Source organism: Marmota flaviventris, chromosome 11 (genome assembly GCF_047511675.1).
Source record: "Marmota flaviventris isolate mMarFla1 chromosome 11, mMarFla1.hap1, whole genome shotgun sequence".
Lineage (NCBI taxonomy): Eukaryota > Metazoa > Chordata > Mammalia > Rodentia > Sciuridae > Marmota > Marmota flaviventris.
In genome coordinates, this window is record NC_092508.1 from 8206120 (window position 1) to 8277261 (window position 71142).

The 71142-nt window shown below is 49.2% G+C and overlaps 1 protein-coding gene across 2 annotated transcripts; it reads left to right on the forward strand.

The window, feature by feature from the left end:
* Nucleotides 1–22373: 22373 nt before the first annotated feature.
* On the forward strand, nt 22374–45696 carry Gpr55 (G protein-coupled receptor 55). 2 transcript variants are annotated; one of them, XM_027942039.2, is made up of 2 exons: nt 22374–22977; nt 41950–45696. In XM_027942039.2, exons 1-2 carry the CDS (start codon nt 22491–22493, stop codon nt 42915–42917), a joined length of 1455 nt encoding a protein of 484 aa, XP_027797840.2. In that variant the 5' UTR covers nt 22374–22490; the 3' UTR covers nt 42918–45696. The 2 variants fall into 2 exon arrangements, with proteins under 2 accessions (XP_027797840.2, XP_027797841.2); XM_027942040.2 differs by lacking the exon at nt 22374–22977 and adding an exon at nt 24937–24997.
* The last annotated feature ends 25446 nt before the right edge of the window (nt 45697–71142 follow it).

A 71142-nucleotide genomic window follows, 5' to 3' on the forward strand; every position in this document is an offset into this window, starting at 1 on the left:
GGTACAAAATGATTCACCACAGTCACTATTTCATTGCGATTCTTTTGACCTTTTAAGTTTGCGTTGCTGATACTTGGGAGGAAGGATGAATTCTTTAGCAATCAATAACTATCAAGGGCTGCTGCGGCTGTTGCATCTGCCTATGAAAATGAGGATTCAATAGTTTAGGAATGTAGTTGGGCAGGAACATGACCTTTCACATTGAATGGGTCTGAGTCCAAATCCCAGGTCTGTCACTCACCGGATGTCCTTGGGCAAGTTGCTTTCTGTGATTCAGTTTCCTCATCTGCACCACGGGACTGATACAGCTACCTACAGGGTGGATGGGAGCAACTGGACGCACGGATGTACATGAAGCTGTTCCACTCACACCGGCAACCAAGGGCTCAGTAAGAGGAACAGTTGGAGGGAAGAAGAGAGAGGAGAGGAAGACATTGGGGACCACCAATGTGGCATTTTCCACTTTTGGAAATGCTTTGGTGCTTCCACGGTGCATTGTGCACACTATTACATTTGTAGTGGAAGACATTTGCTGTTTTAAATGTGACTTATAACAGTTGAAAACCCAGATTTCAGCTTGTCTTCACAGAAGAATGCCAGCTAATCATTGAAGAAGGAGTGATAGAATTAGAGAATCAGGCTTTCTAAAGAACCCATGACCGCAGGGTGATAATGCCAATGGATGAGGGCTGTTGGGTACTGGATGTTAGAGTTTCGCCTCATAGATCACATCTTAGTTGTAGAGACACGAGCTGTCAGATGTCACCTTAGCTGAGTGATCAAAATTAGATTTACAAAATAATGGGACAAACTGACATTCTGTGCTGGATTAGGAAGAACATGAAACCTATGTGATATTCTTGCCCAAAGTGGCTAATTCAGATTGCCTCACGAGGAGCCAGTAGGCGAATAGAGATTAGGGGATAGTCCATGGGACTCTTCCAAAATGTCAATGTCATGAAAGACAAAAAAAAAAAAAAAAAAAAAAAAGGTAAGGAGACAGCTCTAGATTAAAAATATGTTAAACAGTCAAATACAATGTGTGAACTTTAATTGAATGCAGGATAATTATTTTTTTGTAAAAGGATGTAAAAGACATTTGAGAGATAATTGGGGAAATTTGAATAGGAATTGTCTATTAAGAAACATTATCTTCATGTTAAATTTCTTAGCTCTGATGATGATATTGTGGTGAAGAGAATATCCTTCTTTTAAGAGATGCAGGTGAAGTATTTTAGGGGTGAGGTGACCTTTGTTTGCAACTTAATCCAAATGGCTTAGCAAAAATAGCTGTTCCCCATCCCCACACAATTGGTGAAGGGTAAATGGGAGTTTGTTCAATTGTTTTTCAACCTTTCTGCAAGTTTGATATTTAAAAAACAGAAATTGGGGGTAAAATCCTGCTTTCAGTGAGAACCAGAGTCCTCACTGGACTTGCCCTTGGGGGGACCCCTCCTAGCGCCTGGGAGAACCAGGAAGACTCTAGTTTAAAGACACTAGCATGGTCTCCTCTGGCTGTGTTTTCCTGTGGGAAACTCCCTTTCAGACACATGGTCTGCATGGATGAGTATAATCATTCTCTACACATGAGTTGTATTGGTTTTGTTCTAAGAAATTTCTATGGGTCTGGTGTTTGATAGGCTCCTGAGTATCAGTACTCTAATGTGCTACTTAATTTTAGGCTTGAACTGTCTAAACAAGCAGAAGAGAATGTGGGGTGAGAAGGAGCCGCTGTTGGGTTGCAGGGATTTTACCATTATACAGGGGGCGCAAGGACTTTGTGTGAAAGCCTCTTTCTTCCCTAAGGACAGCTGATCCACTGTCACACCTGTCCATGAAGACTTGTTGTCATATTAAGAAAAGGAGGAACGCAGGAAGTCAAGACTTTTTATTTTCCCGAGGAAATAACACAAAATCGCTGGACAACTAATAGCATAAGTTTTGCCTTATCTTACATAAGCCCCATAGGCACTGTGCAGTTTTCTTTTCTTTGAACTCAAAGCAGATAGTGATTATCATTTCACAGGAAGGATGGATGAAGTGAATATCAGCTCTTGGTGACGGAGGAAATTACTGTCACATAGTGAGGGGATGAAAATAATAGGAGGAATTCAAAAGACGAAGCTGTCCCTGGCCACATTTGTTTCTTTTCACCTGCCAGTTCCCATCGTTGGATGGGGACTGCCTAAAGGACTATGTGAAGAAGGATTTCTGGGGCATTTCAGGCTCAGGGATGCAGGAATTGATCAGTGATGTCTGTTATGAGTTTTTGGCGTCCTATACATATCATATTACAGATCATATTTTCCATCTTTAAACTCCTGACACAAACTAATTTGGATGTTTGAAAAACATTGAAATCCCCAGAAAGGCATTGATCAAGGCAATGATCATAAGGATAGCTTGTATTTATTAAGTACTTACAGCACAGACAGGGTTCTGTGTACCCGACAGGCACTGACTCATTTAGTCCTCACGTCAGCCTGATGAAGTGAGTTCTGTTTTCGCCGTCACTGAGTTACCAATAAGGAAGGGAGCCATCTCCTGAGGGTGGGTGGCCACTTTTGCAGTATGGTCTTCCCTGTAACTTGGCAACACTTTTTCCCTGGTTTAATTTTGACCTTGGCACCTGCTGCCTGCTGACCTTCATTGTCTGTCTCCTCCCACTAGGATGTAAGCATTCGAGGGCAGGCATTTGTTTACATTCCTTACTGCCGTATCTTCAGCAGCTTTCCTGAATCACTGTTTGGCATACAGTAGTTGCTCAATAAATACACGAGGAATGAAAGAATGAGGCTTGGAGTACTTCAGCGCCTTACCAAAGGTCGGACAGCTATGTTGTGGTGACAAGAGGCATGGGATCTCATAGTTATCTTTATAGATTTTTGAGGGTACAATGGGAAGGGAGTCAGGGAAGCTTCCAGACTGGCAAAGTGGGGTCCAGGTGTTATGAGGTGCTAGGCGTCAACATTGTTGGGCTCCCATTGCTAAGAGATGAGGTAGGTAATTGCAGCCTGGTGGGATGGTGACAAAGACCCAAAGCCTGCCTCCCAGAGAAGCACCCTGACCATCTGAAGCTCCGTCTAGCCGCGGCTAACCCTCGACCTCCCAGGGGTTTTTCGCTCAGGAACAAACCTGTTGGGAGATGTTGTCAGCACCCAGAAACTCTAGGGAAGCTTCTAACAGTGAGGGGGAAAGGGGAGGTTCCACTGTGGCCTGAGAGCTAAGCCTTAGCACCAACAGGAAATGGATCTTAAGAGGCTTGAGTCAAGTCCCTTTCAGATGACAGAGTGGCTCCAGGTTGGAGCAAAGGCTCGGTGGTGGGAACACTGGAAAGGGAGTAGAAAAGGGTCTTGGTAGTGCCCTCTACACCCTGTCAGGGGAGGGGGTTGCAGGGACTGGGCCCAAGGATGCTCACGACCTCCCGGTGCCAGGAGTGGCTATGTGGCCTGGTGAGGGGTTTGGGTGGCAGAGGCTGTGAAATACTCGAGTCATGGAATTTGCTCAGGAGGGTCTGGCTGTGATCAGGCTCCCTGAACATCTTGGTCCTGTTGATCAGAAGCAGGTGATCTGGCAGTCTTGGAAGCTGTGGTTCTCAGAAGGAGCTCAGCTAATATGACTTGTTCTCCAGGGCCCAGACGTCAGACCACAGGGCCTGCGTGGCTGAGGCCCTGCCCTGGGAATCCCCCCCTGGGGAAGGAAGTTCCAGGAGCCCCGGGGGACTGCCAGCCCTTTCTCCCTGTTCGCATGCAAACTCACACTCAGGCTTAAGGTCTTTAACAAGGTCCGTGCTGGGCAGGTGTGTATCCTGGGTGCTTCCAGCCTTCACAGCTTCCTGGCGGGTCTTGCCCTTTAACACCCTCGTGACAATCAGCTGAGGCCCCATCCCGGGAATCATGGGGTGTGCAGACTCTCAGCCTGTTCTCCTCCCCTGACAGTGTCTGGGAAGCTCTCTTTGTTTCCTGTTGCTTCTATAACAAATTACCACATTTTTAGTGGCCTAAAGTGACACAGATTTATTATCTTATAGTTCAGTAAGTTAGAGTCCAACACAATGCTTACTGGGCTATGATCAAGACATGCACAGGGCCACAGTCTTCCTGGAGGCCTAGGGGAGGCAGAGGGCTCTGCCTGCATTCCTCGTATTCTCTGATTGCGGCCCCCCCACCTCCAAAGCCAGGACAGTGCTTAAGCCCTGGGCACATGCTATCTTTGGGACTCCCTCCCCCTCTGCCTTTGAGAGATCTTGTGGTTACACTGGGCCTGCCCACGCAATCCAGAATAATCTCCCAATTGTTAGGTCAGTGGCTTCGATTCCCATCTGCCACATCATTTAACACGTTCACAGGTTCTGGGGATTAGTGCAAGGATGTATTTAGGGTGGGGGTCCTTATTCTGCCCACCCCAGAATCTCTGAGGGATGCTCTAGGATCCACATAAAACCTCCTTATTTGCTGCTGGTCACTTTGGTTGGACATCTCTCTCTCCTTACCTCTGGTCACCAGGGAATAAGCTTTTCTGGGGTGCACATTCTCCATGAGCCACTGCGCCCTGTGTGTGGGTTCAAGCAACACCCAATCCCCTGAGGCCTGGGTGACAGAGTGAAAATGATCACTGTGACAAAGGGCACAGTGAGTCCTGCTCTCTGGGGAGACCCCTGGGCCCCTGTTGGGGAAGAAGGTGGGGCAGGGGAATGAGGCCGCCTGCAGGAGCCTGGGCTCCTGTGGGGCAGCCCTGAGGGTGCTCCCCAGAGACCGGTGGCTGTGCGCCATTCTGGCTGTGGAGATGCTGGACCGACAACGTAGCTGAGCTTCTGTGATGTGAAATCTCACTCTTGCTCTGGTTCCCAACTTCAGAAATGCCCGCACGCTCACTTTGCCCATCAACAGGGGTCTTGGTGGGACCCTGGGGAGAGGTGGACAAGCAGAGCAGCCAGAGGGACCATGGGCAACAGGGACAGGGGGTGTGGAGTGTCAGCAGCCCTGCCCCAGGAACTTGCAGAAAACGTGGGAGAGCTGTGGCCATCCCCAGACCACAGAACAGGACATCCCTTCCCTGGTCCCTTGAGTTCTAGATGAACTGGTCTCACCTAGAGTTGGAGGCCTGGCCAGACTCCAGCTGACTGCTCAATCGCTGGGCGCTGGGCGAGGACAGGCTGTGCCTTTTAACTTTGTGTTTCTGATGGCTTGGTGATAACAGCAGAGCACTTGCACGCAGAGAGAACCCCTGATAGTGGTTACCAGACACATGGCCCCCTGGGGCCCTGGCCTGTGCCTGCTGCAGGGTTTGCCTCCAGCTCCCCTTGAGAGTTCCTTTGACCAGATTGTTTCTACTTGGAGCTTTCTTACCCTCTCTGTCCTTGAGTGTAACTCCCTCTGGGCCTGCGGAAGGGGGAGGAAAATCCCCTTATTCCCAATTCTCAGGGTCTCAGACAACTCCAAGGTACAATGGGTGCATTTTACACTCCTCTGGGTCAAAGGGTGGTCTATTTTTAAACCTTTATTTTTACTTGTAGATGGACACAATATCTTTATTTTATTTATTTATTTTTATGTAGTGCTGAGGATGGAACCCAGGGCCTCATATGTGCTAGACAAGTGCTCTGCCACTGAGCTACAGCCCCAGCCCAGGGGGGTCTATTTTTAAGGCTCTTGGTATGGTGTTGCCAAATCACCTTCTAGAAACCACCTGCGGATGTCAGCCAGCATTGAGCAATGCCACTTAATACCTCTCTGATGACTTCATTTTCATTTTCAGTTCTTTGATTACATCTGAGATATGTTTTTAAAAAAATGCGCATTATTTATTTTGAATGGGATTAGTAATAATGAAAAACCTACATCAAATGTCATTAAATCTCTAGATGTGAGAAAAATTTCAATTCATAGGAAGAAGGGAAGGTTTTGTTATCTGTCTGACTTTTGTTGAGAATTGAAGATGGGGGAGGGGAAAGAAAAACAAGAGAAAAAGTGGGAAGAGGGGAAAGAGGAGAATACACAGAAGAAGAGGAGAGGGGAAATAAAGTACCAACCCTGTGTCCTGTCCAGGGCCACACATGGGAGACAGGCATGTAGGCTGTGGTGCAGGACTCCACGTTTGGCCACATCATGGCCAGGCCAGTGGTTCCCAAACTGTGTGACCATGGGAACCCCTTTATACTACTAAAACTTGTTAAGGACCTACCTCCCCAACTTTTCATTATATAGATTATCTATGTATATTTCTACATTAGAAAACAAAACAGAAGACCTTAAAATATTTAAATGACTTTTTAATGAAAAATATGTTTTGTCAAAACAAGAGATGAATGAGAAGAGGCATTATTTTTACATTTTTGCAAGTCTCTTTGATGTCCAGAGTTATTAAAGATGGCCAGCCTAGGCTGTGTGCATTTATTCTGCTGTGATTTCTTAGGTCATGTAGCCTTTGGAAAATTATACTCATAAGAGGAAGAGAGCAGGTAAAGCTAACAATGTCTTAGTATTATTATGAGGATAATTTTGATCTAGTGGGTCCTTTAAAAGTGTCCCAGGAACCCCTCAGAGGTGCCTGAGTCACACTTTGAAAACCAATAATGGATCTAGAGGGAAATGAAAAAATTCTCTTTTTCCTCCTAAAAAGAAAATGGAACAATACACAACAAAGACCCCAAACAATAACACTGACAGAGCAATTCCCTTTGAAGGGTCATGTTTTAAACCAATAATCCCAAAGCAATAAAAAACTGCTAAATGATCTGTAATTGGGGAATGGTTAAATAAATGCTGATGTGTCTGCTTAATAGACTATTATGAGGTTTAAAAAGATAATTATGGAGACTGTGGACTAGCATGGAAGGAACATACAGCCTTCAGCAGGAGCTGCAGAATAAACTGACTCTTCACACGCCTGCCGGCCTCAAACTTCGTATAATGGAGACAAAACCCAAAGGTAGTGAGGGAAGGTCGGTTCTGTGTGTTATGTGGGACCAGGGACTGTGGAACAATTTTTCTTTCTTTTTGATTTATTGTTAATGTCTTATTTTTTAAGGTTGTTTTTCTTTTGTAAGAATTAAAAACAAAAATAAGAGCTCTCTAGTGGTTCTCGCCTCAGGCAGCGTGGCCATGGGAGGAGAAGCTGGGAGTTGTCGGGGCCTGGGAAGTGGGGGCAGGTAATGAATGAGGGGACTGGTCAGGGACGGGTGGGTTGATGTCCTGACTCACTCTGATTCTCTTCCAGTTGTGATATGAGGAATCTGTGCCAAGCAGCTGTTGTGAGGCTGGCGGGAGATGACAGATGATTGGGGTGGAGGGTGGTTTCACTTCTCAAAGGGAAAGAGGCCGGGGAGGGCACCTGCAGAGCCCAAGGCCTCTTAAAGAGAACAGAGGTCAGGGGCCACACCGTGCCTCAGAGAGCTGGTGAGATGCTGGGACAGTGGCTGGTACTGGGGGGTTCCAGGTGCAGAGGGTACAGAGCCTGGGGGCATGGTGACAGTTCTTCAGGGCCCCAGGCCCCTGCACTGCTGAGGGGACTACAGTGAATCCCTGTATACACCTGTCCGGCCGCCGTTGCCTTTAATGTTGAACACAAGGACACTTAGCACTAAATTGGTCAGAAAGTTGAGCGACAGACTCAGTTTTATCAAGGAAAGGGTAGGGAGTCTGGAATGGTTTTTATTCCCCCTGAGCTAAAAATATACCCCAATCTCTAATGACACTGTGACTTAGATGCAATCTTCTAGACTGCGAAAGTGCCCTTTAATTATGTTCTTGTCCTTCACCCAGGAGCACGGGGTTGGCGGGCTTCGGTCTGCGGTGCAGCTGATTTGAGGCCCAGCTCTGTGGCTGCAGCACACCTCTGCTAAGGTCATTTGCTGTCATTGAAATCAATATTCTCATTGTTTCCCCCATTTGTTAGTCACATGCATAAAGCAACAAGGACTCACCTTGGCAAAAGAGACCAGAGCCAGCAGAACTGTGATGGTACAGACCTAGAGGAGGCGGCCACACAAGCGAGTCACAGGTGGACAGGAGGTGATCTCTGAAGAGGTCTGTGAGAGCTGGCGGGTCTCTCTAGACTGGGTGGACAGTGTTGGCCTTCGATCGGGCTGAAATCAGGGGCTGTTGGAAGGCTGAACACGCTTGGGAAAGCTGACCACAGGGTCGGGCCCACCAAAGTCCAGCAGAACCTATGAACGTTCTTACTTTTGGGGTTCCTTAAGATAGTTATGACTATGTGTTCTGCCTTTCAGTTTGTGGAATTGTTCCAAAGAACACCTGAAGTGTCCCAAAGAACCATACCAAGTGCCCAACTACCACGGCCGCCTGGCTCTGCCTTGAGAGGCCCAGATGTCCCCTGGGGTCTGGCTTCTGTCTCGGACCACAGCAGGAACTTGTCCTGCTCTGTTGGGACGCCCGCTCTGCCCCCACAGCTCTCAGCTCAGCCAGCCTGTCTCACTGATTTCTGTCGCACGCCCACTCACTCTTTGACTAGTGTGGTCCCCTGACGCTCAGGGCACATCCCTTCTGATAAGGATGCTTCCTTTTCCTCCGCCGCCACCTCTGCTTATTAAGGTATAATTGAGGAAAATCCTGTATCTTCCTGGTGCTCAGTGGGATGCTTCAATACATGCATGCAATTGTGAAGTGATTAAATCAAGCTCGTTAGCATACTCATCACCTCACATATTTATTCTTTTTGTGATACAAAAACATTTGTGATTTACTCTCTCAGCAAATTTTAAGTCTACAGAAGGTATTGATGATAGTAACAATGCTGTCGACACATCTCCAGGATTAACCTTGTCTAACTGAAACTTTATACCTTTCGAACACCATGTCCCCATTCCACACCACCCTGGGCCCTGGCAACCACCATTCTGAACTATTTCTACGAATTTGATTTCTTTACATTCCACGTGGAAGCAAGGTCACTTGAAGGCCATCAAGATGGACTCCTGGTTGTCAGAGGATAGGCAGTGGGCCGCCTTTGGGGTCTTTGGGACACCCAGGCCTGAAGAGACCTGAACAAGCTCTGTGTTCAGTGACACTCTGGCCACTCCTGAAAGACTCTCCAGCCCCTGGCTCATGCCAGACCTGCGTGAGGCTCTGAGTCATCCTCAGGGGCTCCCCATACCCTGCCTTCTCGTTCTCACTCTGAGAACTGCCTCTCGTGCCTGCCACACTCATCTCTGCCGTGGACATTTCCCTCGGTACTAACGATGATGGTTACTGGAACCCACGTCCCCTCCAGGTCCCTTTTGCAGGCCCTCTCCCCGACACCCCCACACTGCTGGGGTTTCCCAGGGATCTGCGTCTTGGCGCCGATGAGGCATACGCAGCTCAGTTTGTAGACTCACATTTGGAGGAACAGGGCTTGTTTATTTTTTCTAGGTCATTAAGCTCCCGGAAGTCCCAAGGAAAAGCATTTGGTCACTTGTGTGAAGGACGTGGGTCTCTCCTTCCCCACCATGGGTTACCCTGTCCACATCCCGTGCAGGGGATTCCCAACGGCCCTTTCTGGCCCTTCCTTCCTGGGATCCAGGCAGCAGAGGTTGCCCATGGCAGAGGCACCTTCTCGGGCTCACCTGCTGGTTCTTGCTCATCCCACTTCAGGGCTAGGGCCAGAGAGAACAGGGCCTGCTCCTTCCTAGCAGAGACTGAGCAGCCAGCTGCTAGCTCTCCACGCTCTTGTTCCTTGACCAACACCAACCTGCACCCACCAGCCCCTCGTCATTGTAGGGATGCCCACTGTCAAACATGGTGACCCTTCTCTACTCCAGGAAATTGCTGAGCCCAGACAGCTCTCCAGTCCCCCAGCAAGGGGTAGCTGAGCCTTATGGATGGTCTGCACTCCATGGGGAACGAATGATTGGTAGGGGAGGGGTGTCCATGAAGGAGGGTCCACCCTGGAGGCAGTGGTCTGTTGAGCTCTTGGGCAACCTCTGGGGAGGGAGCCAGGACACTGTCCCATGGACCAGGTGGCCCTGGCATGGCTCTGTTTGGCCCAAGCACTCCCTCTGAGAGCTCCACCAGGGACTCAGTTCCATATCTCTAGACTGGGCAGAGCTGCGCTGCAGACATGACTTCTGCCCCCTCCCTGCTCTCATTATCTTCTTGTGAAGTTGCAAGGACAAATCCTAAGGGAACAGAAGCAGGATGGACTCAGGTGTCAGAGCTGCAGGATCCCGCTCTTACTAGGTACCACAGCCCCCACTGTGGTGCCCTCCCTCCTGGCCTCCCCCCTCCTCTTCACTCCTCCCTCTGCCCTTGGCCTCTCTCTGGTCCTTCTCTGGCCTTCAACCCCTTGGGCAGATTTCTCAGCCCCCACTCCCCTCTGGCCCACTGGCCTCCCCTGCCCTCTCCCCTCCGCAGGCTGGCTTCCTGCCAACCTGCCCTCTGGGAGCTGCAGGGCTCAGGAGCCTGCTGGGTGCAGGAGGCAGCACGTGGTGGGCAGTCACTGTGCAGCCTGGTGGCTTCTGGGTGCTCCAGGAAGCTGCCTCTCCACAACGAATCCTCACCATCTAGGGTGAATGACCCTCTTTGACACTGGTCCACGGTCCAGAAAATGGAGCAGTCTCCTTTTTGGTCCATTTTGTGCCATCTCTGGGCTCCCAGGGTTACCATCAGGGGGCTGAGCTCAGGGGTCTCAGGGCCTTTGTCCTTGCAATCCCCTTTCCTCCATCCAGAAGGAGCGGCAGCACCCCTGGTCTCCCTAACCCGTCTCCCAGGAGACAGACTGGGGCTCCCGTGCAGGGCAAAGGCTGCCTGGGAGAGGGGCTGTGGCTGTAGAGAGAGGGGCATGGAGACCGGGCACCTGGATTCTCTAAGGGAGGCATTGCCAGGCCGTCTCCTCCAGAGCTCAGCCTCAAAAGTCCCTGACTCAGGTTTCTGAGGTCACATCTACTGCCATCCCCAAGTTCCTGCTGCACTATTAGTGCTGGTCAGGCTCTGGTGGTCCCATCTGGCCACCATGCCTTGCCTGCCCATTCCGACCTGGGGTCAGGCTGCTGGCCCTGTCTACCTTATAAGGTCTCACTTTCAGTGCTAACGACTGGACGTTGTCCTCAGCCTTGGCTTACAGGCTGGCCGAGAGGTCCCCATGGTGCTGTCTCTCTTCCTGCACCCTGGAACACAAAAGGCTGACTGCTTCCCTCCCCAGATGACAACGTGGTGGCTTCTAACCCAACCCTGGCTCTGAAATCACAGTTGAGCTCAGAGTGCAGGGCCCAGACCTGCTCTGTTCCCATCTCAGCTAAGCTGGTGGGAAGGGCTCGGATTCTATGTGGCAGGTCCAGCCACTCCTGCAGCCCTCGCCCCCATACTCTGCTTTTCCTGCCCCTCGGGGAGGTGGTTCCAAGACCCCATGTGAGATGATGAGCACCGTGATTCTGCACTGAAAGCCCCAACTCTGCACTCTCGGTGCCAGGGAAAGTTGGGCACAAGCCCAAAGAGCCAGGGAAAGCCCGCCTTGCCCAGTCCAGGTGGGCCAGCAAGATCCCCAGCCCCGGCCCCACCCCACCTCCACCCAGATGCCTCAACACCCTGGTCTGCAGCCATTTCCCAGGCCAGAGCGTGCCTCCCCTCAGGAAGGTTCAGCACTGGGCTCCTCAGTGTGACCTCCGTTTGCCACCCGAGATGGGGTAAGGGTGACCGTCTGTTTTGGTGGTCCAGGACTGAGGGCACTCCTGGTGGGAGGATGCTGGACTCTCAATGTTAGACCAGGAGAGTCCCTGGCAAGCCCAGGGGAGCTGACAAACCACAGGACAGTGAGGGACAACAGCCCCTCCCTCCAGTCTGAGGGTTTTTCACACAGATTAGGACATTGTTCTATTGGGCTCTTGGCCCCCCAACTCAGGATCCCCGCTCCCCGCTGACAGTGCTGGGATCCTTGTTGGCTCCCAGGATGCTCACAGGGCCCACCAACCAGACAGATGGCTGGCTGGACAGAAGGGCACACCTTTGTACCAGAGACACGTGCGTTTCTGGCACCTAAGGCAGGGGGTACTTTTCCTCCCTGAGCAAAAGTGACCTGAGCCAGTGACAAGGACCAATGAGCTACCTTGTGGCACAATCATATTCATGGCAACCCAAGGGCCATGGTGAAACCCCCAGACCTGTTGGCTGCTTCACAATGCAGTTGGAGAAGAATTTGAAAATATTCCTGCAGACAACATTCTGGGGGTCATTAACCTAAAGGTTTTCAAGGAACTCCAGACCTGATAAAAATAACTGAAAAGTGAATCCTGGGGAATGAAAAACATAACGCTTACAAAAGTAAAACATTTGCTTAACTATGATGCATCCTGTATGCAAGACCTGTATTAGATTTTTAGCAATGTAGAATAATACATAAGCTATAATATGATTTTGAGAAAATAAACTTTGGTAGAATTTTTTGCTATGTTACAACTAGGAAGATAAAATTGTGAGAATATTTTTGACATTTTTCTTTTCTAATATTTTTGTAAAACTGGCAAATAAAAATTAAAAGTAATAACCATGCAAATACATTGCAGGAGAGATCTACCTAGCCACAGGGGACAAAGTTACCACCTCAAATGTTTGATATTTTCTTCCTAGAAGTAGAGTGGGATTTTGTAGAAGCAGAATGAGCCAGAATCTGACATCAAAAACCTGCTCTTGCTAATTTGCCATTTTAGAAAAGCCAACTTTAGGTATTAGGTTTCAGTTCTAATAAAAACTAATAAAGGGTGGGGTGTAGCTTGGTGGTACGACATGCTTGACATTCACACGGCCCTGGATTGAATCTGCAGCACCAGAAAAAAATAAAAGTAATAAAAAAATAATCGATTGAGGACCTACTATGTGCACAACATTTAGGACACGGTGATGAATAAATCATTCTCCACAGTCTAAGCTTTTTGGAGGGGATGCTGCCTGAACTGGGAGTGGAGGAGAAGGAAAGGGGGAGAGGTGGATTCTAGGATCGATTAGGGGTGGATTCATGGGAAACCTACTTAAACAGGTTGAGAGAAGAATATTGTGGAGTCAGTAGCAACTCCTGAACTCCTGGCCTTGGGACTCCATGCAGCTGAGCTGGGAGGACAGTGGTTCCATTGTGGATCACAGGATCTGGGGTCCCTGGAGAAGATGCCCTACCCACACAGTGGGCTGAAAAGAGAGACTGGGAAGCCTTCTGTGGAAGGAGAAGGCTTGCGAGTTTGTAGGAAACACAAACTGTGGGACGTAATCAAGCCATGTTCTCTGGGAAAGAGAGAGTAGAGGGGTTGGCAGAGAACCTGGGACCCATGAAGATGGAAAGGGGTGGGTCAGAGGTGGAAGAGTCACAAGTCACAAGAGCCCAAGGGAGATTCAAGATGAGGACCTGGATTCAACATGAGAAGGATCCTCAATGGTGAGCCAGGGGCCAGCCCTGGAAGTGGGAGGGGAATGAAGACCACTGAGGGCCACTCTGTCTGGAGAGTGCTTGGGAGGTCAAGACTGGGGCTGTGGAGAGGGACAGATATGAGGTGAGGAGCTGTGTGGACTCTCCCAGTGGGTTCAGGGGTGCACCTATTTGGGGGGTGTAGCTGGGTGTGTTTCTGAGTGTGGGCTCATGAGTATGCGCAGTTTTCCAACTGGTCTCCCTGCCCATCTCCTTCAAGAGTGGTTCAAAGAGGACCAAGGAGAGCAGCAAACACGTGGATTTCAGCTCATGAAAGTTAGTTGTCCATAAGAACCCTCCAGTCAGGACGATCCCCAAAGATAAGTTTTTGAAGGTTGCCGTGATACAAAAATGAATTACTAGAATCTCATTTGAATCACCACTCAGATCATCAAAGGCTGACAGAGCTGTTAGGCTGGAAGCTGGGCAGAAAGTAATTAGCAAATATGCTGCTTCTTGTGCTTGTATGCAAAGGAACATAGGAGGTGACGCTTTGGTCGAAGCTGAGCCGATTTCCTTTGCCAAGCAGCTTGCCTACTCTCCGTCCTGCCTTTCAGTTGTAAATTTACTAATAAAGTTTAAAACACAGTTGGTCGCCTTGAATAAGAGGCCCTGATCTTAAGTTGGACCTTATGAGCAGAAACATTAAATTAAAGTGCATCATATGATAAAATGTGATGGCTATATCTGTTTTGTGGATTCTGGGTAAAAATATAAACCCTGGAAAGCCTCTCCCAGCTCATTCAAACAGACACCATACTGCAAAGGTCTCATCTCATCCAAGAGATGTTAATTCTAATTTCTTGAAATTAGAACTACGAAAACAGGTGCCCTCAGAATCACCAAATAGAATGGAAAAAATTTAGAGAATAATAGAATCTAGATCCTTTAAATTTTGGTTGGACTCACTCTTAGGCTAATACTTAAGTGTCATGCAAAACGTCACATGAAAAGAAGCTGGGCGGGCAAGGACCTCTTTGAACTGCCACTTGAGGAAGTAAAACCTTCAGGGTGGGCTTTGTATGGAACCAATTTTCTTTAAAAGACCATGTAATGCCTTTTACTCCTTCTAAAATATGCAAAAGTACAAAGTTCTCTTTCTGTAACTAGATGATCAAAAAGAAAAAAAAAGAAATTGTGGGACCAGCCATGCGTAACCTGGTTTTTTTTCTCTCCGTTTTCCTGTGAAACAGTTTTAACAAGTTTTATATTGCTCTGAGAAATATAGCTATTTCCCGATGGCTTTTCACTTGAAGGAGCTGCAAGGGCAGCTCAGCTAGTGCTAGGGAGGCTGGATTCTGAGAGTAAAGGAAGATTCCAGGTGGCCATTTGGAAAGCTCTGGAAAACACAAGACTCTCTTGGGAACCCCCAGGAGGTTTGTGGAGCCCAGAGCCTCCCGTCCACCGGCTGTGCACTGGGGCAGCCGTGGTTCCTCCGGGGCTCTGTGACCTTGCCTGGTGCTCCTTTTCCATCCTCTCGAGCCTTTGAAGGATGTCGTTTTGGATGGGAGGAAATAAAGCTCTCAGTCCAATAATTCGTTCCCGAGAGCTTTGATTCCTATTGTATCTCTTTGGGGTCCCAGTCAACAACTCCAGGAGGGCCAGGACTTCAGCAGCACCCTTGAAACTCGGCCCCAAGCAGTACTCGGAGAAGACAGTCTGCCCACAGCCCTCTGGGACTCCACCCTTCCATTAAAATCCAGAGCTCAAGGTTGGGGTCTCCTGACGGACAGCATCCTTCGGCAGCGGGAAGGGACCTGGGCTTCCCCGGCCACAGTGCTGTGAATTCTGAAGAAGAACCCGACATGCTCTGTCTCCAGAGCAGGTGCTTACCAAGACTGAGAGGGCGACAGGGGCCAATGGTTCTGGACCCCAAGACACAGCAGGCTGGGGTCAGGGTGGGCCCTTCCAGGATGTGACCTGGAGGGGACAGCGCCCTGGGCCTGCTGGTGAGTTCTGAGGGGTGAGCCAGGAGCTCTGGGACTCACCTTCCCAGGAGGACGAGCGGCAGCTTGATGCCACCCCACTTCTTGTCTGGCCCTGCTGGGAAGCCCGAAGAGTCGAACATGGAAGCCTCCATTTCTGGCCAGTTCGGCCATCCCTTGCTTTGGTTGCAGGGAACCCTGGGACTGTAGGCTCTGGCTGTGTGAGGACTACAGAGAAAGAAAGGAAGGAGAGGGTGGGGGGCCGAGGCCCTGGGGTCTGCAGGATCAGAGAGGGCCCACCAGTCAGCCCTGGCTCCCCCAGGGGCCTGCGGCCACCCCCAGGAAGACTGTAGAAGCCCCATCCTGACCTGGCTGAACGCTGTGGCCAAACACAGCTGCCCAGGAGCCGCAGGAGCGGAGTCCTTGGTGCCAGGAAGCCCCCAGCCTGAGCACAGCCTCTGACACCTAATCCAGGGGTGGCATCATGGTGGTCCTGCCCAATCTCCCAGGCCCAAGAGGGCTCAGCTGGGACTCCCCCGCCGGGTGTGGACATCACTTCCCACACACAGTGTCTCAGCCTTCCCTCGCTGGGACCACTGGGATCCCCGTGCCTTGTGAATTCCCCCTGTGGGGCAGGTCTCACGAAGCAGAACCAAACCTTGGCTGGGAGAAGCTTAGGGACAAATGTGGTTGCAGTCTCCCTCTGGCTCTGAGTCACATGCAGCTGCCCACCTGACCTTCAGGTCTCAGGTTGAATATCACATCCCTGGGGAGGCCTCCCTGAACCCCAGCCTCAGTCAGGGTGGCCCTGTTACCAGGCATGTCAAGCCTCCATCTTCCTAAAAAGTTGTGATCTTAAAAGATTTTAAATACTTTGAGGATTATGTTCGATGTCTATTTTCATCTCTATATTTCAAGCCCGAGGGGATCATATCTTCTCTGCTTAACAAACATTCACATGAATTATTGAACGATCCGCCAGAGATGGCCTGCCAGTGTCCAGCCCGGGATCCAAGGTATTCTGGGATCCCAGCAACAGGGAACCAAAGGCCAGGCATGGCCTCTCTGAGCTACTCTTCTCTGGACAGGCTCTTCTGGGGTTTTTCCTTTCCTGAGCAAGGTCATCATCAGGGGGCTGAGCTCAGGGGTCTCAGGGCCTCTGTCCTTGCAATCCCCTTTCCTCCATCCAGAAGGAGCAGCGGCACCCCTGGTCTCCCTAACCCGTCTCCCAGGAGGTGGACTGGAGCCCCCTTGCAGGGCAAAGGCTGCCTGGATAAAGCCTGCTATAAGGTGTTTGGGGTAGAGGCTGGGGCACTGGATCCCCTCTGAGGCAGTCTGGGAATTCTCCTTACCCTGGAGATCAAAGTGAAAGATGGGCCACCAACCAGATGGGACAGGAAGGACTGCCAGGAGCCTCAGGAGGGCAGGGCTCTTTTCAGAGAGGTCACCCCACTAGCCCACACTCCAGGGCCAGCAGATGACCCCCCTCCTCAAGATTGCCACGAGATCAGAGAAAGGAGGCACAGGACAGAGGGTGAGGCCTGTGACCTACTGCCTCAGCCTGGCCTCCTGGCACTGCCCCCAGGGATTGCCCCATGCCAGATGAGCCCAAAGGAGAGTCAGAGAGTGGGTGAAGTCCAGGCCTCCCTCTCTCTGGCTTCTCCGGGGTAAGGAGAATTCCCAGACTGCCTCAGAGGGGACCCAGTGCCCCAGCCTCCACCCCAAACACCTTATAGCAGGCTTTACCCAGGCAGCCTTTGCCCTGCAAGGGGGCTCCAGTCCACCTCCTGGGAGATGGGTTAGGGAGACCAGGGGTGCTGCCGCTCCTTCTGGATGGAGGAAAGGGGATTGCAAGGACAAAGGCCCTGAGACCCCTGAGCTCAGCCCCCTGATGGTGACCCTGGGAGCCCAGAGATGGCACAAAGTGGACCAAAAGGGAAACTGCTCCATTTTTTGGCGCGTGGACCAATGTCAAAGAGGGTCATTCACCCTAGATGGTGAGGATTTGCTGTGGACAGGCAGCTTCCTGGAGCACCCAGAGGCCACCAGGCTGCATAGCGACTGCCCACCACGTGCTGCCTCCTGTACCCAGCAGGCTCCTGAGCCCTGCAGCTCCCAGAGGGCAGGTTGGCAGGAAGCCAGCCTGGGGAGGGGAGAGGGCAGGGGAGGCCAGAGGGGAGTGGGGGCTGGGGAGTCTGCCCAAGGGGTTGAAGGCCAGAGAAGGGCCAGAGAGAGGTCAAGGGCAGAAGGAGGAGTGAAGACTAAGAGAAAGAGGGGCAGGGCCCAGTCTAGGTCGGGTGGGCCGGCTGTGGAGGCAGCAGGTCCTGTGGGCTCCAAGGAAGGACAGGTCCACTGGTGGGAGTGGGGAGCCTGGCTGGCTGAGGTGGACAAGCAGGAAGAGGGTCAGGTCAGAGGGCCTGGAGGGGAAGGAAATCAGGAGGGGAGCAGCACGGGGGGAGGGGCAGGGCCCCTGGGCAGCTGGATGAAAGCAGATCATTGTTTCTTCCTCATTGCCAATGGCCAGAGTAAGAGTGGGACCTGGTGACGCCAACATCCAGGTCCATCTGCTTCTGTTCCCTTGGGATTTGTCCTTGTGACCTAGTAGAAAATGAGACAGAGACGCAGGCAGGCAGACAGACAGACAGGGAGACTAGGAGAATTCTGGTCTGCAGGACAGCTGTGCCCAGCGTACAGGTGTGGAAGCCGGAGGTGCTGAGGGAGGCTGTGCTTGGGCCACATCTGGTGTCCTTGGTGGCAGGAGACCTGGGGATGAGTTCCTGTGTCGGGACACGGGTCAGAAACTAAGTGCGGTTGAGGCCTTCGGCAGAGGCAGCGGGGCAGCGGGCAAAGGCAGGACCTGCCAGACACGTGGGGCCGCAGCAGAGACGGTCTTGTAATTCACACCACCTTCGGTTCAGAGCTTGGGGGTGTTTCATCAAGAGGCCTCCGTGGTTTCATCTTATAAATATTCATACCCACGTTCTCTTCATTTAGAAGTGTAGATCCAATTATTTTAATGAACACTGAAAACTTTCCCTTCCATAATAGCTTTCCCTTCATGTAACATTATGTGCATTATGTAACAGAATTTAATGTACCTTCTCTGTAATTTTAAAATTATATAATACATACATCAAGACTTCTGGTCACCTTAGAACAATATCCATCTAATTTGGGAGTGGTTTTCTACCTTCAAGTGAAAGCATTTTTATTTTTGTGACATCCTTTAACATTTTCTCTGCCCTTGGGACACCCCGTAAAGGCAGTGATAACCTGAGGGAGCAGTTCCCCTGGTGATGGGTGGTCAGGCTACAGAGGAGGAGGATGTTTCCACGCAGCAGGGGCCCCTTGCCAGGTCCTGGTTGGATTCAGACAGTGGCTGGACTTTAGGACAGAGATGGGGCCTGATGCTGGGAATCTGGGGTTCTCCGTGAGGCTGGAGGTGAAGGTGTCTTTGGATGGTGGGAGCTGGAGCAGGGTCCTTGAGATGGGGAGTCACCCGGGGTAGGGCTGAGGCTGGGGTGAGGCTGGTGTGTCACCAGGGAAAGGACACTGGTGCCCTAAGACCAGTTCCAGTGGATGTCTTTGCCCTGAAGCACAGTCCGTGGGCTCAGCGGCCTGAGGTTGGCAAGGAGGAGGACTGGAGGACTGGCCTGCACTGTGAGGGCCGGCAGCTCATTCACAGTGTGGAGGGAAGGCTAGAAGGAGAGGAGAGGGGACCCTGGGGACAGAGGGACTCTGCTATGAGCTGGGGAGGATGGGGGAGTGGAAGGTTGCACGTGAGGCGGAAGGTGGAGGGGAGTCCTCGGGAACATGGAAGGGTGTGTCGGCACCCGAGCCCCTAGCATCAGGGAGATGTGGTTTGGGTTGCTGCTCAAATCTTTCTTTGATTTAAAAAAAAAAATGACACCTAATAATTGTGCAAATTTATGAGGTGTGATGTGAAGTTTTGACACATGTGTACCTTGTTAATGATCAAATCAGGATAATTATCACATTCATCACCTCCAAAGGCCATTGATTCTTCGTGGTGAAATACTTAAAGATCCTCTCTGTGGCTATTTTGAAGTACCCAGCAGGCTGGGCTGTGGCTCAGTGGTGGGGCTTTGCATGCTCAAATTCAAAGCCCTGGATTCAATCCCCAGCACTAAAAAAATAACAATTAAGCTCCAAGCATGAGTGCTGACTGCGGTCACCCCAGTGTGCCCTGGACCCCAGAACTCACTTCTCCTGTCCACCGTAACTTGCCGGCCTCCCTATCCCTGGTGGCCATGCTCTACTCTTTGCTTCCTCGGTTGGCTTAGCCACAGGATGGAGAACGTGTGACGTCAGTCTTCTCACTGCGCAGGGTCCCCCAAGTTCCGCGCAGGTTGTGGTAGACAGCCGGATCTCATTCTGAAGGTTGAATGGTGTGGCCCTGTGCCTAAGCATAAAATTTTCCCATTGTCTCATCTGCTCTGGATGCTTATGGATTCTGTGTTCTGACTACTAGGAACAGTGCTGTCATGGACAGGGAGTGCAGGTGTCCCTGTGCCACTCAACTCCTTTCTTCTGGGTACAAACCCAGCAGGTGTGCTCAGCCTCTTCTCTGTAAACAAGGCTGTAGAGTGTGCACCTCCTTGGAGCTGAGGGGGATGAACTGATTTTATTTGTAACATAGCCCACTGACTAACCCTTAGGACACACAACGTAGCAGGTGCAGGGTGCTTAGTGACATCTCCTTGAACAGCTGGGGTGACTAGGGGTGGACGCCAAGACTGAGCCAAGTGTGGGGAAGATATTTGATGACATTAAAGGGCAGAGTTGGAGGGGGCTCTATATCTGGGATAGGGAGTGGGTGCTGAAATGTGTTCCTGGGGCATTGGCAGGGTCTCCCCTGTAGCCCTGAACTGTTGGGTTCTTGCTATTGAAGAAGAATTTTTATCCTGTACCTCAAGATTTTAAAAAAAGTCATCTGCATGCAGGCCTGTAATCCCAGTGACTTGGGAGGATCATAAGCTTGAGGCCAGCCTCAGCAATTTAGGAAGGCCCTCAGCGACTTAGGGAAGACCTCAGCAGCAAAAGGCTGGGAATATAACTTAGTGGTAAAGTATCCCTGGGTTAAATACCCAGTACCAATAATAATAATAATAATAATAATAATAATAATAATAATAATAATAAAATAAAAGATTTTCAGGAAGGAAGTGAAAAAATACCATAGTTAGAATAAGTGTGGAGGGTTGACAATATTCTCATTATTAAAGAGCTACAAGATAATTCATGGGAACAAAAGGACAGGAATTTTATCAGAATCAACAATTTCCATGGAGCAAAACAAAGAGGCAAAGTATGAATGTAGGGAATGTAGGGGAGTGTGGGTAGGGATGGAGAGGGAGAAAATGCTCACAATAAATAAGAACAGAAATCTAACAGCAGGAGTGCAAAAGAGCATGGAGCCCCGGGCCGTGTGTGGGCAAGGGAAATGGTACAGTTTTAGGCAACAGGAAACATGAGGAGAAAATACTCATTTCAAAAGTGTCCACCACCTGCTCACTCCACGCCCACGTAGCCCCAAGAAATAAATAAAGGAGAGTAACTCTGTAGCTGTGACCTCACCTGGTGTCAAGGAGAAGGCAGAGGTGGCACTGAGATGGGAAGAAGCCCTTGTCCCTTGACCCCTGGCTGACGAGACCCAAGAGCTCTGGTTGGCAGGTGGGAGTGAAGGGAAGACCAGGAGACCCCAGGACGGCTCATCTCAGGACCCTGCCCCGCTGAGAGTCAGACCTCAAAAGGGCCCGGGGGGAAGCTGGACATCAGGAAGCCAGTGGTGTTCACACAGGAGCACTTCCTTAGAGTCCACAGGCTGTCCAGAGCCTCCACACATGGGGTGCGGTGGAGGAAGCCAAGGAAAATGGGGGCTTCCCTCTGAGCAGCAGTCCTGCTCACATAAAACAGGATTCTTTCCTACCCAAGTTCGGCAGGGTCCATTTTTCTAAATGTCCATTTTTTTCCAGAATATTCGTGGTGAAGGGCCCCTCTGGATGCTGTGGATTTTGGAGTCAAGATAACCAGTGGGCTTAAAGAGCACATTTGTTAGACGTCTGCGTGTTCAGGGGGCTCCAGTGCCATCAGGAACCTGAGCAGCCACAGCAGGATGGCTGCAGGGAGGAGCTGAGAGGCTCTAGACTCAGCCAGAATCGCGACAGGAGCAGGAGGCAAGCTGAGAAGCCTGAGCACCTCCAACTTCCTCCTCTGACCTCACGTTGCATTTCCAGGAAAATCTGGGTGGAGGGGCACATTCTAAATGGCTGCTGGCCCCTGCCTGAACATGTCTGGGCCTTGATGTAGGTGGGTTCCCGTGCGTCCACTTTCAGGAAGGCTGGACATCTTGAGGGCTGTCAGTGGCTCTTGGGATTCAGCTGTCTTTGTGGGCGACCAGTGGGTAGGGTGGGGGACTCTGCCAGGGCTCTAGGAACAGGCCTGCTTTGTGCTCCTGGATGACTGACTGGCCGAGGGAGTCATTCAGCCTCAGGTGGAGCTTGGGGACAGAAGTGTGGCAGAGCCTGGAGGTTTGGAGCAGAGGCTGACGCGGGCATCTGAGTTGCTCGGCCCACCTTCTTCTCCTTGCCGTCCCTTCCTCAGTTTCCCTTGCCCTCCCCTCTTTTGAGGGCGCCTCTTGTGGTTGGGACCCCGCTGTCCTCATGTAAGAGGGTTCCATTATTGCTCCTTTTCCTTTGTCACACAGATCTTTAAGGGAGACAATGGCAGGCAGTCGATGGGATCGACTCCCCTGCTGGGTACCAGGCCCTTGCTGGGTGCCTGACCCCTGTCACCCTGATGACTCCTCAATGCTTTTGAGATAGATACTGCCGTCTGTCTTGACCACTGCTGGCCACATGGTAGATAATCAACAACTGCTTGAACCCATGACCCCAATTTGCAAATGAGGAAGTGGTCTCTGAGAAGTTAGGCAACCCTCCCCAGTTACAGGGGGGAGTGGCCACTCCAGGCCTGCTGGGCTGTCTTTGGAGTCAGGCTGCCTCAGATGACCCAGAGGCCCTTTTCTCAAGACACCCCTTCCTGTCCTGATCCCTTTTGGTTGTGGCTGTTGCCCTCACCCCACCCTGCTGCCTCCTGCACCCAGTCCCGATCCTGAGCTGCCCCCGTGCACTGTAGCTGATCCTGGATGAGAGAAGAATGTCAGGATTTCTCCTTTGCAGGACTACTTCTGGGGCAACGTTCCTGTCCAGTGCACGTGTTCCTGGGGGCCCTGAGCAGCCTCTCTTCCTGTCTGGCCGGCCTCTTGCCATTCCTTATGCATCTTGGCCTTGGGCTGCGCAGAGGGACCTTGGGCCCCCAGGATGCCAAACCTCTCCTGCTGTGTTGGGCTGTTCTCTGTGCCTCTGCCCTTGCCCGCTGATCACCTGCCTGTCAGTGGGGGCCCTGGGCCAGCTTCTCCCCCTGCGGTTCCTCCTGGGCAAATCTCCTTCTCTGGAGGGGGTGCTCCAGGAGGGCAGGGCTGGCCCTTTGATGGTGAATGGAACCAGCGTCAGGAGAGGATGTGGTGAGTCCCCAGGTATGGCGGAGCTGCTTTTGGGCCGGCACAGTCAGAAGGGCTTGTTTCCTGCCCTAGAAGGAGTGGGAACCTGGAGCTCTCTCGCTGCCCTGCCTGGAGAAGTCAGAGGTATGTGCTCAATGCCACCCTTCTAGGGTCCCCGTCTGGAAAGCGGTGGGAACCACACCAGGCTCCCAAGGCCTCTAGTTTGTCCTCTACGGTAATGGAGTAGGCAGAACAAGGGTGTCAGTTCCAGGAGGCTCAGAGAAACCTTCTGAGAAACTTCTTACTTATGACTCCTGGGGCTGTGGTGGGGGGCGGGGAGCTGTACAAACAGCAGGTGTGTAACTTCGGGAGGCTGCCTAAGCCCCAGAGCTCGAACTCCCCTGTTCCGTGAAGAGTCTGGCTGCCCCCGAGGAGTGCGACCCTCTGTCTCTGGAGCACACAGGGAGCTGGACTGAGGGGGGCGGGGACAGAGATCTTTTACCAAACTTTACATATGTCTTTGAATCCTGCGCATGTATTCAAATATTTAAATAACAAGCAACGTCATTAAGACAAGAGAAATATTCATTCTAAAAAAGAAGGTAGCTGGACATGTGGGCAACACGCCTCTAATCCCAGGGACTCAGGAGGCTGAGGCAGGAGGATCACAAATTTGGGGCAACTTAGCAAGACCTTGTTTCAAAAATAAGTAAATAAACAAAAAGGGCTGGGGGGTGTGGCCCAGTGGTTAAGCGCCCTTGAGTTCCATCTCCAGGACAAACAAAAAGAAGGTGGCCAGAGCAGGAGGTCAGCAAGGCCCTCTTTGAAGGGGCTGAGCTGGGACATGCCTCTCTGCAGGCCATTCACTGTGGATCCCTCCTGGAGTCCCCACACCACAGGCTCTGGGTATCAAGGTGGCATCTGACATCTTGTCACCTCCCTGCTGCTACCGTGACAGGCTTCTGGTTTCCTCGCCCCAGGATACTCAGACCTGTCTGCCCTCCCTTGCCTGGTAGCTGGCCTTTGGCTAGGGACACTGGGAGCCTACTTGGACTGTCCAGTGGCCCGTCTTGGCACCCAGGGACCATCACACCAGCGGTCAGAATCTGAGACAGGGAAGGCCAACATGGCTGTCACAGTTCTGCTAACCTCTTCACGGAACAAGGGGATTTCGAGCTCTGGAGGGTCAGGCAGCTTCCCGAAGCGACACACGAATTGCTGCTTCTACAGGGAAGACCCGTGTGCTGGGATGAATCACCCAGACCACCCCGGGCAGTTTCTATTCCTGCAGACACCTGAGAGTCACAGTGTGCAAGGCTCGTGAGACAGCCTGTGCCTCTGTATTCTGAGGCCGACTCCTGGCACTTCCTGGACTTGGGAGCTTTATCTGCCAGACGGCGTTTCAGCCCAGACGTTCCTAACTGCCTGGAATCTTCTAGGGGTCCCTGTTGAGAGCCACCCACTGTTCACAGGCCAGTCTCAGTTTTCTCAACCCTGAAGATCAGAGGCACCAGGGAAATCTCCTTGTAGTCACGTCTGTGGGGGCCGAGGCAGCCCTGGCCCGGGCCACCTAGACTTTCCAGCACAAATGTCCTATATGAAGGTGTCCGACACCACTGTCCTTTCTGTGGGTGGCAATTCCTCATCCTAAACCCAGGAGTGCTGGGTATCATGGCAACATTTCCCAGCTGCTGGTGGTCCCCGCCTGACCCCCTCTTGGAATGACAGGTGTTGTGAGACTGCTTCCTCTTCCAAAGACTTCCCAGGTCTGCACACACACACACACACACACACACACACACACTCCTTCTTGGCTTTTATTTTTTTGGAAGCTAGGTGGGTGTGCAGTCCCTCCATGAGAACACACGAGTGTAGACTCTCTTCCTGGAAGCATGCTCCCTATGAGCGACACTCTTGACCGGCTCAGGGCAGGGACCCCCACCTAGCCCTTCTTTAGCGCCCCCCCGCCCCCGAGGAAAAGCCCCTCCGCCAGACTGGCTGAGCTGGAGCCACTTGGAGCCCTTGGCCCCACCTCCTCCTCTCAGCCCCCGAGGAAGTTCAGACCCAGAGAGGGGAAGTGGCTCTGCCCAGAGCAGACAGGTAGCGGGGCCTGGAGGAGAAATGACACCTCGTAGCTCATTCAGATACACTGGACCACCCACAGGTAACAGCCTCTGGGCCACTGGGGAAACTGAGGCACGGCGCCTCTGACCTGACCTTGCTCTCGTGGACCATAGGAGACTTTCCAGGGGTCAGTGGGGCTTTGGGGGCCGATGCTCGGTCCATACTTGCACTGGCTCAGTGGGCAAGGTGGCAGGACCATGGCAGCCCTCGGGCATACTCCACGACAGCAGAAGCAGTAGGCAAACCTGGTTTGTCCCCGATAATGGGTGACATTTTCCTACGAACCCTCAACTTCCTCCTGATCTGAGTCAGGGTTTCAGCCTCTCATTGAGGTGAGGACATCTCCATGCAGGCAGCCCAGGAGCCTTCCCCAACAGGCAGGGCTTGCGTGACAGCCCCTCCCTGGGCCGGCTGCCAGTTCCCTGGTGTCTTGTCGGGAAATCACCCAGTGCCTGAGCTCTCGTATTCTTAGGAATCCTCCTCCTACCCCTGAGCAAGGTGCTTGTGGCATACCAGGGACCCATGTGAGAGCCCAGCACCTGCCACATACCAGTTGTGTCATTTCTCTAGCCTCAGTTTACCTTTCAAGGAACGGGACAATACCAGTTTCTTCCTCATAGGGCTCTTGAGCAAAGTAAATGATTGGGTCTGCTTGTCCCCCATAAACATCTGGTCAGCTCTGGCTATTATCATACAACTGGGTTTTTATTATTATTATTATTATTATTATTATTATTATCATTTTTTACTGTGCTGGGGATTGAACCCAGGGCCTCAGGCATACTAGGTAAGTGCTCTACCACTGGGCTACATTCCCAGCCTTAACTGGCTTGTTCTTAGACCCTAATTTTGAAGAGGCTGGGAGGCAAGAAATATAGAAGCATTTAGAACCATGAAAGTTCTGGATTCTTCCCTGAGCATGAGATCACCCTGGACTATCCTAGGCTGGGCTTTGTGCTGCTCAAGCTGGTGCAGAGGGGAACAGGGGTGTGCAAAGTGCTCCCCACAGCACCATGGGAGGCTCAGCTCTGCTCAGGGTCTAAGCGTCTGTCCCTGGAGCTGCAGCCAACAGGCCCTCCCTCCCCCCTTCCCTTCCCTTCCTTCTTCCCTTATTCATTTTCTCTTTCACCCAGTAAGACCTACCAAGGACCAATTTTCAAGACACTTGATATAAAGGGGAAGGAGCCACGCACGGTTCATGTCCTGGGTTGCTACTGGAGAGCGGGGACACACCCTGTAGTACACAGATGACTCCCAGTGGTTCCCACTTGGCCACAGTGGGTAAACCACGTGGGATGATGTGGGTGGATCAGAGTGTGGGCATTGGAAGGAAGGGGTGGGATTTTTAGCAGTGGAGGAGAGTCCAAGGGAACGAGGAGTAGGTGAGGTGCAGCCAGCATGCCCCAGGCTGCCCGGAGCTCCTGGACAAATGGCGCTCTTGCTGGTGATGTTGGTGGGGGGCCAGCGTGGGGGCCAAGGAATGAGAGACTTGAATGTGAGTTCTAGCTGGTCCCTCTCTGTTTGTTTGACCTTGGGTGGATTCTTGAACATCTCTGAGCTTCATCTCTGTAAAATGGACACGATTGTAACACCCTTTCAGGAGTTGTCCCCTGTCCCTTCTGGGGAGCACTAAGAACAGAGCTGGACCCCTCTACTCTCCTAGCCCCACTTCAAACCCAGTGAACTCCAGAAAAGTCCTGGCACCACAGAGATTCTGTCTGGGTGTCTGTTTTTGCATCTGAAGCCTAGCTTGTGCAGAAGAATTATTCCCACCAAGGCGAGGGTGGCCGATGACTGCATCCAGCTTAGTGTGTTGTCCTAGCTGTGGCATTCCACACTGCAAACTTGCGGACACTAGGATTTCAGGCAAGGAAACTGGATGGGGCGATATGAGGACATCTGGGAGAATGTCCCAGGGCCTCCTCAAGCTGTATTCCCGAGGCAGCGCCAGCTCATCTCATCTCAGAACAGATGCTCTGCACAGATGAGGGCTTTGCTCCACAGGAGAGGGGGGACACTCTTGATCTTCATTCATCTTAAGGTTGCTCTTGCTACTGGTGGAAGATCCAGGCCTGGAGGAAGGACAGTCGAGCTTGTGTTGAGTCACATAGCTGAGTTTCGGTGCCCCAGCTGCTCAGCCCCAGGCTCAGGGCTCCAGGTGGGAAACCATATCCTGGAAGATGGGGGCAGATGGGCGCACCATAGGGCACAGGGGCTGCAGGACACCAGTGGTCCAGAATGTGGCAGAGTTCGAGGGTCACAGCCGGCACACGGAGGCCAGCTCTAGATGTCCTGGGCTGAGCAGGGCCTTGTGGCTGGGAGAGTAGAGATGAGCTCTGTCACCTCAGGGATCGGGGGTGGGGGTCGGGGACTGGAGCCCTGAACTCCTGGCCCAGTTCCTTTCACACATAGGATGCTTTCTCTCCTTTTCATCGAGTATTAGAGAAAGTAGTATATTGAAAAAAGATTCCATTTCAGGGTTAAAAGCAAATTTTGAAACACCTTCCAGTAAGCCCTGCTGGACATTCTAGATGAGCAGGTCTCCTGTCTTTGCTTGTGATACCTCTGGTGACAGAGAGCTTTCTGCAGCCCCCGGAACCCACTCTTTATGATCCCATGAAGTCTCCCTGTGGAGCACGTCCTGGGTGTGGGGGATGTATGGTGCCTTTCCCTCCACAGATGAGGCGCCCTTGTCCTTTCTGCATCTTTCCCTGGGTCCCTTCACACGCAGCCCCTGCCAACAGCCAGCCTTGGATCCCAGGGAGATGAGAGTCACGTAAGGCCACAGCAGCCCCTGTTCCTCTTCTAAATCCTCCAGCGTCACCTTGGTTCACCTCAGTTCTCACTTTCCTGTTCACGGGAAAAAACATTTAGGAACCTTTATTATTTCAGCTGTAACTGCCTTCACGTTTTTTGTGTATAAATATTTGTTCCTTTCCAATATTTCAGCCATGAGCTTCTGATTTTCTGATTCACATGTTATTCAAGAGCATATGTGGCAGCATGCCTAGAGAGGTCCAAGACATGTTGGTGACATCAAGGGGCTGCAGCTGCACAGTGAGGACCATCGGGTTGCCAGTTTCTCTGTGGTCTGAGAATCAGGGGTATAAAATCGCCTTCGCCATTGACCACTGGCCTGGGCTCAGGAAGGGGATGAAGTCTGTGAAAGACCTTTCTATACAGAGAATCCGTCCCTTTGATCTGCAATCCTCCCCCCTAAGCTGCTGGCCCCCCTTATTAATTGGGCTGGCCAGAGCTCTAATTTCTGTTTGATGGATGGTCTTTCAACAGAGCAGCACTAAGGCGCTCTAACTAGGATTATTTTCCCATTTCTACTTATTACTTTTTGCATTTCTGGCACGTTTCTGTCAAGTGCTGCTTTGTCATGCTCATTGGAACATGAATTGAATGTTTCATGCTTTCCTTATGTTTTCGTAACTTTTGCCATCATAGTCTCCATTGCCCTCTCAATATTAAAAAAGTCATCTTGTTCTATTTTCTTCTTTTTCTAGCATGCTGTGTGCCTGATAAACCACAGATCATTTGATCATTTTACTTGGTCTGTGCCTTTTCCTTTTTTCTGTTTCTTATTGGCAAGGAGGTTTGGATTTTTAAAAATGGATGATCATTTCTAAGGGGTTCTCTAATATTATAAAGAATTATAATATTTGTTTGAGCCTCTGGAGGGTTGTTCTCCTGATTTCTATATTGAGACATTGTAGGTTTTTTCGCTTTCAGTTTCTATTATACATTTTCTCTTCCTTTTGCCCCTTTAAAGTGGATAATATAATTTAATCTAAATATCCAATTTGAAAAATATTGAACTTCTACGTTTATTTCCATTAATGGTTTGCCAAACTGTGGAGGACGTAGATTTTACATAGCTTCCTCTACCTCCTCCCACTGCCGCCCTGTTCATTGGGCATTTGGAGTCTCTTCTGTGCTGTTCTTTACTCAGGATGGACCTGCGCACAGGTGGAACTCTTTATTTTTTCATTATTTTTTAAAATCCTGCGTGGGTTCCTGCTGCTGCTCTCCATCTCTGGGTGGGACCTGCCTTCTCATTTGACACATCCACTTCCCTCTGCGCTTCATGCTTTGCTCCCAAATCCCTCTGAAGCTATTATATCTTAAGATGTTTGTCTTTGAACTGGCAAAGTTAGGCCGCATCCGCTGGGCACGGGTTAGTTCAATGCATTTCTTTAAATTTTGAGTAAACCTCACATCCCGCCGGGCCTCAAGCCTATACGTAGATGCTGTGTTTCTTTGATGTTTAAGAGAAAAATCTAAAATGACTCTTAATCCACCGCCCCCAGCATTTATTATAATTTTTAAAGAATCTAAAATTGATTTCAGATTCTCACAAATTATGATGTAACTAGAAATATACACTAGACAATTAAGAGATAGAGATAAAAGACTGAAAAACCACCCCATCTCACTGCGAGAATGCAACACCCTTTGGCATATGGAAATTTTTTCTAGGTTTTTTTTTTCCCCTCTGCGTGGGTTTTTTAAAATCATAGTTGAAATCATTTTGAATGTATAATTCTAGAGTTTGTGGGTTTTTTACATAACCTAGTCAGCATAAGCATAACAGAAAAATTTTCCATTGAGTAGATTTAACCTAGTGAAATTTACCTCTTGTTGGCATTTAAATGTGTGTGTGTGTATTTTTTGCTATTTGAAAAAAAAAAAATGCCAAAGTGAACATATTTCTGTAGACAGTTTCCCCTCTTTTGCATAATTAAAGTCTGTGAATTACTGGATGAAAAACACGCAATTTTATGGTTTGTGATGCAATCTAGCAAATTCCAAAAGTTGTGTACTAACAGGTTCCCTTCTCTGTTTATTGGTGACAATTTCATGGAAACCTGGCCATATTCTTATTTGGTAAGCAAAAATGTTGTATCTTGGTAAAACTTCTTCTGAGAACTGTGTCCATGTCGAGCTTTTCAAGGGCGGGTGTGTTCATAGAGAGCGTCATTTATCTAACATATTGGTTGAATTTCATTTCCTCCAGTACATTATTTGATGTTAATTTTTTTTTAACAAAATGAAATTTTCTATTTTTGTGGAGTCAGACCTGCCCTATTCTCTGTCGGTTTCTTTTGCTTTCAATCATCCCTAGACTGACAAAGAGCTTTTCCTTCATTGACAGGTTGCCTATTGAATTTTCATCTGTTTTTTTTTTTTAAGCTTTGCTTTTTGAAATGTAAATCCTTAATGAATTTGGAATTTCTTTTCTATATGGTGCGAGGTTAGGATCATAGTTTTTAACCGCAGAATTTTCTTGCATTTTTTTATTTTTTGGTAAGTGGATTGAATTCCGGGGCACTCCACCACAGAGCCACATCCCCAGCCCTTTTTTGTATTTTATTTAGAGACAGGGTTTCATGGGGTTGCTTAGGGCCTCACTAAGTTGCTGAGGCTGGCTTGAACTCATAAATTCTCCTGTCTCAGCCTCCCAAGATGCTGGGATTATAGGTGTGTGCCACTGTGCCCAGCAACTACAGAATTCTTCATTGAAGGTCTCAACATAATTTATTGATTTTCTGGGGATTATCTCATTTTTTTTTTCTTGTTTTGCTAAATGCCATAATGAGTTGTTTGGGATTTCTGGGTCTGTGTTAGTGTCTGATTGCAACCAATATGTCTTTCTTATTTTATCATTAAATACAAAATTGATGTGGTGTGAGCAAGTTCACTCTTTATCACATGTAAGAAGTACCTTTCTAGTTCTTCATTTAAATAACTCTGTGAAAAACTCTGTTGATATAACCAGATTGCTTTTCATCTTTTGCTTTAATGATCCGATATACATTGTTAATAGATTTCCTAATACTGAAACTATCTTACATTTCCATAGTAAATCTGATTTAGTCGTGATGACTTATAAGTTCAATGTTTTAATTAGGATGTTTGCATGCATATTCACAAATGCATTTGACAAAGAGTTTTTCTCTTCTGTGTTACGTGTGTTTTGGCCTTTGGATAAGTTAGTTTAATGGAAGAAATTCATTAATACTATCTTATATTCTGAAATAGTTCAGAGAGTAAGGGAATTATCCACTGCTTAAAATTTTTCAATAAGGGGAGTCAGGGTAGACCACGTGATCAGCATGCAAGAGACCCTGGGTTCCATCCCCAGCACCAAAACAAAGAAAGCAAGGGAGAGCCTGTTTTAAGAGTAATTCTTTGATCACATTCTCACTATCTTTCATGGTTTTGCTAATAAGACTTCTTTTTAGCAAAACTCTTGCATCAGTTGTAGTAAACTGTGTTTTGCTCCAAGTCACCAGCGACATCAAGGTCTCTAAGTGGACTGCCACACCAGCATAGGGTATTTCCTACTATTTTTACTCTTCTCTCCATCTAAGCTCAACCTCTTCAACAAATTTCAATTCGTGATTGTTTGTGTCTTTTTTTTCTTGGGCGTAGCTGTTGAAGAAAAATGTACGGTCTAGTTTACTGTTTATGTCCCCATGGAACCCCCTATTAAATTTATTGATTCTGATATTCCTGTTTTCTAATTCATTTATTCTGCCTCTATCTCTGTAAATTTTTTTCCTGATTTCCCTACAATGTTTCGTTTCTAAATGCTCAAGTGAAATGCTTAATTCATTTATATAGTTTTCCTTTTTTTCCAAAGAGGAAAAAACAAACAAAACAGAGAGGTGTCTATGTCTCTGAGAATAGTTTTGGTTGCATCCTGAGAATTTTTTTTTTTTTTTTAAACAACCAATCCAAAAGCTTCTGTGTTCTTGATTACATCTCATGCAGTTTGTTTTCTAGGTCTCACCTTATATTTATTTATTTATTTATTTATTTTTGTGGCACTGGGGATTGAACTTAGGGGAGCTCTACCACTGAGTTTCACCCCCAGACTTTTTTTCAGGGGGCGGGGTGGTGGTACCAGGGATTGAACCCAGGGGCGCTTTACCACTGAGCCACATCCCCAGCCCTTTTTTGTATTTTATTTAAAGATGATCTCACTGAGCTGCCTATGGCCTTGCTAAGTTACAGAAGATGGCTTTGACTCTCCATCCTCCTGCCTCAGCCTCCCAAACCCTTAGGATTATAGGTGTAAGCCACTGAGCCCGGCTCACCCACAGATCTTTTTGAGACAGGGTCTTGCTAAGTTGTGCAGCTGGCCTTGAACCTATGAACCTCCTGCTAGCTGGGATTACAGGCATGGACCACTGAGCTCAGCTTACTTTGTTTATTTTTAAATAGCTAATTCTAATTTTTTTAACATCCTAGGTTTTTGTGTCTGTGGTCAGAGAATATGGCCAACATAATTTCTGCCATTTTTTTAAAATGAGAGATTTTGGCAACTGTTTCTTGGATACATCAGAGAAAAGTGAATTACCTATTTGTTTAAAAAGCAAACCCAAGAATTATAACTAAATGATATTAATTATGTCATTTATATAACTAACTCTAAGTCTTAATTTGTATTTTGCCTACTTGATCTGTTCTACCCTACAGAATATTAAAAGCTTCCACTACCATTTATTTTGTCAGTGGTTCTTTGAATTCCAACAGGTTTATTTTATGTACTTTCATACAGTGACATCTGGTGTATAAATTTACTACCAATATTGGTCTTCACAATTGTGCTTTTCTTTTATTAATAGAAAATAACCTTCATCTGGTGAGTGAATATATTCCTAAATCCTGCTGTGCTAGTTTCGCATATGGCCTCTCGGACTTCCTTTTGGTTGGCTCTGTTGTCATGGGATTTTTACAGTGACCATTTCTGTGACATTATATGTGCTCTTTATAAGGGTGGAGTTCAACTGTACTTCTTAATTGAAAGCTTGAATTTTAAATGTTTGTTGTGATTTCTATGCTTAGTTTCTTTTTCAATTGTATCTACTTCTGTGTTGCATAGGCCGATGTTTTTATTTGTTACTTTCTATCTTTGGCGACTTTGAAGATAGACATCCTATTTTTTAAAAATATTTTTTTTAGTTGTAGATGGACACAATACCTTTATTTTATTTATTTATGTGGTGCTGAGGTTCAAACTCGGTCTTACACATGCTAGGCAAGCGCTCTCCCCCGAGCCACAGCTGCAACCCCTAGACATCCTATTTTTAATAGTCAATGTTAGCTGTGTACAGTGCGCGTGGTAGTAATCCTAGCTACTCAGGAAGCTGAGTCATGAGGATCCAAAGTTCAAGACCAACCTGGAAACTTAGTGAGACCTTGTCTCAAAATTGGGAAAAAAAAAATGTCAGAGGTTTCTTTAGGGTTTTTAAAAATGCTTACACTTATATTTTTGTAATTATCAGAATAAAAACCAAAACAAAGTGACGGGCGCTGTGGTGCACACCTGTAATCCCAGCATCTTGAGAGGCTGAGACAGGAGGATTGTGAGTTCAAAGCCAGCCTCAGCAACGGTGAGATGCTAAGCAACTCAGTGAGACCCTGTCTCTAAATAACAAATACAAACTAGGGCTGGGGATGTGGCTCGTGGTTGAGTGCCCCTGAGTTCAATCCCTGGTACCGCCCCCACCCTCCGCCAAATAAGTCCTGGTATTCTGTAGCACTGTGTTATGGAGATCTGGAAGAAAGGAGCGCCCAGGCTCCGACATGTTACCCCGAGTGTGTGCTCCAGCTGAACTATCAGACTACACCTCATTAATATGTACAGTCATTGCATGGTAATCAGAAACAAGATTAAATTAGGTTTTTAAAAGCTGGATGTCATGAAGATTAAAAAAAAAAAAAAACCAAACATCAGACTACATAGCACAAGAGCAAATAAATATAAAAACAACTAAAAGAGAATTATAACAATAAATATTTAAAATTCAAGTTTTCTTTCCTAACAGCCTCAATTCATGTTAGAAATACAATTTGTCCCTGCTTTGTAAAGGGCAAATTTATACGACAGAGATGTGTTCAGTGTAAAAACCCCATGGCAATAGCGCAAATGGATTAAAAAATGACTTTTGACCCATTTTATGGAATATTAGCAATAGAGCTGCTTGTTTTACACGGTACTGTCACTCCCCACCATTCTCACCTCCTTCAGCCCAAGAACATTCTTCCTTCTGAAGGAAGTCTTCCGAACTGAAGCCTCTTTCCCAAGTGTCCCAGGCTGTCCTACCTTGATGTTTTCATCCACCTTCTCCATCCTCATTATCTCCTGCAAGTCCAAAGGTTTGCGCCTACAACTACCTGAAAGTGGTTTTCTGTTCTCTTCAGTCCTGAGCAATGACTAGGTTGGTTATCAAATTCTTGCATCCAAATGTTCTCTCAGAACTCTTCTGGTGGCATTCTGAGAGGTTTCCAAGGAACGCTGTCCACTCATGGACGTTTGTAAGATGCCACCTGGAGACGGCAGCAGACATCGGGGAACAGCTCTCTTTCCCTAAATTTTGCTGGCTTTAAGCCTATGATCCTCCTATCTCAGCCTCCCAGTAGCTGGGATTGCAGGCATGGACCACCGAGCCCAGCTCACTTTATTTATTTATTTTTTAATTTGTTATATATGACAGCAGAATGCATTTATGCACTTTGATATATCATACATATATGGGATATAATTTCTCATTTTTCTGAGTTGTACATGTTGCAGAATCATATTGGTCATGCAGTCACATATACACATACAGTAATAATGTCTGTTTCATTCTACTGTCTTTCCTGTCCCCACATCTCCTCCCCTCGCGCCCATCACTTCTCTCTACCTGATCTAAGGTAATGCTATTCTTCTCTAGTGCCCCCTGCCTTATTGTGAACTAGCATTCGCATATTAGAGAAAACATTCAGCCTTTGGTTTTGTGGGATTGGCTTATTTCACTTAGCATGATATTCTCCAACTCCACCCATTTACTGGCAAATGCAATAATTTCATTCTTCTTTAAAGCTCCATTGAGTATATATACCACATTTTCTTTATCCATTCATCTATTGAGGGACACCTAGGTTGGCTCCATAGTTTAGCTATTGTGAATTGAGCTGCTATAAACATTGACATGACTGTATTACTGTAGTATGCTAATTTTAAGTCCTTTGGGTATAAAGCAAGGAGTGGGATAGCTGGGTCAAATGGTGGTTCCATTCCAAGTTTTCTGAGGAATCTCCAAACTGCTTTCCATAGTGATTGTACCAATTTGCAGTCCCACCAGCAATGTATGAGTGTGCCTTTTTCCCCACATCCTTGCCAACATTTGTTGTTGCCTATATTCTTGATGATTGCTATTCTGACTGGAATGAGATGAAATCTTAATGTAGATTTGATTTGCATTTCTCTAATTGCTAGAGATGTTGAACACTTTTTCATATATTTGTTGATTGATTGTATTTCTTCTTCTGTGAAGTGTCTGTTCAGTTCCTAAACCCATTTGTTGTATTGATTGGGTTATTTGTTCTTTTGCTGTTAAGTTTTTTGAGTTCTTTATATACCCTGGAGATTAATGCTTTATTGGAGATGCATGTGGTAAAAATTTTCTCCCAATCTTTAGGCTCTCTCCTCACATTATTGATTGTTTCCTTTGCTGAGAAGAAGCTTTTTAATTTGAATCCATCCCATTTATTGATCCTGAATTTTACTTCTTATGCTTTAGAGAGCTTGTTAAGGAAGTCAGATCCTAGGCCATCATGGTGAAGATTTGGGCCTGCTTTTTCTTCTGTTAGGTGCAGGGTCTCTGTTCTAGTGCCTAAGTATTTGATCTAATTTGAATTAATTTTTGTGCAGGGTGATAGAGGTTTAATTTCATTTTGCTACATATGAATTTCCAGTTTTGCTAGCACTATTTGTTGACTGTTTTTGGCACCTTTGTCTAGTATAGGATAACCATATTTATGTGGGTTTGTCTCTGTGTCCTCTATTCTGTACTATTGGTCTACAAGTCTATTTTGGTGCAAATTCCATGTTGTTTTTGTAACTGTTGCTCTGTAGTGAGGTTTAAGGTCTGGTATTGTGATGCCTCCTGCTTCACTTTTCTGGCTAAGGATTGTTTTTGCTATCCTGGGTCTCTTATTTTTCCAAATAAATTTCATGATTGCTTTTTCTATTTCTATGAAGAATGTCATTGGGATTTTAATAGGAATTGTATTAATTCTGTATAACACTTAGGTAGTATGGCCATTTTAACATTATTAATTCTGCCTATCCAGGAACTTGGGAGATCTTTCCATCTTCTGAAGTTTTCTTCAATTTATTTCTTTAGTGTTCTGTAGTTTTCATTGTAGAGGGATTTTACCTCTTTTGTTAGATTGATTCCCAGGTTGTTCTTTTTTGTTTTGTTTTTGAGGCTATTGTGAATGGGGTAGTTTTTCTAATTTCTCTTTCAGTGGATTCATTGCTGATGTATAGGAATTCATTTGATTTTGGGGTGTTGATTTTATATCCTGCTACTTGGCTGAATTCATTTATTAGTTCTAGAAGTTTTCTGGTGGAATTTTTTGGATCTCCTAGGTATAGAATCATGTCATCAGCAAATAGTGATAGTTTGAGTTCTTCTTTACCTATTTGTATCCCTTTAATTTCTTTCTTTTGTCTAATTGATCTGGCTAGAGTTTCAAGGACGATGTTGACTAGAAGTGGTGAAAGAGGACATCCTTGTCTTGTTCCAGTTTTTAAAGGGAATGCTTTCAATTTTTCTCCATTTAGAATGATGCTGGCCTTGGGTTTAGCATATATAACTTTTACAATGTTGAGGTATGTTCCTACTATCCCTAGTTTTTCTAGTGTTTTGAACGTGAAGGTGTGCTGTATTTTGTCAAATGCTTTTTGTGCATCTATTGAGATGATCATATGATTCTTGTTTTTAAATCTATTAATATGATGAATTACATTTATTGATTTCTATGTGTTAAACCAACCCTGCATCCCTTGGATGAACCCCACTTTTGGATGAACCCCACTTGATTGTGGTGCACTGTCTTTTTAATATGCCTTTGCATGAGATTTGCCAGAATTTTATTGAGAATTTTTGCATCTATGTTCATCAGAGATATTGGTCTGATGTTTTCTTTCCTTGATGTATCTTTGTCTGGTTTGGGTATCAGGGTGATATTAGCCTCATAGAATGAGTTTGAAAGGGTTCCTTCCATTTCTATTTCATGGAATACTTTGAGGAGTATTGGTGTTAATTCTTCTTTGAGAGTCTTGTAGAACTCAGCTGAGACTGCATCTGGTCCTGGGCCTTTCTTGGTTGGTAGGCTTTTGATGGCATTTTCTATTTCATTACTTGAAATTGACCTGTTTAAAGCATGTATGACCTCCTTATTCAGTTTGGGTAGGTCATATGTCTCTAGAAATTTGTCGATGTCTTCAATATTTTCTATTTTATTGGAGTATAAATTTTCAAAATAGTTTCTAATTATTTTCCGTATTTCAGACATATCCATTGTAATATTTTCTTCTTCATCTTGTATTTTAGTAATTTGAGTTTTCTCTCTTTTTCTCTTCATTAGCATGGCCAGGGGTTTATCTATTTTATTTTATTTCTCAAAAAACCAACTTTTTGTTTTGTCAGTTTTTTCAATTGTTTTGATTTCAGCTCTGATTTTAATTATTTCCTGTCTTCTACTGCTTTTGTTGTTGATTTGTTCTTCTTTTTCTAGGGCTTTGAGATGTAGTATTAGGTCATTTATTTGTTGACTTTTTATTCTTTTAATGAATGTACTCAATGCAATAAACTTTCCTCTTAGTACTGCCTTCACAGTGTCCCAGAGACTTTGATAGGTTGTTCTAATTTTTTTTTTGAACATCCTAGGTTTTTGTGTCCACCACATCTCATCTTTTCTGCTGTTCAGTTCAGCCCCGTGTCTCAGGCTGCACACTGCTGGTGACCAACAGTGGTCAGATCTCCCTTCCAGAAACCCTGCTGCTGGGGACCCTGGAGACGGACATGGCAGCTCAGGTCCACTGTGGTGTTGACACAGAGTCCACACCTTCCTGCTCCCAGACAGTGACTGAGCCCAGCAGAGGTACTGGGCCTGCGTGATTCCTGTTCTGCCTGGGGCTCCTTCAACAGGCAGCCATTGCTCAGGGACATGCCACAGCCTGGCCAAGATGTTCTCAGAGCTGCCTGTGGTCTCAGGCTCTTCCTCCTGGGTCCTTCCTTCCTGTCGCCTGCCACAGGGTCAGACTGTGGGGGTCTGGGGCGTTCCTCTCCACTCCTGCTCGCCCTTTCACTCATTTGTAACACTTCCTCTGATCAGGCTTCTAGATGTCGACGGTGTCTCAGCACCTGCTTCTCAGAGGACCTGAAGGGACTCAGCCACCTGCACTGTGAGGAATGGATTGGTACCGAACCGTGGGTTGGCCAGAACAGGAGTCGCCAATGGCCACAGTCCCCAGGTCAAGTGAGAGCGGGTCTTTATTAACGTCTCTTCTTAGAGAAGGATGACTCTTTCTTTCTTTTAATCTTCAAATTCTTCTTTTAAATTTATTTTTTTAATTCATATAGGACAGTGGAATGCATTATGATTCTTATTACACATATACAGCACAATTCTTCGTATCTCTGGTTGTATACACAGTATATTCACACCAATCCGTGTCTTCATACCTGTGCTTTGGATAATAATGATCCTCACAGTCCATCATCATTAATAAGCCCCTGCCCCCTCCCTCCCCTCCCACCCCTCTGCCCTATCTAGAGTTCGTCTATTTCATCTTGCTGCAGTCGGAGTGCATTTGTGCCTTTTTATCTTAAGTCTAGTGAAGCTCCTGATTTTTTTTTAAAGAGATTCTTTAAAAGATGGCTTCCTTTGACCTTCAGAGGGAATTCAGAGGATTAATATTTCAGATTCTCTGCTCACTCTGCTATTAGCTGGCAGGATTTTTTTCCACCTAATTTCTTCTTGCCAGTCTGCGGAGTGAGTGCTCTCTCTGGCTTCAAAGATTGCCATCTGAGAATTTTCCATTTGAAGTCTGTCAGTAATTCAAATGTGACCTTTAGGACAGTCCTACTGGAAAACACGGAGGGGAATGGTGTCTGTCTCCCACAGGACACCTGCTTCAGTGAACACAGTAAGCTCAGGAAACACAGGCCTGGGTTGCATGCTTTCCACCCGACCATCTTCCCTCTCTGTTATTCATTTCTTTTCTTCCTAATTTAGCCATATTTGGGGTTTGAGTTGATCTTTGAGCATCACTGATTTTCTTCTTGGCGACTTTAGTTCTAGTCTTCAAACCACCCCCAATATGGTAGATTCATCTATGGAGTTTCCCAGAGTGTGACCCAACCCCAAAACAGATGCTCTACGCTCTTTTTTTTTTTTTTTTAACTTTTGTTTGATTTCTTTAAGCATAAAGTTTTGCTTAATTTTAGTGATTCTTGGTTTTCTGCTGTCTCTGATCCTGAAGATGACTTCTCTAAGGGATTTGCTGTCTATGACATAGTTCAGTTAGACCTGCTTTTCTCATCATTTAAACATTTATCCTGTGGGTCCCGAGATGTGCTAGCTATTTTTTGAGATAGTCCTGTGGCTCTTTGGCAAGTTGTCAAGAGGAAGCAGCCTGCTGGCCTGTATTTGGTCCACTCTTCCTCCAGTAGCAGAGGTTTCACGGGGCCTGAGTTCAGGACCAGTTTTTGCAGAGCTTCCGCCTGCTCTCCCATGGCGCACCATCCTCATGCACTGAAGGGACCAAAGCTTTAATCACCAGGAGATGTTTCCCTGGGTCTCTTGTGACATGAGCCCATAAGAAAAGCTAACACAGAGGAAAGCACAGACTCTTTGGAAAGCCACCAAATAAAGTAATGTATGCTAAATGTTTAGCCCACAGTGCTCAATGGGTGGTGTATCCTTATATCTATAAATACATATCTACAGGCCTATATATTATATATAAATATATATTATTATATATTATATAATACATATTAGATACATTTCTATATTATATTTATATACATTTATATATTATATATTTTTCTTTTAATTAAGAGAATGAAGAGGTTTGGGAATGATATTTCATACAAGATCTTCAAAATACCTAAATCCTTTCTTCCAAAGGCTCCCAAGGAACTGTAATTATGGTAAAGAATAGGAGAGGGGGAATTCTCTTGCAGTTTCATAGTTATCAATAACTGAGCAATAAATAAGTCACATGAATTTTATTATGGAATTCTTGTTACCCTATAAAGCACTAGGAAACCTAAGTGTTTGTCGATAGGCTACTAATTCCTAAAGGAATTGTGGTTTATTCACACAATGGGATGCAGCAGAGCTGCTAGGGAGAGAAGTTGGCTTATATACACTGATGTGGAACAATTCCCAGAAACACTGTTAAGCAAAAAAGCAAGGGACAGAGCTGCAGGTATAATATTTTGGAAATTTTAAAGCTGTCCCCTCACTTATGCCTGGACTTGGGAAATTTCTGCGAAAAGCATGCAAGGAGCTGCTAACCGTGGCTGACTCGAGAAGGTACAACCGAGGCCCTGGGTTCCGGTGACCTTCCTCAGCATGGTCTTTTGTACTGTTGGACTATCTTATTGGGTGCATGGAATTCTTTTTCAATTAAAAAAAAAAACTAGTATAACAATAAAAGCTAAAACAGTTGTCTGGTGAGGGTCACTGGTGCAGGGCCCTACAGTGACAGGCTGTGTTGATGCTCTTCCCTGCCCGCCGGGAGGTCATGGAGGGTGGAGGACGTACGTAAGTGAGGGTCATGGAGCAGGCCGAGCTGCGAGACACTGAAGCACGAGGCCCAGTGTGATCAACTTTCTACAAGGGACACTGGGCACTAGCGAACACAGGCTGTCCAATGTCACATCAGCGGCTTGGCTTTACTTGGGGGGAGGTGGAGGGAGGAGGGCAGAGGTGGCAGGGAGGTGGTGGTGGCAGGATGGGGTCATATTTGAATTTTCTCCCCAGCAGCACTGATTCTGGATGCTGGGGTCGAACATCAGGTTGTGATGTGGTCCAGGGCCACCTGCCTTGGTATTGACACCCACAATGGCACACCCCACGCTCTCCCAAAGTGGCCAGGCTTATTTATTGCTCAGTTATTGATACTATGAAACTGCAAGAGAATGCTCCCTCTGCTATTCGCCCTCCTCCTGCCTCAGACCACATCCCTGTATCACCACCCCTACAGCCTCGGTTCCCTTCTCCTGATCTTCAACCTCTCTAAAGGCCTTTCCTTGCCCCATAGAGACTGCAGGCCCCCACTTCATTCCCTCTGGGGACATCCTTTCTTCCATGTTTCTCCATTTTCTGTCTGGTTTTCTCTTTGGGGTAGCAAGAGGCTGAGGCAGCTCCAGACTTTGCATCTGCCCAACTTCTAATCCTGCAGAAAGAAACCCAAGCAAGAGTTGTATTGCTTTTCATTGCCTCTGAGTGGGTCAAACATTTGTCCCTGAACCAGTGACAGAATAATTCCTGTGTCTGGAAGACTGTGATATGCTGACTGAGAGTATTCCTACAGCCAGAGGTGAAGTCACAGTGAGTGGGAGGGCACGGGGGACAACGTGTAGAGAGGAGCTGAGTCCTGGAGGCAACATTCGAATCCTTGATCCAGCTGTACCTGAATATAACCCTACCCTATTTTTGCGTTTTTCCATTATGTGAAATTTTCTCTCTGCTTAAACCATTTTGGGTCAGGGTTTGTATTGAATAAGATATTAAACAATTTATTGTAAAGTAAAGGCTTGGTGTTAGATGACTTTTGCCAATGTCAGGCTAATGGAAGTGTTCTTAGCACATTCAAGGCAGGATAGGCTGCACTGCAGTGTTTGGTGATCAGGCATTTAAAGGCATTTTACCCTCCTGATGAGTTTATTGGGACGTAACTCCATTCTAAGTCGATCTAATGCCATCTGAATGAAAAAGTAACCATGGCTTTTTCTGGGGCAGGGGGATTAGAAGTCTCTTTCTCTTCAGTGTTTTCTGATTGTGACTCGAGGAACATGGATTGCTGCACGATCCAAAGGAAATATTTATTCTTTTCCACCAAGTCCTTCGAGTCCCTCACTCAAGAGAGTGACAGCACCATCTAACCTGCCCTTGGTGTTGCAGGCAAGAACATGAGCTGGCTGCACGCAAGCGAGAACTGCTCCTTCAATGACGTGGACAAGCTGATGAAGACCCTGCAGCTGGTGGTCCACGTCCCCACCTTCCTCCTGGGCCTGCTCCTCAACCTGCTGGCCATCCGTGGCTTCAGCACCTTCCTGAAGAAGAGGTGGCCAGACTACAGGGCCACCTCCATCTACATGATCAACCTGGCCGTCTTTGACCTGCTGCTGGTGCTCTCGCTCCCCTTCAAGTTGGTCCTGTCGGATGTGCACCCGCCCTCCTCGGCCTCCTGCACGCTGGTGGAATGCCTCTACTTTGTCAGCATGTACGGAAGCGTCTTCACCATCTGCTTCATCAGCCTGGACAGGTTCCTGGCCATCCAGTACCCGCTCCTGGTCAGCCACCTCCGGTCCCCCAGGAAGACGTTTGGGATCTGCTGCGCCATCTGGGTCCTGGTGTGGACCGGGAGCATCCCCATCTACAACTTCCATGGGAAAGTGGATAAGTTCACGTGTTTCCACAACATGTCGGATGGTACCTGGAGTGCCAGGGTCTTCTTTCCCCTCGAGGTGTTCGGCTTCCTCCTTCCCATGGTCATCATGTGTTTCTGCTCCTCTAGGAGCATCCACATTCTGCTCGCTCGCAGGGGCCACACCCAGGACTGGGTCCAGCAGAGAGCCTGCATCTGGACCATCGCGGCCAGCCTGGCAGTCTTTGTGGTCTCCTTCCTCCCAGTCCACCTGAGCTTCTTCCTGCAGTTCCTGGTGAGGAATGGCTTCATCACGGAGTGCAGAGCCAAGCAGAGGATCAGCTTGTTCTTGCAACTGTCCATGTGTTTCTCCAACGTCAACTGCTGCCTTGACGTTTTCTGTTACTATTTTGTCATCAAAGAATTCCGCGCGAACATCATGGCCCACCGGCCTTCTAGGGTCCAGCTGGTCCGCCAGGACACCATGATTACCAGGGGCTAAGGGAAGGCAACCTAGCTCTAAGGAAAGAAATCCCAGTGCCTAATTCTTGTAAGGGACATCCCTTTCCAATTGGTGTGCTTCCCCTTTGATGCTCATTGGATACCTTATTTGCTTTTCATACCCCCCAATGTCCAGATGGCTTGATGGACATCACCCCATATGATGAAGAACCTAAGCACTAGGTGAATTTTTCATTCTATGATCAAATAGCATGAGGCAGAAGAATTGAACAGAATGCATCTGAAAAAAAAAAACAAAAAAACTTTTTCTCAACTCTCTCATCCTTCTATTCAACTAGAAGATTCTAGAAGGGAAGAAAGAAGAGGCAAGAGGAGTTAGGGAGGCAATGAAGGGCGATGGTGGAAGGTGACTTGAGCAGAGAGGGAGTAGTAGGGAGCATCAAGCCCTTTTCGGTTGGAGGACCCGCAGTGGAGCGTACTCGCACTTTCCAGTCCCTTCGGGAACGCTGCTGGCCCTGACCACAGGGATGATGACAGCAGGGGAGACTGGGCTGGGCAGGTGTGGTGCATAGCACTGCTTCCTCAGGCATTAGGAGAGCACAGGAGGCCAGCCAGACCTCCCTGTGCCCAGGAGAAGGCTGCAGAGGACCAGGGGCTGCTGAGCCAGGTCAGGAGGAAGTGGTGGGCACCTCTGGAGACAGTGAGGACAAAGTGGAAAAGCATCAGTGAGACCTGAAAACCCCGAGGGGACAGAATACACTTGGGGAAGGGAGGAGACAGGCCCCGGGCTGTAAGTGGACAGCCCCTCTCCCATGGCCACTGGGGTGTCCACCACAGGGAGTGTTAGCACTCTTCTAGGGCGAAGAGATGGAGAGAGCCATGAACGTAACAAGCTTTCTGTCTCCGATGGAAACATGGGGAGTTGTTCATCAGGCCTTGTTTCCTTAGACTGGGAGAAAGGTCAGACTCAGCCGGTTCAGCCACAGCAGAATGAGGAGGCATTTGTCTTGCTCACCTTGGTCTTGGCTGGGTGGCAGGACTGTCCAGAGAGCTGTCCCCTCTGTTGGCTGGAAGGAACAAAGTGAATGAGGCAGGGATGGGGACCCATCTCCGCCCACAGGCACAAGGACCAGGCCTGGAGAGGGACAGTAAGGGCCCTGCTGGCAGTTCCTGGGGGTGACTGGAAACAACTGAACCACGTCTAGATCCCTCTGTCTGCTTCTCCAAGGCTCTGGAGGAGCACACAGTGACAGCTGAGCGCCTTCCGATGACTCAGCTGTTCCAGGGAGTGAAATGATTAGAAGGATAAATTGTGGGGTGGTTTTGCAAGACGGAAGGAGTGGGATGAGAAGAAATCCATGAGACTTAGTGTGAACAAGGAGTCGGTCTTAGGGAGAGAAGCAGCCACGGCCAACATGGAGGATGGAGGATGGTGGCTTTGGCTGCCAAGAGGGGGTGGAGGGCCTGGGAGAGGGTGGCCCTATGGAAGGGGGATGGGAGATGAGGGTGACTTGGGTAAACCTGGGACCTGCCTACTGAGGAGGAGGAAGCCGAGGAGGAAGAGAAGGAGGCAGAGGAGGAGGCCAGGAGTTGAAGGTTGGCCCAGACTTGAAGCCATGGAGGGGAGAGGGGTGGGCAGGGCTGGGGGGGGCAGGAAGAGTTGAGGGCAGAGCCACTTCCTGCCTGAGAGTCTGTGTCCCCCACTCGACTGAGAGCCACCGAGGGGCAGGAGCCTCGCACAGCAACAACTGTGGCAGTGTTCCGGTGGCTTTCCCCGGAGCCTCCTCCTGGGCGGCTGGAGAGAAAGGTGAGGAAGTGAGTGTCAGGAAGGTGCAGCCAGGAGTGGAGGTGCCGTGTCCCCAGGGACAGAGGAACGGCAGCCACAGCCAGGGCTCTGCAGACCCAGGGTGAGGCTGAGCCCCACCCAGCTGGCCCAAGCCCTGGCCTCTCCTTCCTCTCCCTGCCTGAGGGCTGCACGTCCCATGGCCATTGTGGACAGAGTGAGAGAGCCAGGTTGTCATGCACAGCAGGGCATTTGCACAGGAGCTGGGAACCCCACGGTGGGGCTGGTGGTAGCTTTCTTGGGCACCGTGCCTACCATTGTGCTTAAAGCCAGACTGGCTTCCCAGGAGAAAAGTCCCTGACCATCCCCCCAAAGTCCCTATTGAAGTTCAAACCTAGAATCCTGTGTTGTAGCATGGCTCTGTCCATGACAGGGGGGACTGGCCACCTCTGAAAGGAGAATCATCAAAATGGCAGGGTCTAATGATGTAGGGGCAGGTCCTTGGAGTGGTCCGGCAGATTCAGGTGGTTATGACCCTGGACAGTAGGTAGGCCTTGAGACCCGCTAACCCGTCCCCAAACTGTGGGGGGCAGAGAGGGCCTCCTCCCTCTCCCAGAGGGGACTCATCCTGGCCAAGGGGCTGTGGGTTGGGCCCAGGTCCAGTGCTACAGTGTGAGGCTGCCTGCTCTGCAGGAGAGTCCATACTCTGGGCCCAGGTAGCCACCGTCCTCTTGGCCCACATCAGCACTGGCCAATAGCACAGAAGGGGTGATGGGACAGCATTAGGGTCAGGGTTAGGCTCAGGGGAGCAGGGAGTCGGAGAACCCAGCACTCCGTTGTGGGAAAGGCTGAGATTCCTGCTACTAGAGTCAGTGGGGCTCAAGGGTGGTGTTTGGCCGTGAACATGACCTTGTTAGTACTCCTCGCCTGGAAACACCTGAGACATACCTGCTATATGTACATTTGTGAAACCAGCACAATTAATTGGAAAAATGATTTCATTAATCTGATTTGCCAAATAAATAGATTTGTACAATGCAGTGTGATCTTGTCTTGGACTACACTTTCTGGCTCCATGGAAGAGCTGGCCCTTGATAGCTCCTACCAGGGGACCCATCAATCTCGGTCCCTTCAGTGGCCACTGGACACCAGCTCTGACGCTGCAGGGAGCCGGCCCTCAGGCCTGCCTCAGCAGCACAGCCAGGCCTGTCCCAAGTGGCCTGGAACGCAAATCTGTGGGGGTTGGTGGCAGCTCCCTGGAACCATTCGGATACCTGGTTCCCTGTGTTAGCAAGTGGCCTGCACAGACCCACACACCGGCCACCGCCCACCCCACCCTGCTCCCATCTTGTACCATTGCCATGACACCGAAGCTGCTTCCACAGGTCCCAGAACTTCTGCATACATGGGACTCCCAGCACAAGAGGCCTGCTGGTCACTGTGGGGCAACAGACACAGGGCCAGTCTCCATGTGTCCTCCACTGGGACCCTCTCTTCTCTAGTCATCCACATGGAAACACAGCTCACCTGCAGAGAACTCCTGGCCAGTGACCTGCTGGGCTCTGGCCTGGGCCACCTCTTTCTCCTGAGTTCCCCACAGTCCCGAGCACAGCCCAGCCTGGCCTGAATGCTGAGGACTGACCGGGGACATCCTTGCTCGTTAGCCTGGGAGCCACCTCACGTGGGTGTCGTGTCCTTGGGGCAATGATTCCTCTTGGCCCCAGGGAAGAAAGCCAGTCCCCAAGCTGAGTTAGTCAACTCTGTCTCTCTTGAATCACCTCTCAAGGCCCCATGAAGCTGAAAGTCACCATATTGATGGAATGCAGCTTGTGTGGGATACAAAGAGCCTCCACATGTGAGAGTCTCCCTTGGTAGCACCCTGGTAACAAGTTGTCACAAAGGAACAGCATTTGTGGGGCTGAGAGTGTAGCTCAGTGGAGGAGCCCTTGCCTCGTATGAGTGAGAACTTGTGTTTAATCCTCAGCCCAGCAAATAAAGAAAAGAAAGAAAGAAAGTAATTGCAAAAAGGCTCAAAATGAGATCTGGCAGGTAACTCTAGAGACTCAAAGGGATCAAAAAGTTTTGATTAATGGATCAGTGAGAACTAAACAGGCAAGCTGCACATGCAGGTGTGACACATTACCAGGCAGGGACAGAGACAACTGCACCTGCCGCATGGCCCTCCCCTCACCCCAGAGAGCTGGCTGTGTTGTGGACAGTGGCCTTCCAGGGCCCCAGAGAGGCTGGCTGAGGCCACTGTGAAGAACCTCACTCTGAGAAGAGGGGACTCAAAGATGTGCAAAGGTTGGTACGTTTTTTGGGGGGAGGGGGTTGCACCCTTAAAATTGCCACCACAGCATTTCTCACTTTCCCACCAGCCCTGAACTCTGATGAGCCTGGTTCAAGCCATCATGGGCATTTGAGGGAGAGGAGACTTTAGAGCAGAGGAGGGGGGCCTGGGAGCCGGAGCCCAGGGATACAGCGTGGCCCTTGTCCCTGTTTCTAGTTCAGCCCAGGTTCTCTCCAGCCAGGAGCCTGCACAGTGCCTTCACCTGAGTCTTTTGCACTTTGAAGTCTCAGAGATCAGAAGCACCGTCACTTCAAAGTCACCTTGGAGGAGGAGGGAGCCCTGAGCTGGTCTTTGAGGTCTCAGGCAGTGCCTTTGTTCTGGGGCTGTCACCTGAGTGAGTGCAACCCAAACACCCCTGCAGGGGGGAACCACGTCTCTGCAGGGCATAGCAGTCATGCAAAGGTTATTTAGGGTGATCTGCGGGAAGCCCCTCTTTTCTAAGGACAGCATTGGACCCTACATCTGTGCAGATGAGGTGCAGGAACACACTCAGGCGTGTTTCCCATCTGGGTGGTGTCTTGTGAAAGACTGAAATCAGAATGATAAAAAAAATTAGGAAAGAAATGTAGGAGCTGGACCGGACCTGGCTAAATGCAAGTGACCCAAAGAGCTGATTCTCACAGAACATTTCAGACACACTGACCCAGGCACAGAGAAACTATTGAGTTTGCCTGGCATCCGTGAGACCCTGGGTTTGATTCCCAGCACTGAAAGATAAATAAATAGACAAATAAAAATAAATTAATTAATTTAAATTAATTAATTAACTAATGACTACCCAGTGACCCTGGAGTAGGCCCAGGGCCAAGGTGGGGTTCCTGAAGGGCTGTGGAGGGGCCTCAAGGCAGTGGGCCTGAGATGGTTAAGGATAGCTCCAGAGGACTGGCCTTAGGGTAGGGAGTGTGTGTGTGTGTGTGGGGGGGTGTGACTCCTGTAGCACCTGGTAGGTGGGGAGACTACCCCCAACATGGGCCAGAAGTTGGGGCCACTGGACTCTGGCCATGGCCATCTCCCACACCGAAACAAGCTCTGCTCTCCTTTTCCTAAACCTTCAAGTGGCACCTGGGGCTCAGGTCTCACCAAAGGGAATCAGGTGTGCGCTGCAGAGTAGTGCGTGGTGCAGATGCCGAACCAGAGGCACCTGAGGGACTTGCCTGCACCTCCTGGGCAGGGGACCTAGGAATACTGGGGTAAGGGAACTGAGCAGAAAACCGGACTTCCTGCATGGAGATCGGACAGCAAGTCACCATCATTCCTTGAGTATTAAAGAGGCTTTGACTCCAGAGTCTGGGAGGTTTAAGTCACCTGGACAGAATGTGGATGAAACTTAATAGTTAATAGAGCTGGAAACTGTTAATATTTTACACTACAAAAAAAAACAAAAACCCATATATAGCAGATGTGGTGGCTTAGTCTGCGTGGGGTTGCCATAACAAATACTACAGACAGATTGGTTTAAATAGCAATTGTTTAAAAATTTGCACTGGAGTTCTAGATTCAAGGTCTCGCATGGTTCTGATTCTGGTGAAGGTTCTCTTCGTGGCTTGCAGGTAGCTGCCTCCTCACATGGCAGAAAAAAATGAGCTCTCTGGTGTCTCTCAGAAGGGACTAATCCAATGGGATCAGACCCCACTCTTATGACCTCATTTTACCTTAGTTGTTTGCTAAAAGCCTTGGGGCCTAGGGCGTTGGTCTATGGGTTTTGTTGGGCACATCTCAGAACATAGCATATTTACCTTTACTCTGTGACTTGGAGTAGAAGAAAGGTCACTCTTAAAATTTCCTCAGTGGAATGTAATCTGCCCTGAGCTCCTGTGGCTTTGCTAAGCTATTCCAGCTCCATCAGAACGGGCTCTCTCTTACTCCCAGGATCCTGCACCAGTCCTGGTGGGGAAAATTCCAGAGACCCGGGTGCCCACTGACCAGGCCCTCCAATGAAGGCATCCATGATGCTCTTGGACCAGGCGCCTCCTGTGGCCCCTCAGCCCTCTGAGCCAGTGCTGTCTCCCTTTAAGCCTGAGCCCCTCGTGGAGTGCTTGCCTTGGCTCTCCCTGGGAACCACACCAGCCCTGTCCTTCCCACGCACGCAACCCACCTTTCAGTCTGTCCGCCGCCTCCCTGGCCCAGGGCCACTCTCTCCCCATGAATCCTAAAGTGCTTTCTCCATCTGGCTCCTTCTGGACTCAAAGACCACGCTTACTTCCTGGGCAGGAGGGAGGAAAGAGGTGCTGAGACCAGCCAGACCCTTCTTGCCCACAGTGCCATTACTTATGGTCCTCACGTGCAGGACCTCTGCTCTGGGCAGAGGAGGAGGGAGAGCCATGGCTTTAGTGTCAGCCTGTGGAGGCAGCCCTGGCATCTCCAGCTCAACTCAACTGGCATTGTATTTCCTGGGAAAATGCCATGCGTCCTCTCCTGCATGGGACAAAAATGGCATCCCCAGTTCCTCAGGGTTGGCCTACAGCCCTCCGAGAGACTAGTGACTTCCTGGGAAGGGGAGAACAGGGTAGCCACAAATCCACACCTGCCACAGTCCTAGGCTGCCCTCCCCTGAGTATTTTCTAAACTTAAAAAAAAAAAAAACAAAAACATTCTTCAGCAGCTTAAAAGGCAAGGCATGGGGCGGGTTGGGGCTCAGTGGTAGAGGACTCGCCAACAGGTGTGAGGCACTGGGTTCGATCCTCAGCACCACATAGAAATAAATAAAATATATACATATATAGGCAAGGCATGGCATTCTGGACCATGAAAAGCATAAAAAGATAGGGGAGGATAATTGGGTGCCGTGGCACATGCCTATCATCCCGGTGACTCAGGAGGCTGAGGCAGGAGGATCCCAAGCTCAAGGCCAGTCTCAGCAACTTAGGGAGATCTAGTCTCAGCAATGTAGGGAGACCTTGTCTCAAAACAGAAATTAAAAAGGACAGGGATGTAGCTCGGTGGTAGAGTACCCCTGGGTTCCATTCTCAGTACCAAAAAGTAATTAATTAAATAAAGAGCAGCCAGGGTGGGAGGGTCTCAAGCTGCATCCCCACCTCGTGCTTCCCTGCAGAAGCCCCCACGGGCATCCTGAGGCCTCTAGTGTGAGTGTCAGGATTGTGGGGTTCAGTCTGGAGCCCACAACCCCTCCTGCCATCCACCCCTCCCTCTGGAAAGGCCCTGGCTGGAGTCACAGAGCTGCTGCTGCCCTCCAATGAAGGCATCCATGAAGCTCTTGAAAAGCTGGAAAAGCCGCTTCTGAGCTGCAGCTGAGCTGGGACCGAGGCTGGAGGACTGCCCCGAGTGCCCTCAGGACTTACCTTGGGAGGGAGGGCACAGAGGCAGCAGGCCAGGGGAGAACTCCCAGCCAGAGCGCCACCCTGTGCTGACCGAAGTGTTCAGGCCCTTGGACCTCACTGGGCCCATCCTGGGAAGGACATAAGCTTGGGCAGACAGTTCCTGTGGCTGGGGCTGAGGACAGCCGAGCAGTGCATCCTCACTGAAGGGGCCCAAGCCCAGCCTCACAGCCTCACAGCGGCCCCAGGGGCAGGCAGGCGCAGAGTGGGGACAGCAGACCCACTCAGCTAGATCTATTTGGGGTTCAGCACTGCCCTGGCAGGAGTGATTGGGGACACTGTGTGACCAGCCCCAGGAAGTAAGGTGTCCATCAGAGGCAGAGTGGGATACACAGGGGATTCACAGTGGACACACAGGGCCGCGTGAGGCAGCTGGAGGCCTGGGGGCCCTGCTCTGCCGTCTTCAGAAGATTCAGACAGGGTCTTGTCCTTGAAGGACCTCTGAGGCTGTCTTGGGCGAGAGCCTGTTCAGGGTCGGCTCCTGTATCACAGCTCCAGGTCCCCAGCTTCCAGGAGACCCCCTGGGCTAGGGCAGGGGACCTGTCTGGAAGAAGGCTGTGCCTAGCCGATGGGGTGGGCTGGCTGTGGGCTTTCTCAGCGCCCAGCTGGTGCTCTGTGGCCTGGTGGCTGGGTATACGAAGCCCCAGTCAAGAAGGTCCAGGCACCAAAGAGAGATGAGTGAGGGATGTCTGACTCCAGGGACCCGGGGCTTCCCTCCTCTCTCAGCTGGGGTATTTGGAACCAATTCAGTAATGAGTGGTCAGTGAGACTGGGAATGTTTGCTCACCAAACACTTCTTCCTTAAGAAAGGAAGTCAGGGCTGGAGCTGTGGCTTAGTGGCAGAGCGCTTGCCTGCCATGTGTGAGGCCTGGGTTTGATCCTTAGCACCGCATAAAAACTAAACAAATAAAGGCACGCTGTCCATCTACAACTCTAAAAGAAAAAAAAAAAGGAAATTGGGGAAGTCCTGGGTGGGGGTGGTAATGGGAAGAACTAGAGACGGGGAGGTTAGGGAAAGGAAGGCAGAGAGAGAGAGAGAGAGAGAGAGAGAGGAATGATTTCAGGAGGAGAGGAGAGATACGGCGACCAGAGATGGCCAGAGAGCTGGAAGGAGCGAGAAGGATGGCAGAGGGCTCCGTGACCCGGAAGGTGCTAGAAAATGATGTGACGCTTGCAGTGCCGGTGCAGAAACTGGATTCTAGGGTCTGGGGCCATCTGGGCCAGGCAGGCCAGAGGAAGCACCTGCGGAAGGGAGATGAAGAAGGATGCCAGCCCCCAACGTGTGGCTGACAGGGAAGGGCTCTGTCCCTACCCCCACAGGCTGTGACACCCTCCTCTGGGCATGTTGTCCAGACCTTGTAGAGGCAGGGCCAGCGTGAACCTGGGGAATGAACTTGCTCGGTACCTGAGAAATCAGGGCAGCAGAGGGCAGGCACATTGTCTCGGCCAAGGCCGCCCCTGGTGGAATCAGTGCTAGCCTCCCCAAGACCACCTCTTTCCCAGGCCTGAGGGGGCCAGGGCCCTGGGGTGAGTGGGTGTGCCACATTTAAGTGGAGTTCCTTGGGGCCCTGGAGACAGCCTGCCTGAGGATGGTGAAATCTCAGGCAATGGGTCACAAGATCAACCCTGGCTCCAGCTCTGAGCCCATGTGATCACAGCCAAGTGACACCATTCTCTGCACAGTACTTCAGCTTTGAACAGAAATAACAGTGCTACTTACAAATGTGATACCCATAGAAAGTGCCCGGCGCATGGTAAGGGCTCAGAAAGAAATGTTAGAAATGGGGAGAGCTACTTAAAACAAGAACAAAACCAAAGAAGAGACCAGTTGCTTAACAATTTGTGCCGTGGGTTCCTTCTGCAGTCTGCTGAAGCCTGTGGACCTCCCCAGCATGATGGTTTTATATGCATAAAGCAAAATGCAAAGGAATAGACGGGAAATGAAATGCACTGAAATAAATCATCAGGATAGGAATTCAGGCACTGGATGATAAGGTCTAATCCTGAACCGGTGATCATCAGTGATGATATTTTGAAATATCTGCAGCAGCTCTAGTGTGATATGAAATACCTGTGGTGTCTATTGGCGACCGTCCCAGGAACTGTCTTAGTGCGGTGGCATGAGGCCTTCCGGCAGAGTGGAGCCCCTGCTTGTCTCCGACTGTGACAGTGAAGGTAAGTGTGGGTGTTTTCTTTCCAATGGCTTCATGTCGCCTCAACTTCAGTCCCCGGGATAAGAGCTCCAGGCTCAGGGCTGGGGGTGCAGCTCAGCGGGGGAGCAGCTGCCTGGCATGCACAGGCCCCATAGTGCCTCCCCGCCCTGCAGGACACAACAAAACAGACAAATCATCCCTGGTTAGGCAGAGAGAAGGGGAAACCCGGGGGCAGGCCTTCTACCTCTGGAGGAGGATCATTTGTGGGCCCTCTTGGTCATACAAGTGGGGGGACTATTGGCTTTTCCTTGGGGTTTGGGCTGACCCAGCACTTTTGTTTGTGGGCCTGGCCAGTACCTGCTGGGATGCCACACTGTGGGGTAAAGATCCCCGGGACTCTCTGAAAGCAAAACCATCCAGATCCCAACCCCAACCCCTAAGATGCCAAGGCAGGGTTACCGTCCAGGTGCGCCAGGACTATTCCAGAAGCAGTGGCAGGAAAGGACAACGAGACCCCTGAGGTAAATCACCTGGGATGGGGGTTGTCACAGGGGGATCCAGGCTGGCGTCCTGTTCTCAGCTCAGAGGGGGAGCGCTGAGGCCAGCGTGGAATATGGCTGCTTCTAGACACCTCCTCACGCCCAGCCACCTGCCAGGGGCCATGCTTTGGGAGATGTGGACTAAAAAGAGCTGTCAACCTGAACCCAGACCCCCAAGGCCATCCCAGCCTCTGGGGGCAGCAGCAGCCTCCTGCGGGAGACCAAACTTCAACAGTGACACCTTGTGACAGCGTGGAGAAGCAGCAGCCAGGGCGGGGGCGGTGTGGTGGGTGAAGGAACCCTGGTTCTTCCGGGGTCAGGAAGCAAGGCTGGCCACCACCCCTTGGGGCTCTTGGGACTCAGGGGATCCCTCCTTGGACACACAGGGCTGGAGCAACGAAGTGAGGCTCGGAAAGAAATGTGGTACGTTTTAGGGAGAACAGCTGTGCACAAGATGTAACACCAGAGTGACCTACTCCTAAGAGCAGGTGACAAAAGCAGGGACACAGCAGGCCAGCAGGACCCGAAGGAGGGAATCAGGAGAAACCCAAGGTCAGCCGGTCACATTTCCAGCCATCGTTCCACACGGTATTTATTACTACTGTCTTCTCCCACTCTCAGTGGGTGACCTTCCCTGACCTTCTAGGCAAGTTCTAGGGGGGTCTCTAACTGTCACCCATAAAGCACCTCCAAGACCCACCACTCCCTGAAGAGCCACCTTTGGCACAGTTGTGATTCCAGTTTCCACCTCAAACCTTCTGTCTCTTCCTGTTGTTTGTCACCTACTCTTAACAGTGGGTCCCTCCTAGTGCAAATTGGCCACAGCGGTTCTTCCCAGGCCCTTTTACCTTTAAATCAGAAGCACAGCTGTCCTTCAAAGGAACCAGGAGGGAAGCAGTTGTCGTAAAATTCCCAGAGCCTCTGAAATGGCAGCACCAGGTGGAAGTGCTGCGCCCTTGCCAGCCAGGCTGCATCCGAAATGAGCAACCCTGGACCAAGGGGCCAGGCGCATCCTAACCCATCTCCTCACCCCTGCCTTCAGGAAAGTCTCCCGCAAGTTCTGGTCAGTTGTTCTTCATTTGAAAAAGGAATTGGGGATGTTCCCTGTGGGTACTGGGGCTTGGAAAAGGATACCCCCAAACCTGGCACTGTGACATGCTGAGAGGCCTGAGACACACCTCAGAATCCAGGTCCTTCTGACCTCCCTGTCCCTCCCAGGGACAGGCTTTCCGAAAAGTTTACTCATCTGCCTGAAGTGAGGATGCTCAAAAAAGAAATAAATGAGTCATTCTGGTCCCTTCCCTGAGTTTCCATTAACGAAACTCACATCACAGGAAGAGAAACACACCTGTTTAGACTTCCGTCCCACACCACTGTCCTCTGTTTAGGACCCAGAGAGAATCATTTACAAATCACTCTCCATTCTGTAGGACCAACAGACCTTGTCACTGTATGCTCCCCAGTCCCGGGGGCTCCCCTAAATGTTCATGATTCCCCTCAAAAGTATCCGTATCGCCATTGCCCTGCCCTGTAGAAACGGGGTGTGTGTTTCTGAAGGAGGCTGAGCTGCTGGGTGAACACACTGTGTGATTCCCTGGGCCCTTGTCACAGGACAGCGGGTCGCTGAAGCTCCAAACCTTGGTTCTTGCATCCTGACGAAAGAAAACTTAAAGTCAGACACAAAAAGTCAAGCAAGAGAATTTTATTATAAGTGAAAGTAAAGTTCAGTTCAAGCATAAAGCATTCCTGAGGGTGGGCCGTCTCTTAGCAGAGAACACAGAGGAAACGGTGCTGCTTCCAAATGTACCCAGTTTGATGTTGGCTGGAGAGCTGGGGCCGCCTTCTGCAGGGTTTGCCAATCAGATATTTGGTTCCTCCTTCATGTTGGGCCGAGCGGGTAGCTTTTGAGCCTGGTGGTCCTCTCTGGAAGTGACATGAGGACCATCCTATTCAGGGGGACTTTATCTACCGTCACTCCTGTGTTAGTGCAGGTGCTGGGGTCAAGGACCTGGCAGACTTCATCTTACTGCTCCTGCGCTCTCCATGGAATGTCCCTTCTGAAATACACTGGGAAATCGATGGCCATAAATTTTAACTTTACAATGACCTCAGTGGACCCTGCCAGGAGTTAGCCCTGTTGGTCTTTCCTTTTTGACAATATTAATTGGCTCCTTTGTTCCCACCTGTTTATTCTCGGGTTAGGACACCTGTTGGGATCCTAGCAGTACTTGATTGTTGTTAAAGGAATTCAAAGAACCACCTCCCCCACCCCAACCCTGCCACGTTACTAATTTGCATGTCACCGCTCATTACTAACCACTGTGTTTTTCCCCTTGTGCAAGTTAATAAATGTGTATGCCTTTTATTCTACTTAATGTCTTTATTGGCTTATCCCAGCAAACCTTTGCAGGGCAGAGGGGAAATTTGCCTTTGCCCTACAGGGAGCAGATGTAGAGAGGCAGGGCTGTCATGGGGATGCTAGAGTTCTTGCTGAACATGGGATGAGACCACAAGCCCTTGTGTTTGGAGAGTAAACAAAGGGTGACCCTATAAGCCAAAGTTGGGGCTGGAAATGGTATGTAACAAGACCTTGGGTTTGAGGCGAGCTCTAGTACAGATGTGGAAACTGAGGTCCGAGGAGGTGTGACCAGCACCAGTTTTCTGATTCCCAAATGTGATAGTGTAAAATATAGAGTTGGCCTTCCTCCTAATTCCTGGTGTATACCTCCTAAAATCCAAGGACTCTCCAGATGATGAGTCTTTCGCATGCTAATGAGATGACTGGCGACTGGGTAGCTGCAGGAGGGCTAATCCCTGGAAAAACCAAGAAGACAGAACTAGAGTTGGGACTTGGGACTCCCCACCCCACCCCCGCTTCCATGGAGGGGAGAGGCTGAAGGTCGAGTCCATCATCAGTGGCCAGTGACTTAATCAGCCACACCTTGTACTGAAGCCTCCACAAAACCCTGAAAGGTCAGTTTGGGAGCTTCCAGATAGTCCAACACATGGAAGACTATCTCCTGGGGGTGGCTCACCCGAGAGCCCATGTGCCCTGTGCCCCTTCCCTGGTACCTTACCCTGTGCCCCTCTTCAGCGGGTGTTCTTTGGTGCCCTTTGTAATATCCCTTAGAATAAGCAGTAAACTTGACCAAAGTGCTTCCCCGAGTCCTATGAGTCTCTCTGGCCAAATTAATCCAGCCTGAGGAGGGATCCTGGGAATCCTGATTTACAGCTGCTGGTTAGAGGCGCGGGGAAGACAAGCTGGGGCCGGTGACTGGCATCTAAAGTGGGGGGCCGTCTTGGGGACTGAGCTGTGGGGTCTGAAGCTACCTCCAGGTACAGAGTGTCAGAGCTGACATGGATCAGAGGACAACCAGCTGGTGTCCATGGCTGCGGCATGCTTGCTTGCTGGTGGGTAACCCCTGCCCCCGTGTCCCCTCCACATTTGGTCACAGAGGTCTTCGGCATGGATCATGGGATGAGAGTGCAGGAGACACTTGAGGTTGCCCCCTGTGCGCTATGCACCCACTCCTTGCATGACAACATCCTGACCTCCACTTGGTCTCTGTGCCCTGGCTCACCCTCTTCACTCCAAGACCCTCTTGGGGCTCTTCAAAGGCCCTAAGCCATCAGGGGTGACTCCTTTGCACCCCAATAGAGGCCAGCACAACCCAACTGCTGGTCTCCCCTGCCCTTTGCTCCTGGTGGAGGTTCTCTGGCGTCTGTGGCACTCATTTGGTTTCCCTCCTGCTCTACAGGGCGGTGGGGTGGTGTTAATCCTCCGTCCCAGAGAGTGCTTACATTCCTCTCCGCCCCACCCCAGTGCCTGGCACAGGCTGGCTGCAGAGCAGAGTGATGGATACCTGGTGATTGACAGCTGCAGTCATACCTGGGCCCCAGGCTTGCTTTACAACAGGATGCAATTGTCATCAGCACTTGCTGTGACAGCAGGGTGTAGGGGCCTTCCCCTGAACCTCTCCTTCCTGACCATGTGCAGGGAGCCTCTGCAGTAAGAGTGATTCAGAAAGTGCTGAGTCTCTGCAGCTGAGCTGGGAGGGATGTGATTGCTCTGGAAGTTGCTGGTGACTCAAACTGTGTATCAGGGTGATGAGGAGACATACACCCAAGTCACAGGGGACGGTTTGAGATTAAAATGTCCCATGAAATGTGAAAGTGGAAAGGAGTAGCATTTCCAGATTTAAATATGAGTTACCTTCTGTGAAGTTAAAATAGGCCTTTAAAATGCGATATATTAACTCCCCCATGAGACATTTTAGCAATTGCACACACACACTTCTAATCATGTGTACATTCAAGTTGGATCATCTCATTTGGGAAAAAAAAAATTTTTTTGCACCCTCTTAATGGCCAAGTGGAGACATCCTATAATTGGGAATATTTGCTATGTGCCCTGGTTCCTGGAAATACTCAGGTCTGGACCAGTGGAGTGAATCCAGATTCTTTTAATTGGATATGGAGGTAGATAGGGGTGGCATCTTCCGGAGGCAGGGTCGAGGCCAATGTCCCTGATCCCTGACACTGAATGCTCCAAGGCTCAAGTCTAGGGACCCTGGCACCAAACTCTGCTGTGAGGTTCTGGCTGCCAGGATGGAAGAGGAGAGGTCCGTGGCTGGCGGAGTCACCTCCAGGCAGCGGTTGCCCAGCAACTCCTTTGCAAGCTGCTCAGGTCCCGGCAAGGAGCCCCTTATTTACTTGGATTAGCTCGAGCTGGTTTCTCTTGCAGGCAACAAAGAAGCTTACTGTTACCGAAATGAGGTTTCCTGCGCCAGAAGGAGAAGGGCCAGCTATGGGAAGAGGGGAGCACAGGGGCTCTGGGGTGTGGTGTGGAGAGACTTAGAGATTCTCTCTTAGCAGGAAATCAAAGCAGAGGGAGAAGGCAGTTGTATGGCCAGACCTCTCCCACAAGGAGACTTGTCAGCCCTTGGTGACAATCTCACTCAATTCCTTAGAATCCCTGTCTTAGGACTTTTCTTGACTGAAAACTGGAGTGGTGCAGGCCGCAAAGCCAGCCACTGACTGCCCCAGGGGACAAGTGCAGATTCTCCCCCTTCCTGCTGGGGGGACTTGGGAGTCCTTGTGGCTGGCCTCGCAGGCCTGGCCACAGACACTGGGGTGCTGCCAACGCGGCCTCACAAGGCTCTGGAGGGAAGACCTGTGTTGCTGGTGCTGATGGGCAGAGTGGGATATAGTGGTACTGCCACACTGTGTCTGCTACAGGGGACACTGGCCCGAGGTGACATCTGGCAGCAGCCATTTAAAGGTCAAGGAATCCCCCTCTCCCACATCTTCAAGGTGTTCCCATTTGTCTTATTCTCTGGTCTCATGGGAAGCCTTCCCCAAGCCCCATTTAGGGTCCCCTCCTTTGTGTTCCCATAGCATCTGGCTTCTCACAGGGTTTGGGAGTGACTGAGAGTCTTTTGGTGGCAGAAAACTTACCAAGGGCCCTTCAGGAAAAGCAGGTTTATTACAGAGACTGGTGATGAAGATGATTGCAAAACTTTCAAGTTTACAAAAAATCACTGAATTAAACAAGAACGGGGGGAAATGCTGTTTTAGTAGTGTAAGGGTGTAAGTCGCCCCTCGGAATCATTTTCAGGACCCCCATCCCCCCTGTGGATTTTAAATCATCTCTAGATCCCTTATAATACACGATGCAATGTCAGTGCTAGGTGAACAGCTGTATGCTGTATTATTTAAAGAATAATGATGAGAAAATGTCCACATATGCTCAGTGGATATTTTTTTTTCTTAAATGTTTTCTGCCCCTGGTCAGATGAATCCTCAGATCTGGAACTCGTGGATACAGAGGGCGGAACTTACTTAGAAATAAAGAAGACATGCAGCGACATGGCAAGGCTGCCCGCGACCCCAGGATGAGCCCACAGCCAGACTCAGAGCCAGGCTGGGCCTCACGGGGCCTGTAGCATACTCAGGGTGTGCAGGGTTGGAGGGCCCCGGAAGACTCTTGGCTCTACTCTACCCTTTGACCTTTCAGTTTCTACCTCCTGCCACTCCTGTTCCACCTAACTGCCACCATCTCTGGTGGCCTGTCCACCTATGTTGGTGGCCGGCAGCCTGAGCATGGGCTGCCTGTGTGTGGGCCAGGTGCTCACTGTGGGTCCAGTCAACTGCCAGCCATATGTAGGGGAAATGGGTCCTCGTGAAACACCACCCAGTCGTCTACAGAGCCATGGAGAGCCACTGCCATCAGCGGGAGCCTGATGTATGATCTGAAGCTTAGTGTGTCTGTCTCCACCTCTACTTTGGGCCTGCTGCTCCGGAGGCCTTACTGGCTCATAGTCACGCCCGTTCATGCTGTCATGGCTCCTTTCGGGAGGCCGCAGTGGAGTTGGGTAGTGATAATAGTCTATGGTTTGCAAAGCCTCAACTATTTATGATCTGGCCCTTTTCAAGATATTTCCCTGATCCATCGCTGCTCTGAACTGCAAGCTCTAGAGCATGAGACTAGGTCATATTCATCCCCGGGGTCCAGACACTTTGCAGAGCTGACACATAGTAGGAGCTCATTAAATAGTGTTAAGTGGAGGAGTGGATGGGGTCTGGACTGAACCTCATCATCATTGTGATGAGTCCGTGCCCCTCACAATGGAAGGGAGCTTCCCCACACAGCACCCTCCTCGTGCTCCGCCTGTTGAACAAGGTGGCCGACTGTCCCGCTCCGTCCAGGACTGCGAGGTTTCTCAGGAGAGCCCCAGGAAGACAAGGAACATGTGGCCGCCTTATGTTGGACCCTGGCCTCTGTATACAGAAGCGCCTGCCTGCCCCATCTGGCCAATTAACCCACACGGTTACCAGGCACAACTGTATGCCCAGTGGAAACACACACACACAACAGGCTGAATGACGGAGACATTGTAGGAGAGCGAGGCAGCGCTGGCAGCAGCAGGGGTCCAGCTGGGGATCCTGGATGTTATGAGTGAAGCAGCTGAGATCTCGCGGGACCAGGATGACAAAGAAAGGTGTCCTTGGGAGCTGGGGTCCAACTGGGTCTTGGCTGGATGAGGACATATCCATGGCAGGCAGGCAGTGACACTGTTGGTACACAAGGCCCCGGTGTCCACAGGTTAATCCCCAGGGGACATTCAGATTGGTCACAAGGTCATTTCTGAACTAAGTTCTGTGGCCAGGAGATAAGGCTTGACTGGGCAACCTGGGTCCTGTGTCCATCTCAGAGAGGCCAAGGGGTGCTGATTGTGGCACCCAGAGGAGGATCCTATGCACTGGGAGAGGAGATCCAGAAGGAACTCAAGGTGGCTTAGTTTGTGTTCCTCAGAAAGTAGAGTGTGAAGCAAAGGCCCCCTGCCCTTCCTTTGTTAGGAGAGGTGACAAAGCAGGGGCGAGGGGAGGGGAGTGTGTTATGGAGCTGGCCACAGCTTGGAATCAAATATTACTGGTTGCTCAGTCTCAGGACCATCCTCTGAGAAGGTGTATAAATGTTTCTTGGCACAGTTCTTCAGGGGAGACAGGGAGAAAAATCTGCCCATGTCTCCCATCTTGCTTTGGTTCCCCCCTAGGGGGCCCGCTCCCCAGACTTGCTGGCCGTGCGTGGTTGGGAGCAGCATCTCAGGTGCAAATGTCCAGGGAAGCCCCAAGGCAGAGGTGTATGCCTGCACCGAGGGCCAGGTGCTATTGCTGGGTGTGCCTAGGGGAGGCTGGTCTGAGTCTACCCAGAGTTGGTGGCCTCAGCAGGGTCCTCTCTCTATGGTAAGAGGTGCCCCCAAAGGCCCAAGAATAAGGGTCCAAAGTAATTCATAATAAGTGTCTGATAGAGGGAACTTGAGACACAGGTCACTGTCCTCCTCAGGACACCTGGCCTCTGCTTCTAACTGCAACTGGGACCAAGGCTGACTGGCCTCTGCACAGACTGTCAGGTGGCCAGGTGTAACGGGGGGCGGGGGGAGCCGTCATTGGGTCAGCTGTCTTTAGGGAGAATCAAGGGATCATCCTTAGCCCCTGCTCTGTGGAATCTGGAAAGGTCTTATAAAAGTTGCTCAGCAAATATTTAATTAAGCTGATCAGGAGTAGTAAACTCCAGGACCAGGTTTTCTTGCCTGTAGCAGAGAAGTTCTGGAACAGCAGATCTGGGTGTGGCAGGGGTGGGGCTCAAAGGCTAACAACTAGGATCCAAGTTTTATCAAAGCACTTGGAGGTTGGCAAACAGATGGGGGGCAGAACAACACAAAGGAACCAGCCAGGGGCCCCCCAGCCCCAGCCCCAGCCCCAGCCTGAGGGAGGAAGCGTTTGATCTTGAGCCTGCTCTGTGCAGGTGGCTGCTGGGCTTGGTGGGTCCTCTCTCATCAGGAACCTCGAGGCGGTGCAGTCCAAGGAGCTCCAATCCGTCTCTTGGCCTTGAGGGCTGTGGTCAAGTCTTTTTTTTTTTTTTTTAAATACTTTTTTAGTTGTCAATGGACCTTTATTTTATTTATTTATTTATATGTGGTGCTGAGAATTGAACCCGGTGCCTCACACAGGCTGGGCTAGTGCTCTGCCACTGAGCCCCAGCTCCAGCTGTGGTCAAGTCTTTAGCAGACAGATGGGGACACTGTCAAGGTCAACTAGGAAAATGCAAAGACGCACACACACTAGGTCATCATAAAACTGAAAACATTGGCCTTGACAGAGGATGATGTTTAAAATGAATCTACATGTAAGTCCCCTGCCTCTTTTTTTTTTTTCCTCTTGATTGGTCTGAACACCCCCTCCCCCAAAGTGTCCCAGACTTCCCCATCAAAGCACTCAGCACACCACCCTTCTGAGCTGGTCGTCTTCCTCTACCCCACTGGAGCTGGGCTGTGGGAGGGCAGAGTCCGTTACTTACTCACCATTCCGTGCCCAGGACACGCCCAGGGCCCTCTGCACTGCAGGTGCTCAGCAAGGCTCCCAAGGCCCGGTTTATACCCTGCTCTGGACATCAGTTCTACCAGCAAAGATCCTGGACGGTGCAGGTTGCCACAGGGTCCCCAGGTCCGTGACCTCCTAGAGGACAGGGCTGGTGGGCCGTGCCTCTGTGAAGGCCGGGCTCCCTTCTCACTCACTGCCTTTTCAGTTCCATCCGGGTCAGCAGCCAGGGGGAGCTGAACAGTTTGAAAGGGAGTTCTCCGGATAGTTGGAAACTGAAGACACCCTCTGCATGCAGAGTTGGGAATGGAGGTGGGGGGTTGTCCTCGTCACTCCCGGCCTCTGGGGGCACATGGTGGGGGGTGTTTTCACCTGCTGTCCACCCAGTTCCCCAAGAAGGGGTGGTGACATGGCTGCCATGGGAAATTGGTGGAATACAGCCCTCCTGAGCCAGGACATCAAATTCCCCAGGCTCTGACTACCCGAGTGGGGCCACCAAAGTGCCAGGACCTGGCACAAGTCACCAAAATGCTGTTCTTTCCACCCTGTGTTTGGCCCAATTCTGGTAAATGCGAGTTTTATTACCAGCAACGACAGCAACAAAAAGATGGAGTCGGAGGAGATCCAGCTGGAACCTTCCTGGCCTCCGAGGCACAGTCTCTGCTCAGCACAGTCTGGCCGGGAACCCCCGAGGACAGTGGTTTCCCTGGTAACACTGGACCAGATTCGGGAGCTAGAGCCCTGCTGGGGGCCCCGGTGCCAGCTAGGCAAGCTGTGTGGGACAGCTTGTAAGGGGTCACGTAAGGGGAACGGCTTGGGTGGGCTACCCAGGTGGGTGGTGGCTTGGGAGGTCAGGGACCAGGATGCCCTCTGTGATGCCTGGGAGAAGGGGGGTCCTCATAAAGGATGCACCTTGCCCCCTCCCACTCCACTACTGAAGGACCCCAGTCACTACAGCTCGTAAGGCAGGCCAGGACTGCCCCGTCCCCAACAAGGGGCATTTCTAAACATAAAGAAACCAGGTTTTCCATCTTTTTTGAAATACAAATAACAGGGTTTTGCTCCCCAAATCAGTTAGAGCCACTTCATTTCCCAAATGGCACAGGCTCCATCAGGTCGCTGCAGCTCCTGCTGCTAAATGCTTCAATCCTGAGAGGCCTGGAGATGCCCCCAGGACCAGTCAGCTCCACCCACTGCTTCCTGCAGAAGCTGCTGAGCTGGGGCCTGAGCTGAGCCTCCTGCAGAATGGGTCCCAGGCCTGCTGCTGCAGCCCGCTAAGGAGTTAGATGTCACTGCCGCTGCCCAGGCTGAGGCTGGGGGCGTGGTTTGGGTGGTCTTTCCTCTTAGAAGCCAAGGACTCAAAACTTCTCTTTTCTCCTGCTTCCATTACCCAGGTAACTTGACCATAAAGGCAAGCTGGAAGAGGCCCCAGGGAAGTCAGCTACAGGTTTTCAAGCGGCTACCCGTTAGTGGGAGCTGGTGGAGGGGGTGACCTTAGCAGTGTTCCACAGGATGGGGGCACATATCCCAACCTGGGGAAATGGATGGCTCAAAAGCCCCTCTAGGACCTGAGCTCAGACCCCTGAGTGCTTTGCTGTGTCCCCAGGGTGAACCACAGGGAGAAAGGAGGTAACAGCTCAGAAGATATTGGCTGATGACACTAGATGCAGGGAGAGGGACAGGAAATGGCAGAGGCAGATGTTGAAAGCACTAATGGTAGGACACATTTCCATCATCCTCTGAATGTTATGTGTGTCAACACTGAATTCTCTTGAGCCACAGGCTGTGCTTACTTTCTTCTAATTGTGAACTCAACTGAATCCTGTCAACAACCTAAGGGAGATAGGTTCCCCCTCGATGCTCATGGTAGATTGGTTCCAGGAAACCCCTCCTCCTACCGGAATGTATGGATGTTCAAGTCCCTTCTATCAAATGCTGTTGTATTTGCCTGTGTGATAGTCAGGTTTCTATTACTGTGATAAAATACCTGAAATCATCAACTTATAGACAGGAGAGGTTTATTTTGGCTCAAGATTTCAGAGGTTTCAGTCTATGGTTGGTTGGCTCCATTGCTTTTAGGCCTGTCATCATCATGGCGGCCGTGCCTAGTGAAGGAACTGCCCATTTCATGGGCAGGACCCCCAGCAGGACTCTAAAAAAAGAAACAGGAAGGGGCCAAGGTCCCAATACCCACTTCAAGAATATACCCGCAATGATCTAACTTCCTTCCACTAGGCCTCGTCTCATAAAAGTTGTGGCACAGGCTGTCAACCAATCCTTTAACACATGGTCTTGGGGGGACATTTAGGATCTGAACCACAAAAGCATATAACCTGTGCACATCTTCCTGTATACTTTAATAATCTCTAGATTATCTATAACACCTAATAAACATAAATGCTGTGTAAATGGTCATAATACTGTTGTTTGGGGATGGAAAAAAGAAACAAGCCTGGATATCCTAGGTGTACAGGCACAACCCTCACAGCCTAACTACAGAGTCCAGGAATGAAATCCAGGGCGAGCCATATTCAGGTGCTGGAGACACTGAAGAGCTGTGAAATGGCAGGGGCCACATGTGCATTAAGTCAGTACAGTGCTTAATGTGCAGCAAATTCAAGTTTTGCTTTTTGGAACCAGTTAGCGGGAGCTGGTGGAGGGGGTGACTTTAGCATTGTTCCACAGGATGGGGGAATATATCCCAATGGGGAAATTGATGGCTCAAAAGCCCCTCCAGGAGCTGAGCCCAGACCCCTGAATGATTTGCTATGTCCCCAGGGTGAACCACAGGGAGAAAGGGAGGATGTTGTTATCCTGGGGGAGAGGAGTTTCCTGGAACCAATCTACCACGAGCATCAAGGGGCAACCTGTCTCCCTTAGGTTGTTGACAGGATTCAGTTAAGTTCACAATTAGAAGAAGTAAGCACAGCCTGTGGCTCAGGTAAGCACAGGCTCAGGTAAGCTCAGGTCGTGGCTCAAGATAATTCAGTATTGACACACACAACATTCGGAGGATGGTGGAAATGTTTTCTACCATTAGTGCTTTCAACATCTGGAATTTTTTTCTTAATATTTGTGACCTGAGGTTTATTGAACACATGGATATGGAAGGCCAACTGTATTATTATTATCTCCAGTTTTTAGAAGGGGAAACTGAAACTTGGAGCAATCTTGCCCAAGTTCACTGCAGTCACTAGTATCCAAGATGGTCCCAGACAACTTTGCATATCCTTGAGCATACCTGTCACTTCTTCCCTAAGAGGTAGACCTGTGTTCCTCTGTCTAGAATCTAAGTTGGGCCTATAACCCCTCTAACCACTAGAATGTAGAGGAAATGATGTCCTGGGATCTCAGATCTCAGGCAATAAGCAGGCTTTGTAGCTTCTGCTTCCTCCTTTTTGGAACCCAGCCTCCATGCTGGGGGGAAGCCCAAGTAGTCAAGTGGAGGGGCCCATTTGGAGAACTGAGGCTCTCGGCTGATAGTCTCAGCTGAGCTCCAAATGGATGAGAAGTTCTTAGACGCATGTCTTTTTGCTTCCACAAAGATGACTGAAGTGAGGACAAATAGGGCAAAGACAAGCCATACCCATTCACCCCTGTCCAAATTGTCAAGTCTTGAGCACTTGAATGCTTTTGTAAGCTACCAGGTTTTAGGCTGTTTGTTGTGCAACAACAGACAAATCAAATAATTCCTCAGCCAACAAATGGCAGAAATGGGATTCAAATCCAGGTCTGGTCACCCAGAGTCCACTGTCTTATCACAATTCCTTGGGGTTGAACTGTCACCACTGATGGGTCAGGTGTCCCCTTCACTCTGAGGTGAGGCTGCAGAACCTTCCTTTCATATTCAAAATGCAGATTGACCACTGTCTGTCTCCAGGAGCCCTGTAGCATAAGAGTCCCTGAAAGCCCAGTTCAGCAGAGTAGCGATGCAAAGAGTGGACCCCCAGGTTGGACTCAACTCCTCAGCTGTAGAACCAGCTGCCTGAGACCTGAACAATAAGTAGTCCTCTACTGTCAAAATCCATTTCTCACTTTCCTCTTATCCCTTCACTTGAATCATGAGCCTTTTTTGTTCAGTTGAAGTGACATTTGTGATTCTGACATGGAAACAGAACTTGCTTATCCATCTATATCACTTATAGTAAACTGAAGTTTCTTGTGTGCAGTATTCTCTACTCATGTGTTTTAGTATTTGAATGTTATAATAAATTGCTTTTTGATGTAAAAAGCAAACAAAACAAAACAAAAAAATAAGTAGTCCTAGTGGGACTTCATCGCCTTACCTTCTCCCCACATCTTCTCCAGGTCTAAACTAGACTCCAAAAGAAAGGAAAATTGAATTAGAGACTAGACAGGTCACATAAGTGACTCTAGGTCCTCCTGAGATTAGCTCCTGTGTGCACCTGTCTCAGTCTGATTTTCTATTGCTGTAACTGAAGTCCATGGACTGGGCAGTGGATAATAGAAAGGGGGTTTATTCAGCTCTGTTCTGGAAGTCCAGGAACATGGCCCCAGCGCCTACAAGGTTTCTGGGGAGGGCCTTTCTGTTGGATCATGACATGGTGAAAGGCACCATAAGGCAAGGCAGAGCAAGCTAGCCAGAGAGAGCTCTCTTTTATAACAAAGCCATTCCCCCAGAAGCCATCAATCCATAAATGGGTTAGTTACTTCTTGAAGACCCTATCTCGTCCCACATTGTCCTACCTCTTAGTAAATCACAATGGGGACTAATTCCAATATGAATTTTGGTGGGGGCATTCAAACCATAGCATTATTCCTTGGGGATTTGAGAAAAAGAGGGAGGATTGTGCCCACTTAGTCACACATTTCAAAATAGAGGACCTCCAGCGTCCTAACTTACTCTGCTACTCATGATCACCCTCCATCCCTGACTGGAGAGAACATTTCTAAGGAAAGAACAATCTGAGAGTTCCACGTAGCATCCCCTGCCTGAGAGTGCCCCAGAGCTTGATTCGTGGCCTTGCTGTGGGGAGGGAGACCCTGTGTACAGGTGTGGGCCCCAAGATCCTGAGGAAGCTAATGGTGAAGGGCTGGGACTGGGGCTGTCTCCTTGGAGGAGAAGCATGTGTCGGGAATGGCCTGGGCTGCTGGAGGCTGTAGCATGAAGATGTGCAACTCTCTCAGAAGCTGGTTTGAGTGACTTAGATTCAGTCTCAGAAGAAGTGGCTTGGGGAGTGTTCACCTGTGTTGAAGTACAGCTAGGGGCCAGGCAGGAAACCAAAGCCTCCCATGGTTCAGGGGCCTGCCCAACTCCTCCCCTCCTCCCTGCCCTGTCCCAGCTCCCAACCTATTGGCCCAGCCTTGGAGGAACCCAGTGAAGGGGAGAAGCATGCACATAAGGCAGGGAGCAGAGAAATGGACCATGCTCCCCCAAGCCCTTGCAGGCTTCCCAGGTCTGCAATGTCCCAAGTCTGCAATGGGGGGAGGGGAGCAGCTTTAGCTGGATTTCAACTGTAATTATAGCTGGAAATTGCAATGACTGAAATCAGATTTTTGTGATTAAAAGTGACCTAAGAAATTTTTACTATCTTGGATTAGCCAGAAAAAACAACCTACATTTGATTTCATCCAAGGCAGGATGAGGGGACACCAACTCTAGTGAGCAGGTTAAAGAGGAATAAGAAAGTAGGAAAGAAAGAATTAAGCTATTTTCGAATTAAACCTAACAATCAGAAAATCATATTGTTCAATAAAATGGCTACACAAGCAATAGGAACAAGTTTAGCCAATGTAGGCAAAAATGAATTGATTGACAGGACACTGGGTGGCTTAGAGAGTTGCTGGCTGAGCTGCAAATACAGCTTCAGCAATGAGGAGGCATCCAAGGGAGCATGGTCCAGAGCAGGCTGCAGAACCACAGAGAGGATGCCACCACCTCCTTGCGGCCCACGGGTGCTGCTGTCACCCCATCCACCAGCATACCTTCTTGACTACCAGCTTCCTGAAACTCTTGCCCAATGGTGCAGGGTCTGGGTGGAAGTACCTGATTGGCTGAGCATGGTCACGTGGCTGGCTCCAGCTGCAAGGAGTGAACAACCAGGCACACCTGTTCCTAGTGATGGTAGCAGGAGCTCCTACCACAGCTCCTACAGTGGGGAGACCCTGAACTTAATTGCATCATCGAGGTGCCAGAGGTGGCAGGGGAGAGGAGGCAAAAATTCATATCTTTGGAAGGGCCATTCTTTAACTGTTTGAGTTTAAAACTGAAGTGTGGCCAGAAATGACTGTGATAACATTGTTACCACCACACGAAATGGGGACCTGGAACCCAGAGAGTTACACAGAATAGATTATCACAGACAAATAAACATACATTTTTGCACACCCGAGTTGGTGGCTATGACATTCATATTCACCTCAGACCTAATGTAAGAAGTGACAGGATAGAGCAAGGAAAGCCACGGGCACATTGCGGGGACATGACACTTTGTGTGGGCCAGATGTTGGTCCCATCCCTGCCCACGCCCCTCCCCTTTGTCTCACTGCCACCCAGCTTCCCCTTCTCATCAGCTCTTAGGCACAGCCCTGGCTCCGGGAGGCTAGACATTAGTGTCCAGTGGCAGCCCTCGTCTCTCAGGTGGAGGTGGGTGCAGCAACCGTCACCTGCCCTGGCACCTCTCCCTCTGTGCTCTGGCAGCTGAGTGGATGCAGCACGCAGCAAGGAGGAGATGCCACAGTGGACCCTCCTAGCACAGCACTGCCCATCCCTCTCAGCCCTGGACTCCTTGCCTAACCTACCCAAGCCTAACCAGGGGGCTCGGTCTTGGAGGGTCTTAGGCTCCACCGCACTGCCCCGTGCCCTTGGACCCACTGAAAGCCAGCTCCTTACCCTGAGGCATTGCCCACTCCCTGCCACTCCTCCCCACCTCCAAAGCTCAGGTGGACCCCAGGAAGCCTGCTCCGGTCAGGGTCTCCTCTGAACCCCATGTGACCAGGTTACATGCAAACCACATCATTAAAGCTGGAAAACCCAGGCGTGGTGGCCCAAGTCTGTGATCCCAGTGGCTCAGGAGGTTGAGACAGGAGAATTGTGAGTTCAAAGCCAGCCTCTGCAACTGCGAAGCCCTAAGTGAGACCTTGTCTCTAATAAAATACAAAAAATAGGGCTGGGGACGTGGCTCAGGTGGCTCAGTGGTCGAGTGCCCCGAGTTAATCCCTGGTAACAAACAAACAAACAAAAAAAGCTGGGAAAAACGCCTGAACAACTTAGTCCAAAATCCCCATTTTATAGAAGGGTGAGTTAGAGCCCAGAGACGGTGTTAGCTCAGCACAGTTGCCCAGTGACACTCTGCAATGGCAGAGTCCAGAACCCTTGGGCCTTTGGACACAGATCTCCTTCCTCACCCCAGGGACACTGCGTACACTGCCTTGAGTGATCTCCTGTGCTTCCTATGCCTTCCCATGGGGGCACATCCCCATGAAGAAGTCTCCTTCTCTTTCCCAGGTGAAGGCAGCTGTCGTCACCCAGAGTCCAACAGCAGGCATTGTCAGAGTGAACAGGATCCACTCCACCGCCATTGCTTAAATATTTATTGAAGCTCCGAGGTCCCTCATAAGTAAGGCTCCAGCAAAGGTGGGCGGTAACTCCTTCAGGCGGAAGGCTGAGAATGGTTTCCATGGAGACCGCCCAGGCTCTGGTTTCCAAGGCAACACTTGCAGGAGGTTATAGAGCTTCCTATTTATGTCAACTTAACATTTCTTCTGGCTAAACCCAGGCCTAATGCAGGTTTCCGTTCTGGGATGGTGACAGACTACAAGGGTCAGCAAGGAAACAGCTGAGACTCTGTGCAGTTGGTTAGCTGAAAGGGAGGGCATCTCATCCACAGGCCTCCTCCAGCCAGGTACAGGTGTCCTGAGACACACATATGCACAAGATTACAAAGAGGCATGGAAAGACATGAGGTCCTTCAGCACCCTGCTATCCTCCCAGAAATAGGACATGCACATCCATAAAACTCTTTTTAAAAATCCACAGGATTGCTCTGCCACCTGCTTTACCCTAATTATAGAATTTGGAGAACGTTACACATCAGCACAAATAGATCTACCTCACTCTTTGTCATGGTAATCAATATTTTACTTAAAAAAATAAGAAATAAGATGTGTCCAATGGGAATTTTGTTTCTAATTTCCTGCTATTATAACAATATATATTCTTCTTGTGAATATATTTTTGTATGCTTGTTTATTTATCCTATATCCATATAGGATAAATTCCCAGCAGTGAAATTTCTGGGTCAGAGATATTGTATTTTAAAATTCTATATTGTCAAACCAACTTAATGATGTTGCTAGTACAGCAGGGCTTGTACACATGTGAGAAGACTGGGTATTATTGAACTTATTTGAAAATCAAAAGACTACAAAAACAATTTCCCCAACTCAATCTGTGAGACCAGAAAAACTTCAACACAAAAATCCCAACAGGGGCAATATGAGGATAGAAAATCATAGGCCAGCATTACACATATCTAAAACTCCTAAATAAAATATTAGTAAATGGAATCCAATGGTGTAGAAACAAGAAAATACATATGGCCAAATCAGTTACTAATGCTATTCATCAGAGTAACAGATTAAATTATATGAACAGATGCAGAAAAACATTTGATAAAATAATTCATCGATCCCTTATTAAAAATAAAAACACTTTGAAAAATAAGACGAGAGGGGAATTCTTTAATCTCAAAGGAATATTCTCCTAACATCTATAGGTAAACTATATTCAAGGTGAATTCCTCTTAAAATCAAGAACAAAACAAGATTTGTAGCTATCACCGTGGTACCTAGAATCCTAGTCAGTGAGGTAGGACAAGAAAAAGCAATGAAATTTTGGGCTGGGATGTAGTTCCGTGGTAGAGCACCTGTCTAACTTGCATATGGATCTAGGTTTGGTTCCCCATTGCAAACAAAGCAAAACAAAACAACTAAATAGAAATAAAATTTTAAATTATTTGAATGGAAGAAATAATTTATTCATAACCAATAACATTACTTATATAGAAAGCACAAATGTATCCTCAGATAACTTCTTAGAATAAGAAAGATAGTTTGGTAAGTTTGCTGGGTCAATACTCAAATTATGTCTCTATATACTAACAAAGAGTTGTAAGTATTAATTATAAAAATAATAAATATAAGAAATTCAGGAACTAACCTAATGAAAGACCGCTATTCAGAAAAACATAAACAGTATTAGAA

Bases quoted from the DNA above. Each gene is read 5' to 3' on its own strand.
- Gpr55 (XM_027942039.2), top strand. From the start codon at position 22,491: ATGTCAGGATTTCTCCTTTGCAGGACTACTTCTGGGGCAACGTTCCTG. The intron at 22,978-41,949 runs GTATGTGCTCAA...TTGGTGTTGCAG, and splicing joins CCTGCCTGGAGAAGTCAGAG to GCAAGAACATGAGCTGGCTG.